This window comes from Pangasianodon hypophthalmus, chromosome 29 (assembly GCF_027358585.1).
Source record: "Pangasianodon hypophthalmus isolate fPanHyp1 chromosome 29, fPanHyp1.pri, whole genome shotgun sequence".
NCBI lineage: Eukaryota > Metazoa > Chordata > Actinopteri > Siluriformes > Pangasiidae > Pangasianodon > Pangasianodon hypophthalmus.
Window position 1 is genome coordinate 15,875,574 of NC_069738.1, and position 72,089 is coordinate 15,947,662.

Sequence of the window (72,089 nt, forward strand, 5' to 3'; positions counted from 1 at the left end):
AGGAGTTGGAGCTGTTTGTGTAAATTAGTCCCCACCTCCTTAGAATTGATTGAGGTATGGCAGCCATATTGATTACAAATATCAATATGTTTTTGATAATTATTGTAAAACCTTGTGCCATCACGCCACCATCAGGCCTATGTGGGTCCCTTCATGTGCCGGAGTGGTGGGGGGCATTCTGCACCTTTCCTCCAAATTTGGTGTTATGGTCTTCAAAGTGTTTTAGCAGAGAATAGCAGAGTATAATAAACCATACTTATCAAGTTTAATGATGTTAGCTCAGTGCTAGTTATTTAAAATGCCTGTTGAAAGCTAATTGGCTGAAATTGGCCATATTTGAACTTAACTCTTTTTGAATATGAATAGGGCCCCCCAGTGGCCAATTTGAGTGAGAGCACCTAGTATATGTCCCTCCTTCAATCTACCATTCAAGTTTCATGACAATAGCTTAATGGGAACCTTGTTCCACTAAAACCTGATTGGCCAATGGTGGCCATGTTTTTCAATAATTAGTGATCATGATAAATCCACTTGCACCCTACCAAATTTCAGCTTGAAGCCATTCTTGAGAAATGGCTATTTGGACTTAAACTCCACCCCCAATATACGACCACGCCCCCACCTTTTCAGACATCCTCAGAACTCTGTACTGAATTGTAGTTCCAATTTGGTTCAAATCCATATGACCAAACATGAATTACAGCTATTTGAGTAAACTAGCTCTGCTTGCTTAGAGTTGATTGACATGTGGTAGCCATATTGTTTATAAAACACATGTTTTTGATCATTATTGAGCTTCTCACTCTCCTGAGTAGTTTGACATCAATATTGTAACGACTGTCCAAAAATCATAGGACTAGCTCACAGAAGTTATGAAAATTATGCAGATTATCATAAATTTGAGTGATTGTGGCTAAATGGTTCAAAAGGCAATTTTCTATAGTTTTAGCAAAATTCTTTCTACACTTTATTTTCCAAGAGATATTTGTATTTGTGTGCAAAAATATGAATAACGCCTCTCAGTGACCAATTTGAGTGAGTCACTAGTAGGTCACTACCTGAACCTACCATTCAAGCTTCGTGATGATAGTTCAGTGTTAACCCTGTCAGTGTTAACCCTGCTGAAATATGACTGGCCAATGGCGGCCATGTCTTTTAATTAATTAGGCCACCATCAAAACTCCAGTTAAAGATTAGCACATACATTCACCAAATTTCAGCTCAATCAGACTTACAGTTCCTGTGAAAGATTTATTTGACTTTAGCCCCGCCCCCTATGTATGACCACGCCCCAAAATTTTTATGACCCCAGAATTTCCTCCTGTATAAGCCTTTCAAGTTCTGTGTAAATGGAAGCAAGCACTCCTGAGTTGCAATTGTTTGAGTAAATAAGGCTCCATCTCTTTAGTATTGGACAGTGCTTGGACCCCTAATAACTTTAATAATGGTGACAAAAGTCCAGTGTTAATTTCGTTGACAAAATATTTTCATTATAATTTTCGTCAATGACAAGTTTTCACTGATGAAAATGAGATGATAACTAAATAAAAATTAAGTGATGATGACGAAAACTATAATTAAAATATATTGACATTTTCATTAACTAATAAAAACGAGATGGAAATGTGAGTGAGGGACGTTTTTGGAAAAGATCCAATCAGAATTAATCTTGGTGCGTGGTGCGGTAAAAGTAACGTACTGATCCACCTGGCGATGCGGGATGCGAGTACACGATATCACCTTGCATACATTGGGTGTCTGTCTGACTTAAACTATAATGAAATGGCAACAGCTGGGAGAAAAAGAAGAGAAGATATAAGCGTCAGTTTCACGTTTGATGTCAAGACAAACAAGACCGTGTGTAAACCGTGTGAAGCGGAAATCGCTGGTAAAAACACAACAAATCTAAAGCGACATGTGCAAGGGAATCATCCTGAAATTCACGCAAAGGTAAGCACAACGTTTTTGCTAATGCTATTTTGTCAGCTTATCCGAGTCGATGTGCTTTTGCCTAACTGAAACAGTAAAGCCTCTCACTCACCCGTACTAACCAGAGAAGCGACTCTGTTAGATCGTACATTAAAAGTGATTGACATGCTAAAGATAATAAATGGTATTTGTTGCTGTCCTCAAATTGAATCAGTTATGTAACAAAATGAAGAGTGCACGTTTGAAAAAAAATTTCAAAGATAGTAAGATAGTAAGATAGTAAGATAGTGATGTTACATTTGTGAACAAATCTGCCTTTTTAAGTTTTAGGCAGGCCTAAACGATCTCGTTCACTTAATGCATTGACTCATATTTGTCGTTCACTCATCTCCCTCCTCATCAAAGCTGCCAGACTTTCGGTTTCTTTCAAAATGCTGCAGAAGGCCTAGACAGAAGACCTCAACGACCAGCATGAGGGAGCAGATCAGAAAGTATAAGGAAGAGCTTTCACAGCAACCCATCACTGAAGAAACAGGAATAGACTTTTAGTTGGCAAAAAGTGACACTTTTTATCACAGGTTGAAACCTTTTGCTTTAGACCTGTTGGCTATGCCAGCTTCTCAAGCCTTTGCAAAAAGGGTTTTCAGTATCACAGGTGACCTCACTAGAGGTCGGCGCAATAAAGCAAGGGTCACATTGTGCTTTCCTTAAAATGAATCGAACCAAGTGCCACTGATAGCACTTCTTATAGCAACAATATGCACATTCTCATTGTATGTTTACAGGTCTGTTAGTTTAATTTGATATTGACCTCTACTGTCAATGCTGAAAATAAGATGAGTTGGTTTTTAGTTCCATGCATTGTTGGCATTGTAGCCTAGCAGTTTTTATTTTAATATTGAATTAGCACCAAAATAATATTTTGTTCTGTTTTGTTGAGGTGTAAGAAGGAAGGGACTGTTTCAATACATTTGCTGTTTAACATATTCCTTATGATATAAATAAAATGTTTATTATTAACAGAGAGCTGTTGATTCAGGTAATTTTTTCAGGTCATACAGTATTTGCAGTGGCATTACTGCCAAATACACTTTTTCTGTTTATTATTTTGGAGTTGCACTTTTGCTTTAAAGAATGAAGAATGTCATATGAAAGTTATAAACAATGCATATCTAATTTTTGGTCTATTATGTAAAGGCTACATTCAATATATTTATTGAGACTTGGTTTTATTTAATTTTAAGTTAGAATATTTTGAATATTACAATAGTTTAACAATAGTTAAATTACAATTTTTAATTTACAATAGTTAAATTACACTTAAATTAAAACCAATATATTTTAGTCAACTAAATCTACAGTAGATTTAGTCGACTAAAATCTTATGCTATTTAGTCCACTAAAACTAGACTAAAACTAAAACAAAGCAGATGACTAAAATAAAACTAAAACTAACTTAAAATCTGCTGTCAAAATTAACACCACAAAAGTCTTAATAAAGGTCTCCAGAACTCACATCGAGAACCCCTGGTGTAAAGTAAAAAGAAGTAGAAAGTCTGTATTTTTCACATATACATTACGGAACAGTGAAATTCTATTCTTCACGTATTCCAGCTTGTTAGGAAGTTGGAGTCAGAGTCAAGTCAAGTCAAGTGGAGTTTATTGTCATTTCAACCATATACAGCCAGTTAGTACATAGTGAAACGAAACAACGTTCCTCCAGGAACAAGGTGCTACATAGAACAGACACAGAACAACACAGAACTACAAGGGACTACATAAATTTATACATAAAGTGCACAAGTGCAAACATGTGCAAACAGCACAAGACAGTACAATGACTACTGGGATAGACAATGGGCACAGTAAGTCCCAGTGCAGCGCCGACCAGCACACAGTTCTATTAGAAAGTGAATCTAGTGACAGTAGTGCAAAGAGTACGATATAAGTAGCTGAAATAGTGTAAACATAAGAGTAGCAGCCTATGTACAGCATAATAAATATTGTAGCAGCATAATGTAATGTGCAAAAACTTGCAAAAAATTGCAAAGAAGATGGAGGATGCTCAGTTGTGTGTGCATATATGTATGTATGTGTGTGTGTGTGTGTGTGTGTGTGTGTGTGTGTTCTTTCAGTCCAGTGTTTAGGAGTCTGAAGGCTTGGGGGAAGAAACTATTGCACAATCTGGTCGGGAGGCCCGAATGCTTCAGTTAGCCACCGCACCTCCTCTCTGTATGCTGACTCGTCGTTCTTGCTGATGAGACCCACCACGGTCGTGTCATTGGCGAACTTGATGATGTGGTTCGAGCTGTGCATTGCTACACAGTTGTGAGTCAGCAGAGTGAACAGCAATGGACTGAGCACACAGCCCTGTGGGGCTCCAGTGCTCAGTGTGTGGTGTTGGAGATGCTGTTCCCGATCCGGACTGATTCTGAGGTCTCCCAGTCAGGAAGTCCAGGATCCAGTTGCAGAGGGAGGTGTTCAGCCCCAGCAGGTTCAGCTTTCTAATCAGGTGCTGAGGAATGATTGTGTTCAATGCTGAACTGAAGTCTATGAACAGCATTCGAACATATCTGCCTTTATCCTCCAGCTGGGTGAGGGCCAGATGGAGGGTGGTGGTGATGGCGTCATCTGTTGAGCAGTTGGGGCGGTAAGCGAATTGCAGGGGGTCCATTGAGGGGGCAGCAGGGTCTTGATGTGCCTCATGACGAGCCTCTCGAAGCACATCATGATGATGAGCGTGAGTGCAACAGGACAGTAGTGATTGAGGCAGGACACTGAAGACTTCTTTGGCACAGGAACGATGGTGGTGGCCTTGAAGCACGTCGGAATGATGGTGCTGCTCAGGGAGTATTGAAGATGTCCATGAAAACATCTGCCAACTGGTCTGCACATCCTCTGAGCACTCTGCCAGGAATGTTGTCTGGTCCAGCAGCCTTCTGCAGGGTGACTCTGTGTAGAGTCTTCCTCACGTCGGCTGTGGTTAGACACAGCACCTGGTGTAGCACCGAGTGTAGCTGTTCAGCACATCTGGAAGGGAGGCATCACTGTCACAGGCAGGTTATGTTCAATTCAATTCAATTTTATTTGTATAGCGCTTTTAACAATGGACATTGTCACAAAGCAGCTTTACAGAAATAAATGGATTCACAAAAATATATTGTAAATATTTTAATTTATCACTGTGAATTTATCCCTAATGAGCAAGCCAGTGGCGACGGTGGCAAGGAAAAACTCCCTGAGATGATATGAAGAAGAAACCTTGAGAGGAACCAGGCTCAAAAGGGAACCCATCCTCATCTGGGCGCAAAGGATAGTGCAATTATAAATAAATCCCTTCTATTATTGTGTACTATATGGACAAATAGTGCAATTGTGCAAATTCATCACAGTTTTCGCAAGAAGTCCGGTTGGTTAAAATCTATCCACTGTCCACTGATGGAGTCCTGAGTACGAAGCTGCTCGTGGCAACTGCAGCCCCAAAGCCACTAAAGCAATCGCAGTCCCAAGCCATTACAGTACAACAGTTATGTTGTCCTGTAGTTGGTGATGGCCTGGATGCCCTGCCACATGCGCCGCGTGTCTCCGCTTTGTGGATTCTCTGTGCATGCGTGCGCTTTGCCTCTCTGATGGCCCGGGACAGTTTGGCCCTTTCTGTTCTTAGGGCCACCTTGTCGCCTGCTCTGAAGGTGGAGACTCGGGTCCTCAGCAGCACACGCACCTCTGCAGTCATCCACAGCTTCTGGTTGGAGCGTGTGGTGATGATCTTGCAGACGGTGACGTCATCAAGGCACTTGCTGATATAGCTGGTCAATAATGTCACTTATTCCTCCAAGTTGGTGAAGTCGCCATCAGTTGCCGCTTCCCTGAACATGTGCCAGTCAGTGTGTTCAAAACAGTCCTGAAGAGCAGAGATGGCTCCTGCTGGCCAGGTTTTCACCTGCACAGGGTCAGTCATGATACAGTGCAACTCGAGCAGAAAGGGTCGAGGGCTCAACAGTGGTGATGCTGGGGCTTAAACACCCTCAATCAATAACCCCAAGCCTTAACCACTGAGTCACCAATGCAATACGAAATACTAAGTACTAAATATATTAAGTGAATACTCTTTCATCTTGTCTATTTGGGGCTAGATTTTTATCATTGAGGTTGGCATTAACCTGACAAGAGAAATGTCTATGCTACTGTGAATGTACCTGGACAGAATGAAGGAAATATCATAGTGTGCTATTTTTTATATATACTGCGTATAAAACTTTAGCAGCAGATCCTTTAATTCCTGTAAGTTGAGAGGTGGGGCTTCCATGGATCGGACTTGTTTGCCAGCATGTCCCACAGATGCTCGATCGGATTGAGATCTGAGGAATTTGGAGGCCAAGTCAACACCTTGAACTCTTTGTCATGTTCCTCAAACCATTCGTGAACAGTTTCTGCAGTGTGTCAGGGAGCATCATCCTGCTGAAAGAGGCCACTGCCATTAGGGAATACCGTTGCCATGAAGGGGTGTACCTGGTCTGCAACAATGTTTAGGTAGGTGGTACGTGTCAACGTGACATCCACACGAAGGCCAGGACCCAAGGTTTCCCAGCAGAACATTGCCCAGAGCATCACACTGCCTCTGCCAACTTGCCTTCTTCCCATAGTGCATCCTGGTGCCATCTCTTCCCCAGGTAAGCGACACACACACACCCGGCCTTCCACATGATGTAAAAGAAAACGTGATCAGACCAGGCCACCTTCTTCCATTGCTCCATGGTCCAGTTCTGATGCTCACGTGCCCATTGTAGGAGCTTTGGGTGGTGGACAGGGTCAGCATGGGCTCTCTGACCGCTCTGCAGCTACGCAGCTCCATACGCAGCAAGTTGCACTGCACTGTGTGTTCTGACTCCTTTCTATCAGAGCAGCATTAACTTTTTCAGCAGTTTGTGCTACAGTAGCTCTTCTGTGGGATCGGACCAGATGGGCCTTCACTCCCCACGCGCATGAGTGAGACTTGGGAGCCCATGATCCTGTCACCGGCTCACCGGTTGTCCTTCCTTGGACCACTTTTGGTAGGTACTAACCACTGCACACCGGGAACACCCCACAAGACCTGCTGCTTTGGAGATGCTCTGACCCAGTCATCTAGACATCACAATTTGGCCGTTGTCAAAGTTGCTTAGATCCTTACACTTGCCCATTTTTCCTGCTTCCAACACATCAGCTTCGAGAACTGACTGTTCACTTGCTGCCTAATATATCCCTCACCTTTACAGGTGCCACTGTAACGAGATAATCAGTTATTCACTTCATCTGTCAGTGGTTTTAATGCTATGCCTGATTAGTGTGTGTAATTCCTAAATGGTTAATGCAATATTTTTGTTAATCCCCTTGAATTAAAGCTGAAAGTCTACACTTCAGTTATATCTTGATTGCATCATTTCAAATCCATTGTGGTGGTGTACAGAGGCAAAATTACCAAAATTGTGTCACTGTCCAAATACTTATGGATCTGACTATTACATGTGTGTATATATATACTGTATATATATGAGCAGAGTAAAGACCCAGAGCAGCCCAGTCTGGCATCAGGGACACTAAGGGACTCCAGTTGGCTTCCAGTGAACATCCACATTTTTCATTATCTCCCACCATCTCTTAACACCATCAGTAGAGGAAGCATGTGCTGATATGAATTTGGAAAGATATTTTTGTTATGATAAACCTTCAATCATATACTAGTATATATATATATACTAACTCAAGTGATTAATCGAGAGCTGAAGTGTGGAGAAAAAAAAACATATTACTGTCCATAATAAAGCTTTATCCTAAAAAAACATCCTGAACATCATTACAATTCCATAAATAAATGCTTTTCTGATGGGTTATTCTGATTGTTTTTATGTGGTACAAAATTCCTAGAATATTCAGGCAAAGATATAGGTAAGTGCGTGGACAGAGTGCCTTCCCCCGCCTGGATTTTTTAAATTAATTATTTATATATATATATTTTTTTACATTTTGTAATGTTACAACCTAGAACTGAAATCAGCCAATCATGCTGCGACTTTGGGGGGAGGGGAGTTGGGGGTGTGTGGACAGGGGTCGGAGGGGTGCGAGGGGGTTGGTAGTTTAAATGTCAAAGGTAAATAAAAAAGACATGTCCCTATACAGGACTATATGAATGAGTTGTGTTAAAAATGCATGTAACCACACAGTTGATTAGTTCCAAAACTGATGTGATTATCAGCAAGCTCATGAATATATCAGTTTTATCAAGATAACTTCTTATACATTGATTATCAAAAAAGAGATACATCAAAAATATATATAAATAAGAAACCCTCACTGTACTCACATGTATCACAGTCCTCAGAATTTATTTCCCATATTTAATAAAAAGAAAGAGCGACTAACTAGGCAAGCTCACAAAAACACAAAAACATTCAGACATGATAGGTGGTTTTCACATTTGTGTGTGTGTGTGTTTTTTTTTTCTGGATTCGGGGCATTTAAGTCCTGACTTCAGTACTTTGGTAAAGTATGAACACTTTTCAAGCCCGGGAGTGGTCCAGAGATTGGATCCTTCATCCAAAGGCCGGTTTGGAGTTCACCCAAACCACCTGCAAGCTATCTGCGCTTGACACTGGGTTAGGGTTAATTTACTACCTGAGCACTTGGAAAAGGTTACACTCAAAATGAATTAAATTTGTAGGTACGGAAGTAAAATTGGACTATTGGTGTATTGTGCTCAATAGCCTCTTCTACTGCTTCCTTAAAAGGGCAGCTCATCCATTCAGTAGATTCTGCTTTTCCACAGAAGCAACCAAGAGGCCAGTTGTAACTCTCCGCATGATACTGCCACCACCATGTTTCACTGTGGGGCTGGTGTTCTCAGGATGATGGGCAATGTTGAATTTCCACCAAAAGTAGACTTCTGTGCCAAAGTTCAAAATGATATTTTTGGTCTTATCAGACCAGAGAAACTTTTGCTGAGTCTCCAACATGGCTTCGGGGCAAATTCCAAATGGGATTTCATTTTGAATTTTTTCAGTAATTGCTTTCTTCAATTCAATTTTCAATTTTATTGAGTGGCTGGCTGCCTTATGTCCCAGGGTGCCCTTATGTCTGTGTTAGCTTCTGGCTCTCTCCCTTTTAGTTATGCTGTCATAGCAAGAGAGAGAGAGATGGAGATATTGTTAGGTAAGCTTTTGTCCTCTAATGGTTAAGAACAATGTACTTTGCGTGCAGAGTGCAAGCAGGGACTCCGGCAAGACTAGCTATAACAGCATAACTAAAAGGGAGAGCCAGAAGCTAACACAGACATGAGGGAGTCCTGGGACATAAAGCAGCAGCCACTCCACCATCGACAAACCTGAGTGAACGTGTGAGAGTGGGGGGGCGACAGCATCCAAACATCCCAGTTCACCACAACACTCTATGCCTGTGAAACCCTCCAGACCTGCTCCTGTACCTAAGAAAAAACTATTCACAAAAGGCTTGACTAAACAAATATTTTTTCAGCCGAGACTTAAACACTGAGACTGTGTCTGAGCCCTGAACACAAAGTGGAAGGCTGTTCCATAACTGTGGGGCTTTGTAAGAGAAAGCTCTACCCCCAGCTGTAGCATGCACTATTCGAGGTACCAACAAAGAGCCTGCACCTTTTGATATATTTTGAAGTAGGCGTGGCGGATCATAAAAGACCAAAAGTTCGCTCAGGTACGAGACCATTTAGTGCTTTATAGGTCAATAGTAGTATTTTATAATCAATATGAAATGTGATTGGGAGCCAGTGCAGTGTGGATAAGATAGGGGTGATGTGCTCATATCTTCTGATTCTAGTAAGGACTCTTGCTGCTGCATTCTGGACTAACTGGAGCTTATTTATGCTCCTACTGGAAGATCCAGACAGTAAGGCACTACAATAATCCAACCTAGAGGTATCGTGTAGTGACAATATATTTCTTATTTTAGCAATATTTCTGAGATGAAAGAAAGCGATCTTAGGTATATTATCTACATGAGCTTCAAAAGAAAGACTAGACTCAATAATCACACCAAGGTCTTTTACTGCTGCAGATGATGAAACAGAAAGGCCATCCAGAGTTATTATGTAATCAGAAAGCTTACTTCTAACTGCATGTGGTCCTAGTACAAGTACTTCTGTCTTGTCAGAATTAAGTAAGAGAGAGTTATCATCCGGGTTTTAATGTCTTTTACACATTCCTCAACTTTATTAAGCTGGTGTCTGTCATCTGGCTTTGCTGAAACATACAACTGTGTGTCATCAGCGTAACAGTGGAAGCTAATACCATGTTTACAAATAATTTTACCCAGAGGTAGCATATATAAAGAAAAGAGCAGTGGGCCTAAAACAGAGCCTTGCGGGTCACCAAACTTTACCTTAGTATGAGAAGAGAAGTCACCATTTACGTTTACAAACTGATAACGATCAGTCAAATAAGACCTGAGCCAGGAAAGGGCTGTTCCCTTAATGCCTACTACATTTTCCAGTCTATTGAGGAGAATAGCATGATCAATGGTATCAAAAGCTGCACTAAGGTCAAGCAGCACAAGTAAGGAGACACAACCCTGATCAGAGGCCAGTAGTAGGTCATTTACCACTTTAACCAGCGCTGTCTCTGTGCTATGATGAGGCCTAAATACATTTCATGAATGTTATTCCTATGTAAGTATGAGCATAGCTGCTGAGCTACAACCTTTTCTAGGACCTTGGAAATAAAGGGGAGGTTTGATATTGGTCTATAGTTAGACAACTGACAGGGGTCAAGGTCAGGTTTTTTAATCAGGGGTTTGATAACTGCTAATTTAAAAGATTTAGGTACATAGCCAATGCTAAGGGAAGAATTGATTATCTTTAAAAGAGGTTTGATTGTTTCAGGAATTATCTGTTTGAAGAAACAAGTAGGTAAAGGATCTAGTATACAGGTTGATGATTTTGATGATGAAATTAGAGAAATTAGTTCAGTCTCTTCAAGGGGAGTAAAACATTGTATTTACTAATTGTAATTGTTGATCTGATATTATTATATTATCATCTACAGGGTTACTTATAAAACTGTCTGGTTTTAAATTAATAGTCTAAATATTTGGCCTGATATTTTCAATTTTACCATTGAAAAAATTCATGAAGTCATCACTGCTATATAGTGATTGTGTGCGTGTTTCTATTGTGGTCTTATTCCTAGTTATTTTGCTACAGTATTAAATAAGAATCTAGGATTATTTCTGTTATCTTCAATTAGGGTGGAGAGATACACTGATCTAGCAGCACTAAGAGCTCTCCTATAGCTCAAAAGGCTCTCCTTCCATGCTATTTGAAATACTATCGATTTAGTTTGATGCCATTTAGGTTCTAGTTTTCGAGTGGTCTGTTTTAAAGTTCGTGTGTGATCGCTATACCAGGGTGCTAGCCTTTTCTCCCTAATTATTTTTCTTTTTAGTGGAGCTACCTTATCTAGCAAGTTGCAGAACGTTGATTCTAAGCATTCAGTTGCCTGGTTCTTCTTGCCATTCTTCCATAAAGTCCAGCTTTATGGCATGTCTGGGCTGTGGTTGTCCTGTGAACATCTCCCATCTGAGTTGTGGATCTCTCCAGCTCCTTCAAAGTCACCTTCGGCCTCTTGGTTGCTTCTGTGACACATGCCGTCCTTACCCACTCATTGAGTTTCACAACCCAGAGTGCCATATTCTTTCCATTTCATATTTTATTCTATTTTATATTATACACACACACACACACATATATATATATATATACACACACACACACAAACACACACATGTACATACATATACATTTATAATGGGGTGGTCTACCTTTTAAAGAACAAACATACCAGGTGAACATCAGATTGTTTTTAAACATTTTTTATTTTAAGTAAATGTTCTAGCAAATTTCCCAACTTTCTGCGGTAATTTCATGTTTTGCTGTTGCTCTTTTCAGTTGTAAAGGAAAACATTGTCTGCAGCAGAAAGCACACACCTTGACAAAGAACACCATGATACTGAATTCTACAATTATCAGACCATAATTATCATCATCATCATGTTGTTCCAGTCCTAATTTACACGTGTCAACAATAAAAAGATTAACGCACTGTATGAATTACACAGACCACTGAATGCTTATATCTATAACTTAGCAATTCATTAAGGTCACACACAAAAACAAACTGACACCAAACTGAAAAAAAGAGAGGTTCTTCTTTTTTATTTAATTTTCTTGCTCCTGTTTTCCAGGTAAGATACATAGCCTTATTTAACTTTTTTTTCATCTATTTTCCTCACTTATTTAAAGAATGAAACTGGATTCCTAAAACACACAAAGACTGTATTTTCGTCGTTTCTTGAAAGGAGAGCAGGAGAGGTGCAGGGATTTTTATTCACAGACAGACATACAGACAGAGAGGGAGGGACGTTAGGTCAGGGCAGGACGGTGGGTAGTCATTTGGATGGTATCGAGAGAATGTTGCTTGTCATTTAGGAGGGAAAAACAGATAGCACTCAGAGCCTGAACAAAAAAGTGACAAAAGAAAACACAGTGGCAGAGAGAAAAGGCAGAGAGTGAGAGACAGCAGGGTGGGAAGAGTATCAGAGAAGAGAAACAGACCAGAGATGAAGGTACTGTTAATTTCTTAGATGACTGAAAGGCAGTAGCTGTTGTTTCATTACACTTATGTTTCAGCAGGGGGTAACAAGAAGGATGCAGGGAGGGAGAAGAGTGGTTAAAAGAGAGAGTGAAGGGGGACAAACAGGGGGTCTGAGGAGGAAAAATAAGTGGCAGTGTGTGCAAAGGACATTCGCGTCCTCAGTTGGTCACGACTTATATTACGACAAGAATCAGCAGTGTCACTAGTATTCAGTACAACATTGACAGTGTTGAAAGATATCAATAAACAGCATGGAGAAGAGATTGGCAAAAAATCAGCTGTAGTGTTTTGGTCACAGTAGAAAACCAAAAAATGTGAACGAAGAGAAAGGAGTCCAACCTCGTTCTCTCTATCACTGTTGGTTCGCATATCTTATTAGCATCTGTATTTTATTTTTTTTTATTTCTTGAAAGAAGGTAATAGGACAGGGTGTTATTATGGTCTGGTTTTGCTTATTCTATTTTAGGTTGTTATTTAGAGAGAGAGAGAGAAGGGGGGAGAGAGAGAGAGAGAGAAAGAAGCTGTGCAGGCAAATAGGGACAGAATGAAAAGTAAAGGAAAAAGTGATGATTTAATAGTAGGTCTCCTTTTCAACCCAACCTGTAGAACACAGACAGACAGAAAGAGTGAGGGGAAACAAGAGGTTTACTACATTTATATCAGTGCACATCATTGTGTGTGCTTGTGTGTGTGTCTGTGTATGTGTGCGCGTGTGTGAGCATGTGTGTGTGTGTGTGTGTGTGTGCACATGATTGTGAGCACGTGTGTGTATGGGCGCATGTGTGTGTATGTGTTGTGTGTGTGTGTTCCATACCTCCCGGGTTTCTGCGCAAGATGAGTTTTCGAATTTCATCATAAACAAAGATGAGGAAGCTGTACGGAAATGCACAGAACCACCAACTGGGCCTGAGGAACAGAGAGAGAGAGAGAGAGAGAGAGAGAGAGAGTGTAAGAGCATGATCATGAATCTGCAAAATAATGCAATAAGATAAAATATTCATCTTCATGTCTGAGTCCATTTTGCGATACCCTTCTTTACCAATAGAGGGAAATAGTGATCCACAAATTCAGTGCAGGGTGAGTGTTTCCAGAAATCACTGAAAGATCGTTATTAACCTGTGTGTGTGTGTGTGTGTGTGTGTGTGTGTGTGTGTGTGTGTGTGTGTCACTAACTTCAGTGGGTACATTCTAAGGGCCACGTCCATGCCTGGGCAATAAGAAAGGAAGGCAGCCAAAGCTGTCTCCTCAAAAAGTCCGAAGATCAGAATCTTATTCCTGCAGAGTGAGAGGGAAAAACATGACATTAAACTGTTGTGAAATATGCTGAATACTCTTCTTGTTTCAGTAAAAGTACATGAGCAGAAATGGTACTGAGGTCACTAAGCAGGAGAAGAATGGGGTGTGTTAGCGTTAGACTGAGATCTCCTTCCTTCTCATTTATTGCTTTAGACAATTACACGAAACGCAAATGAGACTTTGCTGCATCCTGCACAACCGAAACAGTCTGCTTGAAACATTAAAATAAGAAATGTTCTGAATAGTTAAGGTTAAAATGAGGGATTGTTTAGTGCCTTACTGGATGGATAACGGAAGCAACATGGCAACCAGCAAAACCAGCTGTTACTGTACATTATCACACTGATCAATCAGCTAATCTAGTACCAGACCATCACTAACCAAACTTAAACCAGCACGCTTTAGCAATCATGATGGTCTAAACTGTGTTTCTTCAGCAGAAAACTCATATAAATTGCAATATATTTTCTTTTGGTTTTTGCTTTTCTATTAAATCAGAAAAATGTAATTAACACAACAAGAAAAGTTAAGCCCATAGATGTGACATCCTGTTAAAAAAAATCTAAATCTGAGACTTACAGTACATTTGATGCAAAAAAAAAAGTGACGTAGAGGTGCAGGCAAAAGGACTGATATCAAAATTAGATGAAAGGAGGACAGACTGGAGGAAAGGAGAGGAGGCACTGACTTCATGCCCTGCTGGAACACAGAGTTGCGACGGGTCTTGCAGATTATGACATCGGCCCACTGCACCACCACGATGCTCACGAAGAAAGCTGTATGACAGGTGAACTCCACGATTTTCCTCTGCTCATAGGTCTGAGAGAGAGAGAGAGAAAATGGATGGCCGAATGAGCAAAAGATAAATGCTAAAATGCTAACATGCAGCAGTCGGCACACTGGAGACAAGAGACTCCGATGCTCAGGTCTGTAACAAGCAGAGTAGTTCTGTAATTTCATTGGACCGCAAGTCTCTCAGGATAAGTGAAATCTATTGTTTATTAATGACCAAATCCAATAAATCAACACCTGGCAAGGGGAGATCTAAGAGCTCAGTTTCTGAAAGGCAAACATCTTAAACTACTTTTTAAAAAAAGGGCAAATGGCTAACTTTTCTCTATCGGTTAATAATATATATGAAAATACGAGATGAATCGCCTCCCTTAGTGACTCAATAAGCAGCATTATATTACTCAGTACAGGAGAATCCTGTATTATACGGGACGTGTAGCAACACTAGCAAGCACAGCCATCCTGTATATAAACCAGCCTAATAGCCATGCTATTCGTTGTTGTTAAGAACTAGTGAAATTGTTTTAACTATGAAAGAGGACTACTGATGTCAACTCCAATTAAAGAAATTATTTCGATACGCTCCAGCATTTTGCTTATTTGGGACTCCTATCAAACAATGTTAGTATAATGATAGCACATTTGTAAGGTATATTTTTTTATCTTATATGGATTTTTTAAATCTTCCCTATATGTTAAAACACTTTAGGTACTTTTATCATCTATACACCAATCAGCCATAACATTAAAACCACCTGCCTAATATCGTGTAGGTTCCTTGTGCCAGTAAAACAGCTCTGACCCGTTGAGGCATGGACTCCACAAGACTTCTGAAGGTGTGTGTGGTTTCTGGCACCAAGATGTTAGCAGCAGATCCTTTAAGTCCTGTAAGTTGCGAGTTGGGGCCACCATGGATCGGACTTGATGGCCAGCACGTCCCACAGATGCTCGATCGGATTGAGATTTGGGGAATTTGGAGGCCAAGTCAACACCTTGAGCTCTTTGTCATGTTTCTCAAATCGTTCCTGAACAGTTTCTGCAGTGTGTCAGGGAGCATCATCCTGCTGAAAGAGGCCACTGCCATTAGGGAATACCGTTGCCATGAAGGGGTGTAACCTGGTCTGCAGCAATGTTTAGGTAGGTGGTACGTGTCAAAGTAACATCCACATGAAGGCCAAGACCTGAGGTTTCCCAGCAGAACATTGCCCAGACCATCACACTGCCTCCGCCAGCTTGCCTTCTTCCCATAGTGCATCCTGGTGCCATCTCTTCCCCAGGTAAGCGACACACACGCACCCGGCCTTCCACATGATGTAAAAGAAAACGTGATTCATCAGACCAGGCCACCTTCTTCCATTGCTCCATGGTCCGGTTCTGATGCTCACGTGCCCATTGTAGGTGCTTTTGGCAGTGGACAGGGTCAGCATGGGCTCTCTGACCGCTCTGCAGCTACGCAGCTCCATACGCAGCAAGCTGCACTGCACTGTGTGTTCTGCCTCCTTTCTATCAGAGCAGCTTTAACTTTTTCAGCAGTTTGTGCTACAGTAGCTCTTCTGTGGGATCGGACCAGACGGACCTTCACTCCACACACACATCAGTGAGCCCTGGGAGCCCATGACCCTGTCACCGGTTCACCGGTTGTTCTTCCTTGGACCACTTTTGGTAGGTACTAACCACTGCACACTGTGAACACCCCACAAGGCCTGCTGTTGTAAAGATGCTCTGACCCAGTCGTCTAGACATCACAATTTGGCCATAGACAAAGTCGCTCAGATCCTTACGCTTGCCCATTTTTCCTGCTTCCAACACATCAACTTCGAGAACTGACTGTTCACTTGCTGCCTAATAAATCCCTCACCTTTACAGGTGCCATTGTAATGAGATAATCAACGTTATTCACTTCACCTGTCAGTGGTTTTAATGTTATGGCTGATCGGTGCATATGAACACCCTGCACACTTGAATGTGATACCAGTCTAATGTTAATGTTAATCCTAATGGGCCACCATACATCCTGGAGGTGGAGCTTTGAGTTTTGAGAACATTGGCAGGAATAGGGGCAGGCTCAAGGAGTGAAAAAAATAATTCAGATGGTGACCTCACCTACTTAGCTACTGTTAGTGACCTAATCCTGACAAATTTCGACTAATCTTGACTAAAGCACCTTTAAAAATATTTCAGTAAAATGCTAACACATGTATGCACATTGCGTTTATAAGAGACTGAATTAGTAACGACCTCTGAATTAGTGAATTAATAAAGACCTCTGTGGATTATGTGTGCTTTACAGTTTTATATTCAGGTTTTGCACACTTCACTGTGTTACAGATTTAATTTAAAATTGGTTCAATACTTTTTTCTGCCATTAATCTACACACAATAATCTTTAATGACAATGCAAAACATCCAAACCCATGGCTAAGGCACTTCAAAAAGTGACGAGGTCTGAATATGTTGAATAATTCCATAACGCAGCATTAGTTTTAGTTTAACTAACGAAATAAAAACAGATGCTAATAGAGTCAGACTTTCAGACCTTTTAATATGCAATATTTGTCCTGTAAATGAAAAAATAGGCTACTTGTCTCAAATGACAGTGAAATCTTTACGAGTGCAGTGTGGCACAGTTCAGTACTCTTCAGTGTTATATCAGTAACTAACCCATTGCTGGCCGTAGCTGTCCTCCAGGTCATTGTTGGACCGATCATCCCAGTTAAGCCGAATGCCCACCAGCAGGGAGGGCAAGAAACCATTCTCAGCCATGATCACAAAGTAGGCAAAGAAACCTCCTAGAGCCTGAATCATCCCTACACAGGTGAGAGAGAATGTTGGATCAGTACAAATGTCAGTGCTAGTGATCTCCTGCATCAGTTATAAATTATTCCAAGAGAAGAGTGCAGGACCTTCTTCCCACCCAGTCAGAGTGCAGCTAACTGTGGCATGGACATCTAACATATTTCATTAATATAAAAAAAGGACATCACTTGGATGAGGACATGTTTTTTTAAAAAAAGAAAAAAAATTTTTTGGGCAACTTGATATGTTTAAAAGCAATTGCTTATTTAATCATCACCCTTGACTGTGTAGACTTTCCAATGGCAGAGGCAGGATTAGACCACTAGTTAATTTAATAACAGGCTTAAGCTGTGGCTCAGGGTGTGTAGCGTAGTGTAGTTGTGTTCTAACCAATCTGTCCATAGGCAATGCTGATGAGACGCTCATTAACCAGCTTGTCTCTCAGAGGATTACGGGGCTGGCGCTTCATGATGTCGCTCTCTGCTGCTTCATAGGCCAAGGAGATGGCAGGCACCTGGAAGAGCAGACAGACTGATAACAGTGTCAGGTGTGAAGTAAGGGAAGTGACGTCTGGTCTAGAATTCCTTTAGGAAATCTAAATGTTTTGGTGTGTATGTAACGATCTGACTGTGTGTGTGTGTGTGTGTGAGTGCATATTTGCTCCAATACTGCAGTATTTTCAGTATTCTGTATTTGCATGTGTGTGTCATCACTGTGCATGTGTGTGTCTTACCATGTCAGTACCCAGGTCGATGCACAGAATGGTGATGGTCCCAAGAGGAAGAGGAATGTTAACCAGGATGAAGAACAGAAAGGGAGTGATTTCAGGAATGTTGCTTGTCAAGGTGTAAGCGATTGATTTCTTTAGGTTATCAAAGATCAGACGCCCTGTACACACGAAACAAATAAAAACACAAACACATTCATTAGTACATTTTGAGGATCTATTAAAACTGTAACAACACCTATCTCCCTCCTCTCCGTTCTTTCTCTCTCACCCTCTTCCACGCCTGTGACAATGGAGGCAAAGTTGTCATCTAGCAGGATCATGTCAGCTGCCTGCTTCGAAACATCTGAGCCTGAGATTCCCATGGCCACGCCGATGTCTGCTTTCTTCAAAGCCGGGGAGTCATTTACGCCATCACCAGTCACAGCCACAATGGCACCCTGAGATATACAGAGACATGTTAATATTCATCTCAATTTATTTGTATAGCACTTTTTAACAATGGACATGAGAGATGTACATTACAGAGATAAACCTGGCCTAAGAAAAAAATGTTAATTAAAGAACTCTTTAATATGGGAATGTTAATGAGACCAAAGAGGACTGAAAGTAGTTTAGAAAATAGTTACTAAGTTTCTTTGTTCATACTTTATTAACTAAAAGCCAGTATGAGAATAGCAGAGTATACTGTAATAATAGATTAATGGTGAGGGTTAAGATTAGAATAAGGGGTTATATAGGTAGCTCTCACAATTGACCTATGTGTGTGTTTGTGTGTGTACCTGTCTCTGGCAGCCCTCTACAATGATAAGCTTCTGCTGTGGGGAGGTCCTGGCAAAGACAATCTCGGTATGGTTCTTCAGAACTTCATCCATCTGCTCCTGGGTCAGATCTTTCAGATCCGAGCCATGGATCACACATGCTTTTGCATCCCTGATAAACAGCAAAGCACAAAACAACGATCTCTTACACTGACTTTGATTATGTTTTTCCTGCTCCAAACACATCCGACATCCACCTTATTAATATGACAAGGTTTCACAACATTGCTATCTATGGACACTGTAAATAGTGAAGAACCTGTCTGTGTGTGGGCTCAATTTTGCATGTAGAGATAATAGTGTCAAGTAGTTATTTAGTAAGTTGACTAGAAACAAGCAGTGTAAATCAACTCTGTAAATGTATGACAGTGAATTTAATTTCCTATTATTTATACCTTTCATGAAATTAGCAAAATAGTATATAATAATAATAATAATAATAATAATATGCAGATTTGATCACTAACATGAGATTGCTCTTAAGTTTCCTTCTTGTGACGCTTCTAAACAGCGGCTTGTTTTTATGAAATTGTTAACAGTTTGTTTTGAATCTTGAAATCCACAAGAATCAACTAAATTTTGAAATTCTAAAACTCTGGGCTCTTTCTGCCTCCTTCACCATCCTCTTTAACGTGTGAGGGGACAGTGTGCTCATGGGTCCAAATCTCGGAAAATTTACTGCTTCAGACACGTGAAACATTTTGTTATGGCCCTAATAGTGTTCAATGGTATTTTGGCCTAGTGCTTAATGGATTTTCTCTGTGCTTTTTGAGCTTTAGTATTTTATTACCAGGTGAAGTTTTAGAAGCCACTGATTGATAGGTAACATTAAGTGTGGGCTGGTGCCACCCCAGGCCTCCCCTAGGACATGCCCCTATGAATAGAAGCAGGTTTTTGGAGCAGGGAAAAGCTGAAACTGTGCAGTGTTGAGGGACTTGATCTCTGTTATAGACGATCTTGTGGCACAGTAGAGTCCAAAAGTCTCCACCAGTTCATTGCTTATTGTTCTCTGTGTAACTGTTGTTCCTGCTGCTTCCAGGTCGTCCTGCAACTGTTCCAGTGACTGCTGTCTCTTACCTTCCCTATCTTTAATCTGAGAGCACATTGTGAAATTATGTGTGGTTCACCTATCATTCACTATCTTTAAAAAAAAAATCATTCTATTTTATTAGTCACAAAAGTCTGATTTTGTTTACTAAATCCAAGTGCCAATATAATGCATAACATAGAGATGACTATTCTAAATGCAGTCCAGTGTTGGTCACTGTGTGATGACGTTTAACAGCGTCTATTAGGAGGATACATGTGTACACGGCATTTCAACAATTAAGGAGATGGTGTGCAGACAAGATAATATATTATGTCAGTAGAAAAGAGTAAATTCAAAACTTTCTAAACATTCATTTTTCCAAAAGTTACAGAGAATTGTTATAGAAAGGGAAAGTATTGTTAAAGAAAGGAGGATGTTAAGTAATAGACCACTTTTCGGATCACTGAAGCTATCCGAAATCCCTGCAGAAGCTGAGCCAGACTGCAGAAGAACTGTTACAACGTCTCCAACATGCTCGGAACAACCTGCCAGATGATTTCCGTATAAAACTGTACATCAGTGCATACAGCAACTGATTAACTGCTATTTTAATAGCAAAGGGTCTTTATTCCAAACATTAACTTGATTTCTTTTACCGCTGTATTTCCTTTTCACAGACTTTTTTTCTGTACATAGGCCTAAGACATTTGCACAGTACTGTAATTTCTCTAGATCATCATAGCTGGAACTAAATGCCACAGTGCAGATCTTCAGGAACAGACTGGTCCTATGTATAAAAACACAGAAAACATCTACAGCTATGATGTGAGGGTCTGTACTAAGCCTCTCTCCTTTAATAATGAGTGTGGTGTAATTGTCTGTGTATATGCTACATAAACTATGTGAAGGGTACAATACCTGGGGTTGACCTGGCTAACAGGGATATTAAGACGAGCAGCGATGTCCTCCACTGTCTCGTTGCCTTCAGAGATGATACCTACTCCCTTGGCGATGGCCTTGGCTGTGATTGGGTGGTCGCCTGTCACCATGATGACCTTTATGCCAGCTGATCTGCATTTGCCCACAGCATCAGGCACCGCAGCACGCGGGGGGTCGATCATAGACATCAGACCCACAAAGCAAAGATTATCTGTCTGGAAGTTCACATCATCTGTATCAAAAGCAAACCCTTTAGGGTACTGGTCCTCGGGCAAAAACAAATGGCAGAAACCTGCATAGACAACAGGAAAGAAAAAGACAGAGTCAGTTCAGTCTGAGGTTCTCCCAGTAAAGCCCCTTTCACACATGCACTGTTCTAAAGGAATTCAAACACCGTTAATGTTGAAATCCTGGAAAGATTTGCATGACAATCAGCATAGACATGATCTAGTACATTTCTGAGGTCCAAAAACTTCCATGGTTTAAAAGACAATACTATATTGGGAAAGAGGATAACGTCCACGTGGCAGCGGGGGGTGGGGTCGAGCATCAGTTGTGGACGGAGAGAGGGGATTAAACCAGCAGGTATCGAGTGACTGTTCTCACCTGTGTGTTATTACTCGCAGCCAGGTGGAGCTGGCAGAGCTAACACAACACACACACAACACACACACACATACACACACACACACACAAAACACGCGAGCGTGTGTGTGTGCATGCACTTGAAATTGAGTTTAAACTTGAATGTCAGACAAGCAGCGAACTGCTCTGTATTACTGGTTTTGTTGTTTTTCGTTTATGAGAAGTGTGCTGAAAAGCCCTTGCACCGGATAAAAAAGGATATAAGAAACCCGAAGCTCTGTCAAAATCTCCAGAGTCCTCCTTTCTACCCACACACACACACACACACACACATGCGCACGCACACGCACACACACCAGGTTCTACAGTCCAGTTGCATGTTAAGACAATTTGAGGCAGATAATTTTATACATCAGTACATTGAAGCAACAATAAGGAGGAAAAAAAATAAAGAAAGAAGAAGAAGAGAGTGTCTGGAGGGAGGAGCCGTTGGCCATTGGTTCAAATTCATCAAATGAATGGTCACACAAACTTTATCTGTTTAACAGTATGCCATAAAAGTTAGAGATTTTCTGTGTGAGATTTCTATAAGTAACCTATTTATGCATGTGCATTTAGCTTTGACATGTGTGTGTGTGTTTGTGTGTGTGTGTGTGTGTATAATAATAACCTTTATTTAACCAGGTAAGTCAATTGAGAACCAGTTCTCATTTACAATGACGACCTGGCCAAGAGGCAACACAAAAAGCAGGTACAACAATAAAGACATTATACAATTACAAATAACACAATTATAAACAGTGACATAAAAACAAACAAATAACTAAAAACAAGTACAATGATCCTGTACTATTGACTGAATTAAATTTTTAAAGGAAGTAAGCGAAATGAATGAACTAAGCTTTAAGGTCTGCTGCAGATGATTCCAGTCATCGGTAGCAGAAAACTGAAAAGAGGAACGACCAAAGGAGGTACGGACTTTAGGTATGCAGAAATTAATAAAACTACTAGAGCGCAAATTATGACTTGTATTATGAATATTAAGAAGTGACTGTAAATATAGCGGAGTTTTCCCAATAAGAGTTTTGTAAATAAACAAAAACCAGTGAATTTGTCTACGAGAATGAAGAGAAGGCCTGTTCAATAAAGAATACAAGTGACAATGGTAAATAACATCCAGTTTATGAAGGAGAGTTTTTGAAGCAAACGTATAAACTACATCACCATAATCCAGAATTGGGAGCACTGTCATTTTAACCAGAAGCTGTTTTGAAGAATGCGTAAAAGAAGATTTCTGTTGAAGACCATACATTTTGTTTTATTTGTATTTAAAACTAAATGAAGACTAGAGAAAGCATGTTGGATGCGAGTAAAACTGGCCTGCAATAAAAATAGTGCAGTAGTCAGGGAAGTGTATAAATGATAGGGTCATCAGCGTATAAATGTATGTGAGAATCACCTGCATCAAGAATAATGTTATTAACATAAATATAGGCCCCAATATGCTTCCTTGTGGGAACCCTTTAAATAGGGGCAAGGGATCTGACAGAAGCCCCTCCACCCTCACTGATTGTAAACGACCAGAACAATAACTCCAGGCTTAAAACCAGGCCAGACAGCTCTCAGAGAGTCCTATTCCTCTTAGCCTATCCAGCAATATTTCATGGTCCACAGAGTCGAAAGCCTTTTCCAGATCAACGAATGCAGCTACACAGTACTCCTTCTTGTCAATGGCACATATAATGTCATTGAGAACCTTAAGTGTAGCAGTAATACAGCTATGCCCAGATCTGAAGCCAGACTGAACCTGATTAAGGACATTATAAGTCTCCAAATGGTGCATAAGCTGCTTGTTGACCAATTTCTCTAATATTTTAGAGAGACAGGGCAAAATGGAAATGGGTCTATAACAATTTAAATCTGAGTTATCACCCCCTTTAAAAAGTGGGGTTACAGCAGCAGATTTCCAGTCCCTCGGGAAGACACCAGTTTGGAGAGAAAGATTAAAAATGCAAGCGATTTCTGAAGTGTATTTCAGTGGATAAATGCTATTTATGTAACTGTGGGCCTATGAACCCCAGATAAGTGCCAGAGGCACTGAGATTCACCAGGGTACCTCCGTGAGCACATGCTCACACATACCTTGCTGATGACGACAGGCAGCATACAGTCTTTTACAGAGCTTTTACTGCTTACTGTGTGCACAGCACTTCTGACAAGCAGTTTAAAAGAAAAAGCAAAACAATGCACCACAAAGATTTCTAACTGACTTAATATCCCTCAGTGTTCATTTTTGGGCTCATGCAGCCACTTACAGCTCACTGCACAGCTCATAAGGGACAACACGGAAATGTGGGTTAGACAACAAGGACACTTATAAATATAAACAAAAAGGTATGTATTCATAAATATAAACTAAGATATGTTCAAAAAACAAAGTCAATAGGGAAAAAGTATTCAGAAACCACAAATTAACAATGTTAACACTTTGTTGCAAAGCCTTTGTTGGCAATTACAGCTTTGATGTCTACAGAAAGAGGTATTGAGGCTTTTACAGCATTGTTGTTCAGTTCTGGCCCATTCCTCTTAGAAAATCATCTTCAATTTCCTAAGGTTAGGAGGATCATTCTGATGGACTTGCAATTCTAAAATCTTTCATAAATAAAGCCAGGAAATCTGCCATGCAAGCGCCTTCATTTACTTATTTAGAAACCAGTCCTCAGATATTGTGGGTGTATGTTTGTGGTCGCTGTCTTGCTGAAACCTCCATCGTCTCCCCAGACTGAGCTTGATGAGATTAAATTCTCATTTCATGCCAGTACATCACTCCATTCATGTTTCCTTCAATGATGTGTAAAGCCTCATTGCAGTTTGCAGAGAAGCAGCTCCATATCGTGACGCTCTGACCTCCGCACTTCACTGTGGATATGGTTTTCTTGGGATCATACGCACAACCTTCCTTTCTCCAAATGTGGCGTGCTGAATTATTGCCAAAGAGTTTCGTCTTCAACTCCAAATGAGTTCTGATTTGTCTAAATGCATCTCTGTGCTTCTCTCTGGCAGAGTAGTTTTCCTTTAGGTGTATAGACTAATCCGATATGATTAGTGGTGGTTCCATGAATTTTCCACCTGCATATAAGCAAACCAGTTGTACTGGGATGTTTAAGGTCTTTGCTACGGCTCTGTAGCTTTTTTTCCATTTGAGTGTTGTTTAATAATGATGCCCTTTAGGAAGCTTCTTCACCTTCACCATGATTGCTATTTGTTGCGTGAAAGCGTCTCAACCAAAGGCAACGTCTTTTATAATCACACCACATGTAATTTGCTGGAGAATTTTTTGCAGTATTTATAAACTTGATTTATTTTTATATAACCTTTACATATATATTGAGAGTTATAGTTACAGTTGTAGTTGTCATGTCCACGTCAGAATCGGCATTGGACTACAGCTCCCAGAATACAACGTGGCCTCCAAACATGGCCACCAAGGACTACAACACACCGCCATCACACTATCACGTTCACCCGATTACTGATAACACACCTGTGCACAACTGCAGCCTCACAGAATAAAAGGACTTTCAGTTCACTTTGTGAAGTATTCGTGCTGTGTTGATTTTCACTAGTTGTTACCAAGCCTTTGAATATTGATTGTTATCCTGGTTTTTGATCTCGTTTCTGGTTTTCTCGTCTTGCTCTTGCCTGACCTAGTTTATGCTGTTTGTTGATCGCCTGATCTTTGCCCGCACCTCGACCCTGTTCTTGAATCTCGTCTTTATTTTGTTTGCCGCAATTATTAAAAACCTGTCACCCTGCACTTGCATCCTTGCCTACTTGCCTAACAACAGTATCAGAATACATTTTCCCCTATCAATTTTGTTTTTTAAATATACCTTTATTTATGCTTATGAACACACACTTTTTGTTCATATTTATAAGTAGAAAGTCAAGGGGTTGTATGCACTGAAAATATGTTAAATAACAAAAACAAAAGTGTCTAAATACATATTCCCCCTTATTGTAGAATGAATATCCTAAATAACTTCCCATTCATAAAAAGAGATTTGCACTCATAGTTTATTAGACAGAGGCACCATTTTATAGATGTCTTTTCTGTTCAGGGTTCCTCGTGGTGTTGATCTAGGCACCACTTCTCCAGAGTCAACTAGAAAGGCTTGTAGATCTGTGGATGTTATGGTTTTGGATTACTTCCTCTCTGTGGCCCTGGGTGAACTTAGGATATCAATTTCTTGGCAGGGTTACAACTGTTTTAATAATATGTTAAAATTTATGTTCTCAGGTGCAAGTATTTTAAAGTGTTTTGGTACAAGAATATGAGGTTTTGCAAGAAAAAAGTACGCATACCTCAGGACAGCATAATATAGGAAAAGTTTTTCAAGCTATCTTTCTGTTGATGTTCCCTTAATAAACTCCCCAGCAAACATTCTAATATGTGTAGTTCATGTACTTATTGAAAGTATACATATTTGTCTGAACATATCTGAACATATATGTTCAGGAGGGATTTATGTCCAGGGCATATGAAAATTGAAGCACTTTCTATTAATCAAGTTCTATAAACAATCACGCACACTGAGGATGTGTCCCTACCACGTTTTGAAAGTGTGGTCTGTTAAAAATATTTCATATAATACTTAGCACCACAAACTAATCCTAATAGCTTTTTAAAAAAGTTCAGTCCTAGTTATGATGAGAGTTGCATCTCATAAGGCTGATTTATCCTTGCTGTTAACTACACATAGGCAAGATGGCTGCGTATCCTGCAGTCGTTTGGCACGTCGCTTGTGCATGTCCTGAGAAATTACTGTGACGTGTCTGCATGGTGCAATATCAATGTAAACAGTGGAGGCAGTGTAACGCCATGCGGCACTGTGTCTGCTGCTGACGAAACAAACTAGCATAGTGTCTCAAATCGGATACCTATGTACTATTCTAGCCTGTTACTAAATACTAACACTAACAGATTTCCTATTACAGTTAGTATTTGAATTTTAAACAACTGTTTTGCATACTTGTCTTCTGGATTTTATAGATTAGTAAAAATTTTTGAATGTACATTGAGAGTGTTTGCTTTGAGATGCAGCCCATGACAACAATCTTGTCAACCGCAGAAGGTTTTCATATAAGAGTTAGTGTGTTTAACATCACTGTGCATGAAATCACTAAATGTTACAATTCAGCCTGTAAGGATGTTTTGGCTCTGACGTCCCAACTAGTGGATGCTACTTTTAATACCCTAGATTTACATAAGATACGCAAGGGAGTTTGTGAACAATGAAGCTCGTAGCTGCGCAGCTGCATGCACACATGTACATGAGATCAAACTGAAGTATATTTGCACCTTTAGCTGGATTAATACATGGCTCTGTGGCTGGAGTTCGTTTGCCCTCAACACAATGAACCACTCTTTCTCTTCACTTGAATTTCCTCCCTTTTATTGAATAGCAAAGGAAAACCATTCAACCACCATAACAGCATGTAGTCACAGGCCCACCAGTCAAAGCGATGGCAGGAGATGTAGAATACACTGATAAACAACACTGAATAAGAAACTGGCCAGCAGGGAGAATGAGATGCACGTGCCACGTGCTGATGTGAATGCACGTGCCCTGTCAGTCAGAAGGGGTGAAACAGAATTACTGATCTTACCATTGTGCCTTTACTTAAGTGCGGATTTCTGCTTTATATCACAGAAGATGAAAACTCTTCCAACTCTTTTTGATTCAGCCAAAATGTATCCTGTGTCCGAATTGTAGGCTTTGGTATCAATATGTCAGTGTTCCCAACAATAATAATGTCTCACTCACCCAGGACTCTCTCTCCCAGTCCTCCCAACTCCAGATAGGCGTTCTGGAAGGCCTCCTTCATCTCCTCATCCATGGGCTGCTCTTTACCCTGCATCATGATGGTGGAACAACGTTCCAGAATACGCTCTGGGGCGCCCTTCATCACCAGCATGTAGCGGTTATCATTTGTGTCCTCGGTCTCATGCACTGAAAGCTGGAAAAGGAATAAACATATAAAACATTTAGAATACCTGGACTGCATCGTATCAGACACGGTCTCCAACACTGTTAACATTCCCACTGATTAAGAAAGACAACATCTGCTACAAGTTTCCTAATCTCCAAATGTTTGTGGGTTTATGAGGTAAACACAGCAAATGTAAAGAAATCTGGTGGATAGTCCTCTTAAGATACTCTATGAACCATCAATAGACTGTCATGGACCAACCTATCAACATTTATCCTGTCTCAGTATGATATTTATCTGTCTTTCAGCATCTCATAAAATGTACCAGTACAGTTCATGTGAGCTGAGTCTGAAATTGTGATAGGACTGAGGACAAGTCTATGATGTACTAAACATGAACTTGACCATCCAAATAAAGTAAAATAGAGACAAGTTGAGCCAATAGAGAGTGTAAATACAGTCTACTAATACTAAACAACAACAACAACGATACACTGCAAAAACTGACATCTTACCAAGTGAAAATATCTTGAATCTAGTCATCTAGTATTTGCTATTATAGGATTACAATAAACCAAATATAAGATTATTAAACCTATTATGAAACATTTTTACTCATTTTAAGCTTCATATATTCTTACAGCAGATAGATATCAAAATAAATGCTTAAAATTAGCAAAATTATCTGCCAATAAACGAGATAAATCTGACAATATTCAAGATATTTTCACTTAGTAATTATTTTTTTGCAGTCTAAACTGTTATCATTAACGAGAGGCAAGGGGTATTCGGGTATTCAAGCCCCAGCACCACCAAGCTCCTCAGCTTGTTGACCTCTTAAACAAGGCCCTTAACCCTCTCTGCTCCAGGGGGCGCTGTATCACAGCTGACCCTGCGCTCTGACCCCAGATTCCTAACAAGCTGGGATATGCACAGAAAATAATCTCATTGTACTGTAATGTAAATGTGAAAAATAAAGGCTTCTTCTAAACTGATATAATCTTTAGAATGAATATAATCTTTAGAATGAATTGAGGACCTGACAGTCTATAGAAAGTTTGATGACTGTAGAGTGTCTACAATGGACTATCCAAAAAAAAAGTGTAATTAACGTTCGGATGAGCACACAGTCAGCCCAGGGCCTTAGGAATGTGAGTCTCTGGATGAGGGAGTGCATACAGCTCCTGGAGATTTACAGGGATAGTGAAGAGAAGCCAATAAATATTAAAAAACGTTTGTTTTCTTTAGTTTAGGTGTATATATCGTAAATGAGCCCACAAATAGCTGTTTGTAAAATTTATTACATTGTCTATATAAGTTACAGTGGAAAGTGCTCAAAGATTAAAAGTCGATAGAGTCATAGCATAGATTGCTACACCTTTTCACTCATTACCAGTCTAACACCAATATAGATTAGCCATAGCTTTCATATGTAGGTAGCAGGTAATGCTATTTACCTGCCAAGATTCCACACTATAATAGTAGGTAGATAATATTTTAATATACAAAAATCATTGTTGCATACGTACAGCATATTTACTGTAAATCATTCAAAACTGCAGAGTTGAACCAGAGAGGCACTACAGAGGCAGAACTGCACATGCTTTTTCAATTTTAATAGTTGGGATGAGTGTACTATATTTTTCACCAGGTTGTGATTTATTCTACTAAAGCAATTCATTTAAATAAATGAGAAGGACAATAAATGTTTACTGTTTACTGCTTCCTTCCTATTAGAAAACCTAGTACTGGGGCTTCCCCTCCCCCAATCCTAAAAATCTGCCTTGTAATAAGTGTCTAATTGTCATTGTAATTCCAATAATTGAACCTAAAGCAATTACTCACCTGGTACTTGTTGGTCGAGTTAAAGGGAATCTCAGCCACCTTCTTGTTCTTGTCCCTCATGGCTTTGACCGAGCCACAGGAGAGCTCGATACACTTCAGCAGAGCTGATTCAGAGGCATCACCAGCCACATCCCGCTTGAGAATTGGCAGAGACTCCTGCCCTGCCTTAAACACTGCCCTATTACAGAGTGCCGCCACACGGGCCAGTGACACCCACGTCACAGATGTTTTATCGAAGGATGTCCCTGAAATGAAAGTGCTTTTTAAAATAATGTTTTTCAGCTGCAAGCCCTAACCTTAATGCTGCTGATGTGAAATGCATTTATGTTCCCATACATAATCTACCGTATATTGTGACAATGGGCCACTGCACCACTCACCAAAACGGCCACACGCCCCATGACGAACAGAACATGGCTACGGGGAGAAGCTGGATGAGCAGCACAGCTGGCAGTGACTAATCATTTTAGCTGCTTCCTCTCTCCTGAGCATGAAAGCCCAGTGTGCACAGAGAGAGGGGAGCAGCTGCTGGCATGCCTATAACAGTGCTTGTTCTGCGCCTTTTTTTTCTAGACTCTGACGACGAGCCGCTCCCTCCACCCTTGAATTATCATGGGGCCGATGCCTCTAGCTCCCGTGACTACACATCACTAAGAACACTCTCCGAACAAGCACCAGCCTAACCAGCACATCCAACTTCTTCATACCACTTCCCCCTCCTGCCTTAAAACTGAAATAAATGACCCTCTGGGGATTTTTGTTCACTGTACCACCGTGTCTGTGTTCTGCTGTAGCTGCATTGAGTCACTACAACATTCATGACATAGCTATATAACATAATCTAACAATATGTCTGCATATATATATATACATATACACTATATTACCAAAAGTATTCGGTCACCTGCCTTGACTCACATATGAACTTAAGTGCCATCCCATTCCTAACCCATAGGGTTCATTATGATGTCGGTCCACCTTTTGCAGCTATTACAGCTTCAACTCTTCTGGGAAGGCTGTCCACAAGGTTGAGGAGTGTGTTTATAGAAATTTTTGACCATTCTTCCAAAAGCGCATTGGTGAGGTCACACACTGATGTTGGTCGAGAAGGCCTGGCTCTCAGTCTCCCCTTTAATTCATCCCAAAGGTGTTCTATCGGGTTCAGGTCAGGACTCTGTGCAGGCCAGTCAAGTTCATCCACACCAGACTCTGTCATCCATGTCTTTATGGACCTTGCTTTGTGCACTGGTGCACAGTCATGTTGGAAGAGGAAGGGGCCTGCTCCAAACTGTTCCCACAAGGTTGGGAGCATGGAATTGTCCAAAATGTTTTGGTATCCTGAAGCATTCAAAGTTCCTTTCACTGGAACTAAGGGGCCAAGCCCAACTCCTGAAAAACAACCCCACACCATAATTCCTCCTCCACCAAATTTCACACTCGGCACAATGCAGTCCGAAATGTACCGTTCTCCTGGCAACCTCCAAACCCAGACTCGTCCATCAGATTGCCAGATGGAAAAGCGTGATTCATCACTCCAGAGAACGCGTCTCCACTGCTCTAGAGTCCAGTGGCGGCGTGCTTTACACCACTGCATCCGACGCTTTGCATTGCACTTGGTGATGTGTGGCTTGGATGCAGCTGCTCGGCCATGGAAACCCATTCCATGAAGCTCTCTGCGTACTGTACTTGGGCTAATCTGAAGGTCACATGAAGTTTGGAGCTCTGTAGCAATTGACTGTGAAGAAAGTCGACGACCTCTTTGCACTATGCGCTTCAGCATCCGCTGACCCCTCTCCGTCAGTTTCCGTGGCCTACCACTTCGTGGCTGAGTTGCTGTTGTTCCCAAACTCTTCCATTTTGTTATGATAAAGCTGACAGTTGACTGTGGAATATTTAGGAGCGAGGAAATTTCACGACTGGATTTGTTGCACAGGTGGCATCCTATGACAGTTCCACGCTGGAATTCACTGAGCTCCTGAGAGCGGCCCATTCTTTCACAAACGTTTGTAAAAACAGTCTGCATGCCTAAGTGCTTGATTTTATACACCTGTGGCCAGGCCAAGTGATTAGGACACCTGATTCTGATCATTTGGATGGGTGACCGAATACTTTTGGTAATATAGTGTATATAAAACGTTGGGGTATATGAGTAGAGAAGGTGCAATATTAAAATATTCCAATGAAAATGTTGATGTGAATGCAAGTGAATGGAAAGTAACGGCTCCCTAATAGCTTTCATTTAATATTATTTAGTAGTTCTTGTCTCACCAGACTGGTCCTCAGTAGTGTCGGCCTCATGGATCTGATTATCGAACCACATATGGGCCACAGTCATGCGGTTCTGTGTCAGGGTGCCAGTCTTATCTGAGCAGATGGTGGAAGTGGAACCCAAAGTCTCAACAGCTTCAAGGTTCTTCACCAGGCAGTTCTTACGAGCCATGCGTTTAGCTGTAAGGGTCAGACATACCTAAACAGAGAGACAGAGAGAAAGAGAGCAGGACAGAGCGAGAGGACCAGAGGGGTGAAGACAGGAACAGAATGAAAACCGAGAGAAGAAAAGACAGAAAGTAAAGATTGCAGTAGTTGGAAAGGCAGTAAAAGGTTTTAGGATGTTAAAGAGGATGTAAAAAATGTGAGAAAAAGAGAGAAAACAAAGAAAATCATTATTAGTGAAATTCCATCAGACATTTTATACTGACACAGTGCATTCCAGTGCACTTGCAGATCATTCAAGATTGAAGCCAGTGAAAAGCAAAGCTTAAACAGCAAAGCACAGGTGCAGCACAGCTACAGCTCAAGCACATTCTGGATTTACAGCACAGTCAGCAAGCACAGGTGAGTCCAGCACAGCCAAGCCAAGCAACAACAACAGCCCACAACTGCAAGAGTGTCAAATCTCTCATAAATCACTGCCATCAGCCAGTGCAAGCAAACTACGTCTCCCACAGTGTAATACTTTTTCAGCTTTTCACACTGGCCTAGGCCTTCAACAGTGAGAGTCTGAAAAATGAGGACAAGAGAAAGAGAAAACACAAAGAGACAGCGATAGAGTCACAGTCATGAAGAGTTACAGAAAGAGAGGAATGAAAAGAGGGTACAAAGCCACAGAAGACAAAAAGAGTCACAGAGCTGTCACAGACACACACTGTCACAGGAAGACAGACGGCTAGAACAGGAACAGGACATTCACCAACACCAAGGAATAAAAAATAGCACTGATTCTACGAAACCAATTTAAAAAAAGAGTAGTTGTTGGGAAGAATTAGAAGGAACCAGAGAACTACAAAGACTAGCTTATTAAAACACAGGGTAGAAAACCTGTATCACACACACACACACACACACACACACACACACAGAGGCACCAACATTGCTAAGAGAGGGAAAACAAGATTTTTATCACAAAATCTTGTGCTATTGGACGACACAGCTTGGTGCTGACAGCATATATAATAAAGGGAGTATTGTCTGAACAGTAGTTACCTATGTAACTGGTTCTATGAACACCAGGGGCAGTGAAAATCACCTGGATAACCTATGCCCCAATGTCATGAGGAGCCAACCAACCTTATGACTGAGCAGAAAGGTGTTTGGAGATGACCACACTCATGCCACTGGGATAGATGCTGTTATGCTTGTAGAATATGGAGAAGGTATGAAGTAACGCTCAGCAGCACAGTCTTTCTGAAGCAGCCTGCCTCTAAATAATGACGAAGAGACACTCCTTGTAGAGTGACGTCACAGGAGGGAGTGTGCTTCCGGCATGCCTGTACACCACGGTTCCCTAACTTTTTGGGCAAATGATCCCAAATGGACATTTTCTGTGACCCCAAGCCTTGACCACCCTATTTTTTTTTAATTCCATATTTATAATTAAGGACTACTGTAACATTTGAACATTTTATTATGTTAGTAACATACAGACATGGCCACAATGGATTTGAAATGAGGCAATCAAGATGTGATTAAAGTCTAGACTTTCATCTTTAATTCAACGGGCATAACAGCCATTTTTTTTTTTTTTTTTTACATATTCCCTCCATTTTCACAGGCTCAAAAGTAATTGGACAAGTAAATGATAGCAAATGGCTTAGTGGTTAGAATGTTTGCCTTTCATCTCTGGAGTTGGGAGTTCGAATCGTGTACGCGTGGAGTTTGCATGTTCAGTAGATTTGAAGGCTACATGAGAGATTTTTAAAAGTTGAACACTGTAATAGAAAACCCGGTTAGTGTTAATACTTAGTGTTAACACCACCAGCATTTCGGACAACCCCTCTAACCCATTCCATGAACGCTTCACCCGCGTGCCATCTGGCAGAAGCTACAGGAGCATCCGTCAGATTCCTCAACACCCTGCTGCCTCCCAGCGCTCACCTGGACTAGCCAAACACCTAACCCTGTATGATTTAATACCACTGCACACCTGCACTTTGCAAAGCTGCATCAGTTACTTTATGGAACACTAAATGTATTGCTGCTACTATATCAAATTTTTACAGTTTACAGCCCATGTTCTTTATTTTTAGTATCCTGTGTATCTATTGTTCTGTTCTGTGTATTTATTGTCCTGCACTCATCTCACATTGTTGTGTACCTGTGCTTTATGTAGTCTTGCGTACTGTTCTGTGTTGCACCATGGTCCTGGAGAAATGACATTTCGTTCCAATGTATACAAACTATATAGAAGAATGACAATAAAAAAAAAACAACCTGACTTGACAATACTCAGTAATAGAACATAAGTATGTGATTTGAGACACAATGCTAGTTTTAGTGGAGGTAGATAGATGAAGAAATTTGTCCATTTTATAGCTGAACACCTGTGCAACTGCAGCATGTCAGGATAGTCAAACGACTAAAATAGCACTTAAAAGACTCCAGTACAAGGGTGTGATCTCACACAGGGCTCTTGTGGAAGCATGATCAAACAGTGGTTTATAAGTGAGGCACACCCAGTGTGCTGTGGCACACTGCAATAGTCACTATATTCACTTTCAATGGCTAGCATTCTCAATGAATTTAGCAGCACACTGAGGAACTGTGTGGTCTGCTTTGGTACTAGGGAGCTTCTGAGTTTACTGTGAGACTGAGCGCCATAATGTATTCAAGGATGGAAAACCTGTCCCATACGGTCTGCTCCTTGGTGGGGACACATAGGAGTCATTCATCCAAATACAGCAGTACCCTTATGCCTCTGGCCATCAGAGTTGACAGGGCCACCTGCATGCATGGTGGGTAAGACTTTGACTTGGAATGCCCGAACATCTTAGTGGTGGGAGGTCACTGTTGGAGCCCAACTCATGATGTAAACGTGGGATTGATTTAAGGTTCATGGCATTCAGGATGCCACGTGGCGAGGCCATATAGTTGCACTGGTTTCTAGTTTCACAGAACTGTGACCTTCTCCACGATTGACCTTGACACATAGGGTAGGTTTTTCATGGTTGATTTACACATGTATAGCAGCACAGACTTCCATAAACTGGACTGGCGGCGAGCTTAGAGGAGCTCCGTCACAGAGGTGTAGATAGCTGCAGGTGTTGACAGGTCCAGGTGATTCTCCCCGTGCCTGGAGGTTAGGGTTCTAGGGATAGAACTGATATTTGCAATCTTCAGAAATGTTTGAATTTATAAGTAACCAACTGAGTATATAAGCTTACTTTTGTTACAAAATTAATTAAATTCATATCCAGTCTGCAGCTGTAACAGATGTTACACATAATAAATTGTCTAAATTATAGTGAAGGATATGTACAATTTATTAACTAATTTTTTTCTGAAAAAGCAGAAAAGCATAGTTTTCAGGTGGCTGTAACAAGGGGGCATTCACTGTAGCACGGGGCAAAAATTGCATAAATGCTAAACCATAGATGTTGGCACCTCCGCACGCACGAACGCGCGCACACACACACACACACACACACACACACACACAGTCTGACACACAGCACAATGTGTACTGTTGCTTCCACCCACACAACAACAAAGCAGTTGAACATAGATCTCACATTCACAAAAAATGTCTGAGGAAGGGGTGTGCAATACTGACAAAAAGCGATATCTCAATATTTTCTGGGATTTTGTTGATAACGATAAAGTAGACGATATTTTGCATCCTTCGAAAATGTGTTTGTAAAAGTCTTATATTTTCTCACTCTTGTTAATAGAATATTAACTGCTTACTAATGATAATGAAAACAACATATTTAAGGAAAAGAGATATTATTTAAAACTGAAGCATTCAAGTAAAAGCAATACAATATGGTTTGAAACCATCTCTCTCAACCGCTTGAACTAGCACCATGTCTTTTGCGTTGAAATTGTTATGTCTTGCCACCTGCTGCTTTTCTTGCCGTAAGGTTTGTGTTGGTACTTTGGCTGGTTTAGGCGTGTCGTGGACAGCTGACTCCTGAAGCTTTTAATAGTCTTCATATTCTGTGCGGTGATTAGTTAGCGGGTGATAAAAAAAAGTAAGTTGTCAAGCTGTCTTTAACAGCAAACGATTTCCGACATAGTTTCCAGATCGCCGTCTTCTGAGCAACATACATCTTTTCAAAGCCAAACCACCTGCAGGCAAGTGTGCATGTCCCACATCTAGCAATTAAATCTAATGACATAAATTGTGAAGCTGGTGGTGTCTATATTTTGTCTCCAGGCGCTGTTTGTTCACTCATTTTTAACTTCAGTCGTGCATTTTTAGGCCGCTACGCTAGCTTAACTTGCACACTGCATTCTAATAGGCTACTTCTAATAGCAGTGAAAGCGTGGACACTCAAGGTGCGTTTTTTATTGGTTTTTGCAAAGTGAGTGACTCGATAGTGTCAGCTCGCACATCGTTAAAACTACAATTAAAATATTTTCGTAGACGATACATATCGCACACCCCTAGTCTGAGGCCAAAATAATCCAAATAAATAAAATATCAAAATTAAGAGACTCTCACAGTGACAGTGGCTAGGAGTCCTTCAGGCACATTTGCCACAATGATGCCAATGAGGAAGATAACGGCCTCCAACCAGGAGTAGCCTAAGATGATGGACAGGATGAAAAAGGTGACTCCCAGGAAAACAGCCACGCCCGTGATGATGTGGATGAAGTGCTCAATCTCTTTGGCGATGGGGGTCTTGCCCGTCTCAAGGCCGGAGGTCAGAGTGGCAATGCGACCCATGACAGTTCGATCACCAGTGCACACCACAATGCCGCGCGCCGTACCTGTGTAACAGAAAGTAACACAACACTCAAACTTCAGTGTTTTTATGTTGGTGATTATGTTTAACTTGCTGAATTTTTTACACCGGATATTCCAGCAGGTCTGCTATCAAAAATAAGATACAGTTGAAATTTTCTCATTTTCTCTCATAAAAATAGTAGATCTTGAGAGTCTATAAGTATACCTCACAAATCATAGTTATTAGTATTCCTTGTAATTTTAATATTATTTACTAATCACTATAATTCACTTATCAAATATTAGTATAATTTGTAGACAACTGTTTGACAGATTCACAACTTTTTGATTATTGTGTCTCGTTGTCCTATGTACTCCACTTACTCCAACTATTGTGTTCAACTGTTGCTCTTCTCCCTACAGCTATCTTGCACTTGCTTATATTTAGCTCTAGAGTGCTTGTTTTCCTGGCAGCATCTCAAACAGCTCATAGCTCACTTTGGATAAAAGCAACTGCTAAACCAGTAAAGGTAATTGTAAATCACTAATCATGCAGTACAGTCTATTCTGGAACAAATTAGCTATATTTTATATTGGTTATAGATGCAGTTTCACACCATTTTGTGGCTGAAACAACTTATTGTTTCAGGGTCCCAGATTCGATCCTTAGCTCAGGTTACTGTCTGTGTGGAGTTTCTGTGTATGTCATCCCTGTGTCCGCATGGGTTTTCTCCAGGTTCTCTGGTTTCCTCCCACATCCGAAAAACATGCCAGTAGGTGTGATGTGGATTGGCTAATATATTTTGCCTCTAGGTGTGAATGTGTGTGCACATGCTGCATTGCAATGGACTGGCATCATGCCCAGAGTTGAGCTGTTCTCACTCTACTCCATGCTCGCTCTATAATTGTTCTGTTTATGAGTGAGGGAGGGGCAGATTTTAAAAAATCCATTTGAACAGAAGTTATCAAAATGAATGCTGTCATTTTTTTGATCCATAGTTTTCAGTCCTTTCCCTGATTAGAATGTCATTAGCAAAATTAATCTGCACTATCAGCAACCAACATACAATAATTCAAAATATTTAGTCAACAAGTAGAATTAGACACCAACAAGTCCTTTAAACATGTCCTTTTCTTCCCGGGGGTATAAATATGGCAGTGCACATATGTAAAATCCCTTTATTTATGCATTTATTGTGCAGCAATTTGGTTTAATTTGTTTAAACGGCAGATATGTTTGAAAGGCAGTGAAAAGGACACTGTGTGAGGAACATGCAGAGGAAATGGGAGAGCTTGTTGTCATGACAACACGATTTCATCATCCATTTCACAGCAGAATGAAAACAAAACCACAGCATGAAGCAGAGTTGCATAAAAAGATTAAAGGAAAGCATCCAGAAGATGGAACAGTGAGGCAGTTGCTAGGACAACTGTACCTTCAACACAGTTGGTTGAGAAAAAGGCAATGTTGCGGGTCTCCAGGGGGTTGTCATGGGTGCAGTCAGGTGACCTGGTCTGAGGCTCAGATTCACCTGTCAGTGAGGAGTTGTCAACCTGAAACATGCAGAAAACATTAAATACCATGTCAGTTAAAAATCCCTATAATAATATCATGCGTATTGTCTTCACAAACCTCTACAGGCAGTTTAACAGCAATATTATCGAAAAGAAAACAGTAAGCCAACTATCAAAGGCTTACTATACCAGGTCTGAAAGGCTAAATTGTGTTTGTGTGTGTTATGTAACTGAATACGTTATTCAGATTGAACAGATAATGCATCCTAAACAAACAGAAATACAGATACGAATAACACGCAGAGTATTGTTATTGCTTTTTTTGTTGTTTTTTTTGTTAAAGATTGCCAGCTTTGCTGAAGCTCGTGGGGAGGATTTCCAGGTTTCAGCAAAATTCCCACCCTAATTTAACTCATAAACCAAACAAAAAGATTTCAAATAAGACCAAAATTTTTCGGTACAGGAAAAGATAGATATTTTTTCTTCTATTTTGTCTTTTTGGGGGAAAAAGTGAACAGCGGTGTGCATTTCTGATTTGCAGTGTATATATGTAATATGTGGCAATTATATGAGAAAACTGGCAACATGCTCACGGAACTTACAAAAAAGAGCAAGCTCATTAACATTCTGTAAGTAGGAGATGCAATATCTTCTTCTTCTTCTTCTTTCGGCTTTTCCCTTCAGGGGTCGCCACAGCGAATCATCACTCTCCACCTCTCCCTATCTTCTGCATCCTCAACACTTGCACCCACTAGCTTCATATCCTCATTTATTACCTCCATATACCTCCTCTTTGGCCTTCCTCTTTGCCTCCTGCCTGGCAGCTCCATGTCCAACATTCTCCTACCAATATACTCACTCTCCCTCCTCTGAACATGTCCACACTATCATAATCTGACCTCCCTAACTCTGTCCCCCAAACGTCCAACATGAGCTGTCCCTCTGATGTACTCGTTCGTAATCCTGTCCAACCTTGTCACTCCCAAAGAGAAGCTCAACATCTTCAGCTCTGCTACCTCTAGCTCTGACTCCTGTCTCTTCCTCAGTGCCACTGTCTCTAAACCATACAGCATGGCCGGTCTCACCACTGTCTTGTACACCTTCCCCTTGAGTCTCGCTGATATTTTTCTATCACACAGAACTCCCGAAACCTTTCTCCACCCATTCCAACCTGCCTGCACTCGCTTCTTTACCTCTTTCCCACACTCTCCATTACTCTGGACTGGTGACCCCAAGTACTTAAACTCTTGTACCTTCTTCACCTTTTCACCTTGTAATCTTACTGTTCCACTTCCCTCTCTTTCATTCACACACATGTACTCAGTCTTACTACGATTGACTTTCATTCCTCTTCTCTCCAGCGCAAACCTCCACCTCTCCAGGTTTTCCTCCACCTGCTGTCTGCTCTCACTACAGATCACAATGTCATCCGCAGACATCATTGTGTAAGGAGACTCCTGTCTGACCTCCTCTGACAACTGGTCCATCACCATAGCAAACAGGAAGGGGCTCAGAGCCGATCCCTGATGCAGTCCCACCTCCACTTTGAACTCCTCTGTCTGACCTACAGCACACCTCACCACTGTCCTGCTCCTCTCATACATGTCCTGCACCACTCTGACATACTTCTCTGCTACTCCTCACTTCCTCATACAGTACCACAGCTCTTCTCTTGGCACCCTGTCATACGCCTTCTCCAAGTCTACAAACACACAGTGCAACTCCCTCTGACCATCCCTATACTCCTCCATCAAAATTCTCAGAGCAAAAATTGCATCTGTTGTGCTCTTTCTGGGCATGAAGCCATACTGCTGCTCACAAATTTCCACTACCTTCCTTAACCTAGCTTCCACTACTCTTTCCCATAGCTTCATTGTATGGCTCATCAACTTTATCCCCCTATAGTTACTGCAACTTAGCATGTCACCCTTATTCTTAAAGATCAGCACTAATAGACTCCTTCTCCATTCCTCAGGCATCTTCTCACTCTCTAAAACCCTGTTAAACAAACTAGTTAAAAATTCCACTGCTGCCTCTCCTAGACACTTCCAGACCTCCACTGGGATGTCGTCGGGACCAACTGCCTTTCCACTTTTCATCCTCTTCAAAGCCTTCCTGACTTCATCCTTTCTAATCTTATCTACTTTCTGTTCCACAGAGGTCACCCCTTCTACTTTTTTTTTCCCTCTCATTTTCCTCATTCATCAGCTCTTCAGAGTACTCCTTCCATTTCCTCTGTACACTCTCCTCACTTGTGAGCACCCTTCCATCTCTATCCTTAATAACTCTAACTTGCTGCACATCCTTCCCATCTCTGCCTAGCTAACCTGTACAAGTCTGTCTGTCCTTCTCTAGTGTCTAACCTAGTGTACAACTCGTCATATGCCTCCTGCTTGGCCTTAGACACCTCCCTCTTCACGCTGCGCTGTAGCTCCTTGTATTCCTGTCTACTCTCTTCAGTCCTGTCCATGTCCCACTTCTTCTTGGCTAACCTCTTCCTCTGGATACTATCCTGAACTTCCTCATTCCACCACCAAGTCTCCTTTCTTTCCTCCTTCCAGATGACACACCCAGCACCTTTCTTCCAGTCACCCTGATCATTTCTGCTGTAGTTTCCCAGTCATCTGGCAGCACTACCTGATCACCCAGAGCCTGCCTCAACTTCTGAATAAAGACTGCCTTCTTTTTCAGCTTCCACCACTTGGTTTTCTTCTCTATCTCTATCTTTGACCTCTTCTTCTTACAGACCATCAAAGTCATCCTACACACCACTATCCTATGCTGTCTGGCTACACTCTCTCCCACTACCACTTTACAGTCACTAATCTCTTTCAGTCTGCCTCTTCTACATAGGATGTAGTTTACCTGTGTGCTCCTACCTCCACTCTTGTAAGTCACTCTATGCTCCACCCTCTTCTGAAAATAAGTGTTAACCACAGCCATGTCCATCCTCTTAGCAAAGTCCACTACCATCTGTCCTTCAAGGTTCCTTTCCTTAACTCCAAACTTGCCCATCACCTCCTCATCACCTGTGTTCCCCTCACCAACATGTCCATTAAAATCTGGTCCTATCACCACTCTCTCACCCATGGGAATACTCTCTATCACCTCATCTAATTCACTCCAGAATCTCTCTTTCTCCTCTGACTCACACAACATTCAACATCACCCCTTCAATCTCTAACTTCAGACTCATCACCCTTTCTGACACTCTCTTCACCTTCAGAACATTCTTCCCAAACTCCTCCTTCAAGACCACACCTACCCCATTTCTCTTGCTATCTACACCATAATAAAAGAGCTTGAATCCTGCTCCTATACTACGAGCCTTGCTACCCTTCCACCTGGTCTCCTGTACACACAGTATATCCATCTTCCTTCTCTCCATCATATCAGCCAGCTCTCTACCTTTCCTTGTCATAGTACCAACATTCAGAGTTCCTATTCTCCTATTCTTCTATCCTACATTCTTACCTTTCCTCTTCTCTCTCTGTCTACGTACTCTCCTCCCTCCTCTACTTCTTCGACCAACAGTAGCCCAATTTCCACCGGCGACCTGTAGGTCACCGGCGCCAATGGCGGTCGTTGTTAACCCGGGCCTCGACCGATCCGGTATGAAATTCAGAGTACTGACGATTCGCATGTTTAAATTTGGCAATGTTTTACGCCGGATGCCCTCCCCGACGCAACCCTCTCTATTTATCCGGGCTTGGGACCGGCACAGAAGCCACTGGATGTAATATACTCATGAAAATTACAGGCATTATAATGAAAATAAAAGACCTCATCAGCAACACATCCAGCAACTGCATTCAGCTTTATACTTAATTGTGTAGCCTAAATAACAGATAACACAATATAGGCCACATCCACTTCTGTTTTAAATCAAACACATACGGATATATTGAGCAATAAAACAGATACAGAAGATAATGGCATTGTGTCACACCCCTTGTGTGTGTGTGTGTGTGTGTGTGTTTACCTTGCAACCATGAGCAGAGATGATTCTTAGATCAGCAGGGATCCTGTCTCCTCCTTTCACCTCCACCAAATCTCCAGCTACCACCTCCTCAGCATTAATCTGCAGCTTCTCCCCCTCACGGATCACTAACGCTTGCTATGTCACACACACACACACACACACACAGACAGAGTCAGAATGGAAATTTCAGTTGCAATTTATACATATAATAACTTTGAGAACTTTTGTAAATCACAGAGCAAGGAATTAAACTTTTACTGAAAACAAAAAAAATTTACTTCGCATTTATTAGTGAGCGGTTAGCAATACCTGGGGCACCATGTTTTTGAAGGACTCCATGATCTTTGAGCTCTTAGCCTCCTGGAAGTAGGAGAAGCAGCCAGTAATGATAACCACAGCAGATAGGACGATGCCCAGGTACAACTGACAAAGGGACAAGCAAATCCAAATTAGGATGATTAAATGCATAAGAACATAATTTAATTATTTTGAGGGATAGTTCACCCATTCCAACCCTTTCTTGTCTTTCTATACGTGTTTGCATTTTCCTAAGAATGCAGTGGAACCAGGAGCAAGTGGCTCCCCAGCACTAACAAGTCCTTGTCCTTATCCATAAACCCACTCATTCTTTTCTATTCCTCTCTAGCCTCCCCAAATGCTTCTGTCTCCTGCCTCAACTAAGCTGTGTGTATCCTCACGTTGTCTCCAGCTGGTTCGTCTTCTGTGACTGCCTGGATGGCATAGGCCAGGAAGCAGAGGATGGCTCCAATCCATAGTAGGATGGAGAAGCCCCCAAAGAGCTGGCGGCAAAACTTAACCCACTCTGGGGTAGTGGGTGGAGGAGTGAGTGCGTTTGGACCATCCCGGGCCAGAAACTCAGCTGCTTTAGCATTAGTTAGACCCTGGAGAGAAAAAGAGAGAGACAGTGAGAGTGAGAGAGAGAGAGAGAGAGTGTGTGAGACCTGTATCACTATGTATAATTCACTAAACATGTTCTCACACTGCATCAGAATAATTATCCTGTCTCATAGCTTTAATTATTAATAATCTTTCATAACACTCTCTTGAATATAAGCATCATTTTCTCATTAATCATTAAGTAACTGACACAAATTCAAAGGTTCCATTGCTTCCAATATACAGATCATTTATTAGATGAAATTTTGTGACTTATCCATACTGTATACACTCAATAAAAAATACACTCTTCAGCCATGAAGATGACTACAGTCACTTGCTAGGATCAGCACTCCGAGAGTAGAAATCAACTGCTGGCAGGTTTTTTCTGGTTTCTTTTTTATGCCACCATGACCTGCTGTTTTTCTCTTTTCTCTTGTGTCGGAGAGTCAAGCACACTGATTTGTTTTGAGAGCTTGTCAACCAAATAAGCCCTGCCCCTAGATTACGGTGATGTCAATGCACATGACTTAAATGTAAAGTCAACTCACATTTTTTTTGGAAGACATGCAGATAAAAGGACATTAGTTTTGTTTAAACAAAATAAAAGATCATTTAGGATCAAGTTTTTGTTACATTTTCCAATTTTCCTCAGATATAACTCATACTGCTGTTGCTCCTCAAAGCCTCTGAACTACAAAATCCTGCTGCTGTTACTCTCCAGGGTCGTGTGGCATAACACTGAACATGGACATAACAGAAAAGGATTGTGAACTATAGGCACTGCACATGGCTTTTTTTTTTTTTTTGCTATTGAAAGTATGTAAGTTTTGCTTGGTCTCCCATCCAGTAGGCAGCTAGAATGAGTCAAAGGATACATAAATGATCAATAAAACCCACCTGCACAATGTCAGTGTTGAACTTTCGGCATACTTCCTCAATGGACATCTTATGCTCTGTCTAATATATAGAAAGTGGCATGAGATTGAGAAATATTATAGACATAGAGTAAGAGGGAGAAAGTGAGAGGGGATATTTAGGAATTTATTAATCACACTGAGGATATCACTTTGTATCAAACAGTGATAGAAGGACATTAGCATATGTTGCAACTTATTGATTTTGCAGCCCAATATTCATGTGTTTAAAAATACTCAAGTACCAATTTAGCGCTGGTATTCACAAGACTGATCCTATCTCCATTTACGCTCCACACTTTCTACACTGGTCTGGTCATTTCGGATTCCTCTTTCCTTTTATAGATATTGTTTCTTGTTCTTATTTGGTTCTTCTATGTGGTTTAAAAGTCGGGAAATTATCAACCATGTAGCTGTCAAAAAGATCAGGACTAAAGAGGAAATGTAAATTCAGTAACGTAGATAATGTGTTAATAAAAAGTTCTTATTAAATAAAGACTTTTGTGTCAGAACACATGAACAATGTGAAAGCCAACAATACACCTAATATGCCATTTGCTTAGTAACTGGCTTTAAAGACAGCTGTATAAAGAATAAGCTACTGAACTACATAAAGGTGACGATAATTTATTTTTCACGTGGCTTACTGCAGTCGTACAACGGTATCGGCATTGTCATTAAAAGGCCCATTTAATGTGTTGATGTACATGTTACTGATGTAGGTGAGCCGATTCCAGCTCCTGAATAGTTACACTATATGGCCAAAAGTTTGTGCACCCCTGACCATCACACCCATATGTGCTTGTTGAACGTCTCATTCCAGATTTATTCCCCCTGTGTTTGCTGTTATAATGAGCTCCACTCTTCTGGGAAGCTTTCCACTAGATGTTGGAGCGTGGCTGTGGGGATTTGTGTTCATTCAGCTACAAGAGCATTAGTGAGGTCAGGCGCTGATGTTGGGATGTCGAGGAGGTCTGGGGTTCAGTCGGTGTTCCAGTTCATCCCAAAGGTGTTCAGTGGGGTTGAGGTCAGGGCTCTGTGCAGGACACTCGAGTTCTTCCACTCCAACCTTCACACACCATGTCTTCATGGAGCTCGCTTTGTGCACAGGGGCATTGTCATGCTGGAACAGGTTTGAGCCTCTTAGTTCCAGTGAAGGGAAACTGTAAAGCTACAGCACACAGAGACTTTCTATACAATTGTGTGTTTTAAACTTTGTGGTAACAGTCTGGGGAAGAAGCACATATGGGTGTGATGGTCAGGGGTGCACATACTTTTGACCATATAGTTTATTTTTCCCAAGGTTCAGTACATCAAATGGAATATGTAATCAGTCACATTCCCATTACTCCAGATTTCTTTACACTATCATCACTCAAATGCATATAATAAGGGAGAGAACCGCACTTTGTATTTTGCTGCATACACAGTGCTTTAACTGTGCTTTAAGGTGGACATGCCTGTTTAGTACGTAACATGCTTTATGCAGTCTAAATACATCTGAAAATGACTGCAAGCAGCTTCGTATATACTGTATCCTGCCCTGTGTAGTTACACCATCTGTGTTTCCCTGTGACTTTGGCAAAGCTTTAAATATTTACTGTATATCACAATTATTAGCCTGGGTTATCTGTTCCCCAATGTTTACCCGCACCTAGTCCCCTGTGCATTTCCTTCTGTATTTGCTTTTTCCAGTTCTAGTCTTGTTTCTTATTGTTTTGACTTCTGAATGCCTGCATGAATTAACCCTGTGTCAGTATTTTGACCACTGCTCTGTGAGCACGATTCTCAGATGGCCGTCAATAAGTACTATTTCAGTTCTACACATAAATATCCTGCCCTGTACTACTGCACCTGTGTTAAGCTAGATCATACTATCTAGTACCAAAATGATGTTCAATTTAATTCAAATCTTTATTTGTATAGCGTGTAGTGGACATTATCACAAAGCAGCTTTACAGAAATATATAAATTCAGGATATAAATTTTAAACTTACAAATTTTTTAATTTATCCCTAATGAAATGAAATACCAATGTTACCAACAACCTTTTTATAGCAGTCATAACTCATAGATAAACTGTGAGGCGGTCAAATGAATCAGACTGAATATACCATAGAACACAAAGTTTTACCTCAGGAATAACTAATCTGTAATAACGTGAGAATGTGTGTGTTTTGTGTCTTTACATATTTTTTTTATATTTTAACAACAAAAAATATGTTCTTATTCACATGCTGGTCCACACAGATTACACATTTTATCTGAGACAAAACCACAAATGTTTCTATTGGTCAGTGCAGTTAAGGTTAGACTTTGATTTATTATAATTCAGCAGGTGTGTTTTGGTCTTACCAGTGGCACCTCCTTCTTCAGGTCATCAAGATCTTTCCCTCCCTTCTTCTTGGGAGACTCCTTCTCATCGTTGTCCTGCGTGGTTGCCACGCGGTAGCTGTCTGACCGTCCGTACTGGGGGGGAAAGTAAAGAAAAAGTAGAATGAGTCCCGTTCATTCAGCAAAACATTATCCAGGACTACTGACCTAACAAAATGAGTTGGTATGTACAAGCCAACCACCATTCTTCTTATCTTTCTGCAATGAAGAGTCCTGAGGTTACACACTTTTTGATGTTACTCTAAAATTAATTACATAATTAATCACTTTGGTATTTCTACCTTCTATCTTTTCTACCTTCTATCTTTTATTAACCATTAATGTTATAAATAATATAATTATACCGCGGACCCTTAAAGCAAACTTTTTCACTTTTTCACCGCATGCTGCTACACAACGCAAACAGACTCCCGAGATGGAAGTGTCAATTTTATTTTGTGTGTGTGTGTGTCTTTATGACAAATGTGGAGCTGGTAATTACACTGAAATGTACTGCATCTACCAGCACATCCTGTATTATTAAATTGAAAACAGAATTCAGATTAAATGAAAATAATTTGCCATGAATGAGTTTGTATGTATTTGCTGTATACTGGGTTTTTTGACAGTAAAATGTGTTTATTATTAAGAAGTACAATTAAATTATCAATTAGTAATTGTCTGTTTCCTTAAATATAACTGCATAATTACAAAAATAAATCAAGAAATATTTTTATTTCATAATTTTATGTGCATTTATTAAACTGCAAAACCTCTTTCCTATACCCCGCCTACATTTCCTTCCAACACACACACACACACACACACACAACGACTGGCTGATGATCTCATCTGTGCTAATGAGTTGAGGAGACAGGCTACTGATTTCATGACACCAGCCATGCGCTGATGATTCATTCTTTCTCACCATTGGAGTTTCTTATTTTAAGTGAGCTCTGTGCTAATCCTGTAGCAGGACACCTGACTGAAATCTGTGACGCACTCCACAAACACGTAAAGATAATTTCACAGTGCTATAGTGGGGAAAACACATCAACACTGTCTCTGCACATTCCTATTTGTACAGACTGTTAAAAGCTGTAAAAAAAAAAAAAAAAAAAAAAAAGTGGGAGGATCTTTATTTCTCAAGCAAGATTGCCAAGCAGGTTCTACCTGAACAAACCTGCTTGTCACACGGTCACAACAAGCCATCATTATCTTCCAAAGTGCTTTGGAAATGTCTGTTTTTATGAAAGGGGAAAGGTTTTTATGGTCTCCTGCAATCCTATGTCACTTTTCTTAATGTCAGTCTGAATGTCACTTGATATGACAAACCTAGTAATCTTTATAGCCTTATAAGGAATGTACAAAATTGTATAAAAAACTTGGTATGAATTGCAGAGTTGTTTCTGTTTCATAGACCTGTCAGATGACAAAAATTAAAAACCTCTATTAAAAAAAAGCACAAAATCATTTCCATTAGGCCATGTTTACTAGTAGTGTGTGTGCGTGTGTGTGCGTGTGTGTTTGTGTGCATGCATGGGTGTGTGTGTGTGTGTGTGTGGTGTGCATATGTGTGTGTGCTGTGTGTGTTTGTGCGTGTGTGTGCGTGTGTGTGTGTGTGGTGTGCATATGTGTGTGTGTGTGTGTTTGTGCGTGCCTGTATGTGTGTGTGTGTGTGTGCTGTGTGTGTATGTGTGTGCCTGTATGTGTGTCCGTGTGTGTGTGAGTAAAAGTAATCTGACCATCTGTCGAGACTTCCCTTGCTTGATCCGAGCTGTAACAAAGCAGAACTTCAGTTGGATAAACAGAGTGAAAGCTGTTTTGAACCTAATTGTCTGATTAACCCATTTTTAAAATACTTATATTATTTATATGAGAGTCTATTAAAAAGTTAAGACTCTACAGTTTTCTGTGTCAGTATTTTGACGAAAGCACCCAAAGCCCAAATAGTAAAAACAGCACAGTAAAGTTTTGAGCAAATCACAATGAAGACGCTGTTGTCCATTAAGGCCAGCAATGAAATTGTTTATAAATGGTGAATTCTCTTACACGAGATGTGGCAAATCTGCAGCAAGATCAGATAAAACCGTGTATGCAGGTGAAAAACAGTTCATAAACAAACACGCAATCTAATTAATTTTTAATACAATGTTGATAAGTTGTCCTTAAATGTTTTTGTTCAAATAAACATTACGTACAATAATTTTCATTGAAGAGGTATAACAGAAATATTGCATTAACCGTTTAAGAATTACAGCCATATTTTACAGAGTCCCTCCGTTTTCACAGGCTCAGAAGTACTTGGACAAAATAACAATCTTAAATATTAGGATTATTTTTAATACTTGGATGCAAATCCTTTGCAGTCAATGACTACATGAAGTCTGGAACCCATGGACATCTCCAAATGCCGAGTTTCCTCCCGTGAGCTGCTTGGCCAGGGCTTTACTGCAGATCCCTTCAGTTGCTGCTTGTTTGTGGGACTTTCTGCCTTCAGTTTCTGTCTTCAGTAAGTGAAAAGCAGCTCAGTTGGGTTGAGGTCAGGTGACTGACTCGGCCATTGAAGAATATTCATAATTTCATTGCCTTAACCTTCCCATTGTGTTATGGGTCAATTTGACCCATTTTCACTTTTGAGCAGTCTGAAATACTGGTTACCGTCTCCTTTTCTACCTGAAATTGTTTGACTTTTCCTCATTTAGGGTCATGAACTTACATGCAAAGCCTGATCACTTTGTATACAAATATGGTGTTGTGGGTCATTTTAACCCTGATACATTCTTGTTCAGAGATAGTTTCACAGAAATAAAATAAAAAGGTCTTCCATGTATATATTTGTTATGACTGGTTCTGTTTGCCCTGAGAGGGTAAAAAGGAGCTTCCCTACAGTGCTGCAACAGACTTTGTCAGACATAGATGCTAAAAATCAGCTCCAAAAGACGGACAGACCAAGATGTCTTTTCATAGATTTTGCAATGTGATATGAAATAGAGGAAGAGGTTTCAGAGACAGAGGACGCTTCAGATGTAGAGGACATTACAGTTGAAATTCCAGATGTTGAATTTTCTTCAGGTGAAGAAGATTCAGAGGATGAGTAAGCCATAGATTCCCCTCCATCAGAAACAATGGAACACAGCCACCATCAGGAGGAGTTGGACCATGCAAATCTAAAGATAGTAGTATAGAATGGTCACCTTCACCACAGTAAAAAGGTCCAGAGACTAAAAGATTTCCTGTCACTCGAGTATATAAGCAGCTACTGAAGGTGGCTGCAGTAAAGGCCTGGCAAAGCATCTCAAGGGAGGAAACTCAGCATTTGGTGATGTCCACGGATTCTTCAGGCAGTCATTGACTGCAAAGGGTTTTCCTGGAGGAGCTTGGAAAAGTACTTATCACTCCCAAGATCCAGAGGCCATCCCAGCCACCTCAGTCCCCAGCAGCTGCAACCACTGTCCAGAAATTTCAAGCTGAAAATATCCAAACCTGCAGCCAATCAGCAAGCAATGACTGCAGTGGGTACAGGTGATGGCAAGAAGTGGAAAAGGTGCCAAGTCTGCCACCCTCAACAAGACTGTAAAACCAACACCACAGTGCAGGAAATACATCAGCAAAAAGCACACACTTACACTGTGCTCATCATGTGGCGAGAAATGAAAAAGTGAGAGAATTATTTTGACAGAAAGGGTGAAAGAGTAACCATAACTGAGAATACAAAAAAATTACAAAATCAAAAAGGCCATCTTAAAGAATTTTGAAATATTTTCATTGCATTAACAGTGTTATCAAAATGCTACAGTTATGCTGAAGAAATATGTTAGTTAAATATTTGTTAAATATGGTGCACTGTATATACCATATGTTGTCCTTTTTCAACTTTCTGACAATGCATAATACAGTTTCTGACCCATTGCCTGTTTTTGTGCGTATTTAAACTGTGCGGGTCAGTTTACTGACAACTCCAGACCCTTTATCACCATAATTTGTCATGAAAATGGAAAAAAAAATGGAGGGACTCTGTAAAAATGGCTGAAATTCCTGAAGGGTTAATGCATTATTTGTGTTAATCCCCTTGAATTAAAGCTGAAAGTCTACACTTCAATCACATCTTGATTGCTTCATTTCAAATCCATCGTGGTGGAGTACAGAGGCAAAATGACAAAAATTGTGTCATTGTCCAAATACTTATGGACCTTATATTTTATATATATATAAGAATACTGATAGTAAGGAACTGGAGATAATTTAATTGGAGTTATGACTAACCACTCTAGAAATAATTTATTGTGTAGATATCTATAGTTTAATTCCAGATAGTCAGAAATGAACTGAAGATATCTTGAATTGGGATTTTAAAACTCAGCTGCAATCGTGACATCATTATTACTAGTGAAAATATAATTATAGATAATGTAAATTAACATTTTCTCTATTCGTAAATGACTTACAGATATCTGTACGGTAAATCTGGTCATAGAACACAAATATTGCCATAATTTGTCAACTATTTAGCACGTTAGTATGCGCCTTTGCACGGCGTTCAATGTCACAGTGTCTCTTAAATATAATCCATAGTCATGCCTATTATTTTCTGGGAGCTTCCTGATTGGCTTCCCTCCCTAGCACGTCAGAGCTGGAATCTCCCTCCGCCAACTGAGCACTCGCTTCAGCACGCTGTCCCAGCTCTCCATCCTCTGATACCCACAGGGTGAACCTGCCTGAAGGTCACATCGTCTCCATCTCCCCCCTCCCTCGTCCACCTTCTCCATCCTTCTGTTTCATTTCTACAAAAAATCCTGCGACGTATCTAGTACCTGACCTTCAGCCATACCAGACACATGCTTTTGTCGGTTTGATTTAATTAACAACAAAATTTTTAGACACACACACGTTTGGACAATCAGTAGACTGCATTTGGCCAACCCAGTCGATAGGAAATTTGATAAGGCTTGGATGTCACTGAAGGATTTCTGCAGATAGGAAATGTGAGCCTGAGCTGTAGACGACCCCTGCATCAGTAATCATGTGGAAACTGGCAGAGCATCCATCTTGAAGCACCTCTTGCCCGTTTATTGTGGCGTCACAAATCCAGTGTGCAGAATGTATGAATTTAAAAAGTTCTCTAAAGAAGGCATTGTGTTTGCAAATCTCAGATATTTCCCCATCTTTGACTTTTGTACATATCCTTGACAGAATTACGTCATGTTTTTTTCAGGCACTAGGAGAGTCTAGAAAATGAAAACATGAATTCTGGTAATCTGATATACCCTTATCACATTCCCTCTCAAACCGACGGCCAGATGTAGTGACTGACCCTGTGACTCTTCTACACACATATGTAGTGGAAAATACTGTGCTGAAGGAGAGGCTGTGTGTTAGGAGAGGCTGTGCTAAAGGCGAGGCTGTGTGTTAGGAGAGGCTGTGTGTTAGGAGAGGCTGTGTGTTAGGAGAGGCTGTGTGTTAGGAGAGGCTGTGTGTTAGGAGAGGCTGTGTGTTAGGAGGGGCTGTGTGTTAGGAGGGGCTGTGTGTTAGGAGGGGCTGTGCTGAAGGAGGGGCTGTGTGTTAGGAGAGGCTGTGTGTTAGGAGAGGCTGTGCTAAAGGCGAGGCTGTGTGTTAGGAGAGGCTGTGTGTTAGGAGAGGCTGTGTGTTAGGAGAGGCTGTGCTGAAGGAGGGGCTGTGTGTTAGGCGAGGCTGTGCTAAAGGAGAGGCTGTGTGTTAGGAGAGGCTGTGTGTTAGGAGAGGCTGTGTGTTAGGAGAGGCTGTGTGTTAGGAGAGGCTGTGCTAAAGGCGAGGCTGTGTGTTAGGCGAGGCTGTGCTAAAGGAGAGGCTGTGTGTTAGGAGAGGCTGTGTGTTAGGAGAGGCTGTGTGTTAGGAGAGGCTGTGTGTTAGGAGAGGCTGTGCTAAAGGCGAGGCTGTGTGTTAGGAGAGGCTGTGTGTTAGGAGAGGCTGTGCTGAAGGAGGGGCTGTGTGTTAGGCGAGGCTGTGCTAAAGGAGAGGCTGTGTGTTAGGAGAGGCTGTGTGTTAGGAGAGGCTGTGTGTTAGGAGAGGCTGTGTGTTAGGAGAGGCTGTGCTAAAGGCGAGGCTGTGTGTTAGGAGAGGCTGTGTGTTAGGAGAGGCTGTGTGTTAGGAGAGGCTGTGCTGAAGGAGGGGCTGTGTGTTAGGCGAGGCTGTGCTAAAGGAGAGGCTGTGTGTTAGGAGAGGCTGTGTGTTAGGAGAGGCTGTGCTGAAGGAGAGGCTGTGTGTTAGGAGAGGCTGTGTGTTAGGAGAGGCTGTGTGTTAGGAGAGGCTGTGTGTTAGGAGGGGCTGTGTGTTAGGAGGGGCTGTGTGTTAGGAGAGGCTGTGCTAAAGGCGAGGCTGTGTGTTAGGAGAGGCTGTGCTAAAGGCGAGGCTGTGTGTTAGGAGGGGCTGTGTGTTAGGAGAGGCTGTGCTAAAGGCGAGGCTGTGTGTTAGGAGAGGCTGTGCTAAAGGCGAGGCTGTGTGTTAGGAGAGGCTGTGCTAAAGGCGAGGCTGTGTGTTAGGAGAGGCTGTGCTAAAGGCGAGGCTGTGTGTTAGGAGGGGCTGTGTGTTAGGAGAGGCTGTGCTAAAGGCGAGGCTGTGTGTTAGGAGGGGCTGTGTGTTAGGAGGGGCTGTGTGTTAGGAGAGGCTGTGCTAAAGGCGAGGCTGTGTGTTAGGAGGGGCTGTGTGTTAGGAGGGGCTGTGCTAAAGGCGAGGCTGTGTGTTAGGAGGGGCTGTGTGTTAGGAGGGGCTGTGCTAAAGGAGAGGCTGTGTGTTAGGAGAGGCTGTGTGTTAGGAGAGGCTGTGTGTTAGGAGAGGCTGTGCTAAAGGCGAGGCTGTGTGTTAGGAGAGGCTGTGCTAAAGGCGAGGCTGTGTGTTAGGAGGGGCTGTGTGTTAGGAGAGGCTGTGCTAAAGGCGAGGCTGTGTGTTAGGAGGGGCTGTGTGTTAGGAGGGGCTGTGTGTTAGGAGAGGCTGTGCTAAAGGCGAGGCTGTGTGTTAGGAGGGGCTGTGTGTTAGGAGGGGCTGTGCTAAAGGCGAGGCTGTGCAGCTGGGCTGTGGATTGAGCTCTCTGATGAGGAACATGTCTGCCAGCCTGGAGAACCGCAGCGCTACACACAGCACACCTCACACAGGCTTGACGCATTTAGGCGGAGGCATCCTGAAATATCTGCACATTCTTCCTTTTTCAGTCCAAAACCGCATGTTACCGCAGTGGACAGTATTTAGTTTAGTTCACTGCCTGTTCCCAGTGCTAGTGCTGAATTCTCTTTATGGTAAACTGGGATTATTCGAGAGATTACACTTGTCTTTTTCCATGAGGTAAGAACAGGGCGTGGAAGAGCCTAGACATCAGAATGACACACGAATCCGACATTATGATGAAATTAAACACACAAGTGCGCGTCTAGATCAAGAAAAGATAAAAGATCTTACCCCCATTTCAGGCGGTGATCAAGCGGCGCTTGTTTTCAGTCGATCAGAAATAAAGATGCAGAAAACGAGGAGGTCGCGTCCTGCAGGAGAAACACCCTTCAGACACAAGCGGATGCTCGAAAATAGATCAGTTAAATGGATAACCCATTCCTTATATGGTGAATAATAACAGAAACAGCCAAGGTCATGAAGAGAGTGCGGTTAGAGGACAGCACATCGGGTTGTTTGTTATATGGATGGAAGGTGAGAGGACGCAGGACGCGGCGCAGGAAACAGAGCGCGCTGAGGAAGAGCGCTGAACCGCGCGCGAGCCCTGCTGCTGAGAATGAAGAGCCGAAGCGCTTGTGCTGCGCTCTGATCCCTCCGCCGCACAGCCGCGTCACAGCCGCGCAGTCACAGCCGCGCAGTCCCTCCGCGCCAGAAAGCAGGCTCGCAACCAGGCTGCAGGACGAACAGCTTGGAAAATATGCTTTTTTTCTGCTGAGTAAATGTACAGGATTCCGTTCTACACTCTACTGCGAAAAGTATGTGTACCCCTGCCCTTCACACTCATATGTGCTTGTTGAACATCTCAGTCCAGATTTATTCCCCGTGTGTTTGCTGTTATAATAAGCTCCACTCTTCTGGGAAGCTTTCCACTAGTTGTTGGAGCGTGGCTGTGGGGATTTGTGTTCATTCAGCTACAAGAGCATTAGTGAGGTCAGGCGCTGATGTTGGGATGTCGAGGAGGTCTGGGGTTCAGTCGGTGTTCCAGTTCATCCCAAAGGTGTTCAGTGGGGTTGAGGTCAGGGCTCTGTGCAGGACACTCCAGTTCTTCCACTCCAACCTTCACACACCATGTCTTCATGGAGCTCGCTTTGTGCACAGAGGCATTGTCATGCTGGAACAGGTTTGGGCCTCTTAGTTCCAGTGAAGGGAAACTGTAGTGCTACAGCATATCTGTTAGCCTAATTGATACATGATGTACATTACAAAGTACATGTAGTCAGGAGCAGATATTATTAATTTAGCAAATTAGTGATGCAGGGCTTTGCAGTGGTTATCCATGAAGCATGTACAGTAGTGTACTTGCAGCATAGCCAGTGTCCATGGTTTATAATTTTTTTTTGGTTTATTTTTAATTTTGTTACAGTACTGAAAATCAGGGTCCCACATTATCAGTGCTATTTGTTATAGTTATTAGTGTATTTGACTGGTCCCTTGGATGGGGTTATTCCAAAACTCCATATATCAAAAGCTGTTGAAAGATTAGGCATAAAAAGCTCTGAAGTAGCCAGGACATTATTGTACACATTAAACAAAAAAATTAAATAATGCGCCTAATATTTAAACATTTGAATTAGACTCATAAAATCTGTTCTGTCTGGGGGTCTGTGAAATTGACACAGTTAAAGGAAGTCCTGAAGTTTGAGAACCTCTGGTGCTCAATGTAAAAAACTGGATCAAAATTTAACACACCAACCAGTGCATAACCTACTTAACCATAGCAATGAATATTCATAATGAATATTCATAATGAATAATGAATAAGCATGACAAAACATAACAAATCGCACAATATTATATAATTAGATTTGGCATGTATCAAATTAAATGACAAATATTAGATAATGAAAGACAATGTGATACACATAATAAAATACATATACAGTTGAGCCTTTAAGTTGAAAATTAACTATTCTAGCTACAAAGGCTAGATAAAATGGCAAGAAAGCAATGGCACTGGACACATTTTATTACAGAAGACGTACTGAGGGAGTGCAGTGGGTAGCACTGCTGCCTCACAGCTCCAGGGTCCTGGGTTCAATCCTGAGCCCAGTGTTTCTGGGATAGGGCCTGGATCCACTGTGACCCTGAGCAGCATAAAGCGGTTACTTAAGATGAATGAATGAATTAACACTTCTTTAGTAAGCATTCAGTCAGAGACAAAACTATTTACTTCTCTGCTGCACAACACGTAAGGTCACGTTTACAACCACTACCATTCATTTCAAGAAACAAGAATGAGAACATTCAGAACAATGCATTCAGAACAATGCATCGCGGTCACACCAGGACAGGTGTAAATAACACACTCTGTAAATAACACACTCTGTTGTCTGTTAAAAAGGTCACCAGAGTTGAACTTGGTGAAACCTATGTTGGCATATATGTGCATCAGACAGTAGTGATGCTTCAGTCATTCCCATTGGTTTTGAGGAAGATGAAGCAGAAACTAATTGCAACTGTCAGCTTGCAATTCAAAGCCATGTGCGCCAGTGCTTGAAATCTATAAGTGTAGCTCACGGCAAGGCTCTCTGCAGTGTGTGCAGATAGAACAAAATGCATATCCATCTAATCTTGATCTCCTCCTACAATGCCAAAAATTGTTTGTGAACATAGCTTAATGCTATTAATACTGTACACATTTCCTGATCACTTTGTCACCCTGTTAACTATCATTACTGTCCCTTTATAATTTATAATAGGACATTACTGTAGCATTTCTTCACACATACCAGGATGCAACAAAATAAAAGTCAGAGAATGAGAAATTATAAATAGAGAATATGACTTTCTATTGCATTATGTTCACTCGTTGGCTGCCACCACAAACAGCTTGACGTTGGTCTGCAATTCATGGGCACTGTGTGCTTTATATCAGCAAGTTTGTCCCTAAAGTGATCTTCAATTGGTCAGTCAGTAGCAAGCTAACCAGCAGGTTGTAGCCACAACATTCTGTATACTGATGACCAAAGTGTCGTTGTAGCAAAATAACCAATTATGTAGTAACAACAGGACGTCTCTTTCATGGATCAAGACCTTGTCATGATAAAGGGGATTGCTTATATTGGTGAACCTCAGGGCTATGTCATTGGGAGCTTAATGCAACCAGGAGGGCCACCCTTGGTAAACAGATACAAAAAATGATCCTAAAGATGAGATAAGATAAGGCTTACCAGGACCCATCACTGGAGCAAGGCCTGGAGGTAGTAATCAGTTGGAGAATTCAGCCTTATTACAGATGGAGGAGCTGGTTAATTCTTACTGACTCTATAGTGTGCAAAGGTGGATGAGATTTGGCCAGAGATTTTGAAGGCATTATACATGGTTTGGGTCCTGTGGTTAACATGCCTCTTCAGTGTTGCATGATGGTTTGGGGTAGTGCCTTTGGACTGCCAAACTGGGATGGGGGTCTCTATTTAAAAAAAAGAAGTGTGTTCCGATTATTGAGGAATCACACACCTTATCCCAAAGGTCTGTGCCAAGGTTCTGGAGAGGAAACTGCATCTGATAGTCAACCCTGGGATTCATGAGGAACAATGTAGGTTCGTCCCAGTCCCATGGCACAGTGGACCAACTCTTTAGTCTTGCATAGGTTTATGAGGGGTGAAAGGAATAGGCAATTCTAGTCTATATGTGTTTTGTGGATTTTGTGAAAGCATATGATTGTATGTTTCAACATTTACTGTGGGAGATAATTGAGGTAACATCTCTGTTATTTGCAGATGATGATGTTCTTTTGGATTCATCTTAGTTGGACCTCTGACACTTCAATCATTTTGCTACTGAGCATAAAAGTCAGTGCCTCCAAGTCCAAGGACATGGTTCCCTCCCAAAAAAGAGTGGAATGTTCCCTTCAGGTGAGGAAAGAGACCTTGCCTCTGGCAGAGGAATTAAAGTTTAACCTTGAGGTTTTATTCACAAGTGATGGAAAAAGAGATTGTGAAATTGGCAAACAGATAGGGTCAGAGGCAGCAGTTCTAGCCAGTATTAAGTCCAAAACCACTGTCTGGCAGTTAGATGTAACCACAGTGTGTCCTGCTGAATATGTCTGGTTATTGTAAATACACTGAAAAAACTACTGAATGCCATATGAGGCCAATGATTAAATAAATATGGCCATTTTAATTAATTGATCATTAATAATCAATCGGTCAACTTATCCTTTAAACTGTAGGCACATTGGGCCTCATTTATCAAGCTGGATATGAATAGATTCATTTGTAGATTGTTCATAGGTGCATTTAAACAAGAAATTTGGTATTCCCATAATTCTGAAGAACATTCATATCCTACTCATGCTCCTGAATGTGTGTAAATTTACGCATAAGAATACTAATGTAAACCCTGGCTCCAACTCATATAATTTACATATAATTGCATACATATAATTTGCATACATTACTACACTTTTATATATGGACCGTTTTATATACATAGCGATGTATAATAGTGCTTTGGAGTCTCTATCAAAAACATGTTAGTTCACTGGGTCAGGGACTAAACATTGAGAAAATTGTCATTGTCTTTTAATGCTGTACAACACTTCCAGCATGTTGGCTGAGACACTTAAAATTTTTTTAAAATAGCTGTTTCTCTGTGTGACACACTCAGTGTCCATTATTACCTGTGTACAGTGTAGTTTTTCCCCCCGTCCATTTTCAAGTCACTATTTTCTTGTCACCTCACTTAATTCACACCAAATTCACCTTTTCTGTAATTTGTCTCTACATATTGACCTTTTCAGGTGCATCAAAATAACTTCCACTTCTACCTTTCTGCCTTTTCTTTCATATTTAGTAGTTTTTTTTTTTGGTTGTTTTCAGCCCTCTGTGCATTTGACCTGTTATGGAGTTTTGTGGGTGTTTGGTTATTGCAAACATTTACACACAACTTTTTTTTTTTTGACAAAATAGCAAATTAACAGCATGACCTACATGCTGCAGGTTATTATCATATGATATAGTATGATTTCATGACCTCACTTTAGTATGATGATGATTATGATAACTAAACCTAGGACTCTTCATGCAGAAATTTATTGGCAATATACTAGACTATTAGATGTTTCTTTCAGCATTTGCCATCTTAATATTCTTACATCATTATGTTAGATTTTTATTCGGCATTTTAACATTGTCTCTAATTGCTTCTTCAGTCCACATTTTCTATTGCCATTTTGAGCTTAAAGGAAAATGCATGTTTAAAGGCAGTGGGCTAGATGCTATTAGAAAAAGAAAAACAAGAAAAAGACCCACATGGACAGCCAAATGTAATGAATTTCCTGGTTACACAATTGCACTATTTGTCCATGTAGTACACAGTTATGAAGGGATTTATTTATAATCGCACTATCGGGTGTCACCCAGATGAGGATGGTTCCCTTTTGAGTCTGGTTCCTCTCAAGGTTTCTTCTTCATATCGTCTCAGGGAGTTTTTCCTCACCACCATCACCTCTGGCTCGCTCATTAGGGATAAATTCACACATTTGCAATTCATTTTGATGTAATTTAATTTGAATGTATTTATTTCTGTAAAGCTGCTTTTTCACAATGTCCATTGTTAAAAGTGCTATACAAATAAAATTTAATTGAATTGAACTGAACACTAACCAGAGTTAAGGTTTCTGAACACTAGTGTGCAGTGTTACATATGACTCTTACTTTTTAACTCTACAGGAGCTACTGCATTAACACTATACAATGTAAATGTTATGGTATACAATAAACTCTATTCTACATTGGGGAAAAAAGAATGATTCACTAGCTGGTTTTACATCTTTATTTTTCAAACATGTGCACCACTTAAAAAATTCAAGATATATTAATTATGCAGTTTTAAAAATGTAACAGTATGGCACTATGTAAGCTCTGTTATCATTCTCATTGGAACATTGCTTATCAAATTGTCTGAAAAAGCTAAGCTGATCTATACAGAGAGCACACAATGTATTATCTTGCTTTTCAATACAGTATGAGTTGCTGTAAGTATGACTTGTTCATCAAAGTACAGTTATTAGTAAAGGACATTCTTCATGTATTATATTACAAATTTTCTTGAACACAGGGAGGTTGTGGAGTAGGTCACTGGTATTCAGTACCAGTAGCATCATTAAGTATTTCCCCACCTTGCAGGTTACAGACTGGTTTTATTCTAGTAAGACCAAATTCAGATCGCTTGAAACAATAGATCTCAAAATGAAATGCCAATTGATGCTGATGCTGTGCTAGTAAATATTTAGTTAGATTTTTGGAAAATTTTCACCGACTTTTTGAAAGCATTGTGTTTAGCCTCGAACTGCTCCCATCACACATGAATAAGTGGGCCAATTTTTTTTATGCATCTTGGATATAGTATCATCAAGTGGTGCTCAGGAATCAACTTCCTATCAGGAAACAGTGTTGTAAAAACATTACGGTGATCAGAGATCAAGTGTTTCATGTAGCCTACAATTCACTCACTTACAACTGGGGAAAACACAATGATGACAATCGGTATCAAAGGGAGAAGAAGGATCCAGTGATTCTTAACCCTTTCAATGACATCACCAAATATAAGAAGGGTAAGCCACTTGGTTTGTTTTGGCAAACCAAATAGGATTTGGCATTCTCAGCTAAAGAAAAAAAACACTTCACTTCTATAACCCTCCTTTTGATAGAGAAAACCTTGATATTTAGAACACGATCACTGATTTCTTTGGAAAATATTTAGCGATACTATCTCAATTTGAAAAGAACTCGAACTGCTTCAAACTTTACCTGTCTTACTTCATCCTGATTCATAAACTGAGCTGGGCCTCTCTTCCTCCTCCTCGTTGACTCAAGACTAATTGTAGAATCTGATGAATTTGATGACAGATCTATAAAAGAGGAAGTAAAACCAAACAAAGTTGCCTGTTCAATTCTAAATTTTAGCTATGTATTAGTCACTAAAATACATTTATGTACAGTATTCAATAAAATGGAATACATAGATAAATAAATAAATAAGTGATGCTAATCCTATGTTACTAGTTAGCTAACTAACACAGCCACCATGTTTACTGCACATTAGGCTCTACGCTTGCTGAATAGGTATCAAATACAACAACAATAAACCCAGTATCTACAAAAATATTATCTGACATACAACATTAACATTTGAAATTCATATGATTTAACTTACTTACTGACATGCTGCAAAAAACAGAGGTCAAACGAAAGATCTCTCTCCACTAAAATTTGATATGGAGTTGGGGTGGGGTTAATCACACGGATAACACTCTCAGTGGTAATTAGAGAACATAAGCGATCATGACAACTCTGTCAGAGTTTATTTGAAGTGAACTGATCTAACACTCTGATTTGACACTTTGTTGACTGGGTGTGGATTTATACAGATTACGCAAAATCCATAGTATAATTAACTCGATCTTGAGTCACATTGACTCTCTACTTGCAAACTTCACATCAACACCAGAAATTTAACTCTGTTCAATTTGCTGTGTGGAATCTGTGGGATAGAATAGTCTGGAGATGAATGAAATGAATAACCAAAAAAGTGAAAATCATAGATAGATTATAGCAATGTAACTTTGCAACATAGTGAGTCAGTAGTCACATGAAACGCGTCAATACTAATCACAGTGTCGCAACATATCTTTGTGATGTTGCCAGTAGATACTAATGATACCATGTTGTAGCAAAGTTTCTTTATAGTTGCCAAATTCTAATTCACATGCAATTTGTTACTCGTATTTTGCATCACTTGTGGCACTGTCTTCATGATTGCTGCAGCATTACCCTCCACTCCAGGCCTGGAAATTCTAACATGACTGACTGCTTGCCAGATTTTAGTATGAGCATATTTACATGGTTATTGAAACAAATATGTTGGCTGGAAATTACTAGCTACTAACTACTAGCTACTGAGCTATGGCACTTCATAAGCATCATATTTCCTAATATTCTATATAAGAAATTTATTGCTGGATCAAATATTACAAGATTTTGCCTTATTACAAGTCTTTGTTAAAGGCGGAGAATAAAGAGAGCCATGTTTTTTAAAGCTATTAGAAAGGCCAGAAAAACTAAATTAACACTAGGTACAGAAGGTCATGTACAATGAGCAACACACCGAACACTGAATGTTTTGCAGCAGTAGGAGATCATGTAGGATGATGGTGCTACAGTGGGCATGTGGTCACTGAAACTGAACGGAGACATAAATTTACTACCTAGTTTGAAGAATCATGATTTCTGACACAGAATACAGATGGAAGGAACAGATATTATTATTATTATTATAATTATAATTATTACTATTAATAATAATAATAATAATAATAATAATAATAAGTTTATTTTATATAGTGCCTTTCTGCAAACTCAAGGTCACTTTACAATATGAAAATAGATAAGCAGCAGATAGACAGATAGATAGACAGCAGACAAAGAACAAAGGAAATAAACAATCTATGGATCCTATACCTCTGTGACACATGTCACTGTTGATGGTGTAATGATGTAGGGAATACTTACTTGGAATTTATTATTCTCTGTAATGTAGTATCATATGTCTTTAAGCACACGTGTTAACCCAAGCTATTCTATTTCTCAACCTATTCTATTAATAACTCTATAAATAGAGTTTTTAGAGAACAAAATGGCTGACAACATTCAAGATTCAATATCTTTGTTCTCCCTACCATTCTACCATTATTAACTCTCTCTCTTGCTCTCTCTCTCTCTCTCTCTCACACACACACACAGTCCCTGAGGTCACCATGGTAACAGGAGCTAAGTAACCTTGCTCCCTAATCATGAGGCAGACAGTAATATATTGGGAAAATGAGACAGAGAGATGGATGAAGGGCAAACTGATGAGTATAGTAGGAAAGTAATAGGGAAGTAGGAAAATTCTTGTAACTAATGGAAATATTATGCTACTAATACTTTGTTTTGGCTACTTCTCCTGGAATCAGTAAACCAAGATATTTCAGTTCCTCTTATGTTCTGCACTACTAGGGCAGTTTCCTTCTGGACCTAATCGGGCTTTCCCATCTGCTCATTTCATAGCCAAGCAGTAATAGCAATGTTGTCAGATTGTGATCATGACCTCACATATGTAGCGCATTCAAGCCCTGCCCAAAGTCCCCCCCAAAGACCTAGTTGCAAAGCCAAACACACCACAGCTGATGTGGTTACAGTTTTGGTTTCAAGCCAAATGAAAAAGGAGAGGCCAATAACTTAGAAGAGGTGATTTGTTGGATCTGCAATAAAACTGTGGCAGTCAAAGGTGCTAATACAACAAACCTGAGAAACCATCTATGGATCCACCACCCCACCCAACTTGCCAAACTTGGAAAGACAGCTGCATCCACAGTTTCTTTAAGGCAGCTGGCTATTATGGAGGCTTTCAGGCAAGTATCTAAATATCAACGTGTGAGTACCAGATGGCTCACATTAACTGACAGTTTGAGAGAGTTTATAGCCAAAAAAAATTCTACCGTTGAGTACAATAGAAAAACCAGCATTCAAAGAAATGCTGCAGAAATTTGACAAGTAATATGAATTGCCAGAAAGTACATTTCCAAACTGTAATTCCTAACTTATATAACCAAGTGAAGGACATTCTCATGGATGTAAAAAAAATTTAGACTTTTACTCGGCCACTACAGACCTCTGGTCAAGCTCAGCTATGACCCCATGCATGAGCTTAACAATACATTACATTACCACTGAATGGACTCTACACTCAAAATTTTTAGAAACAAGATATATACCAGAAAACCACATAGCTGATACACTTGCTGAATGTCTTCAGTCTGCGTTGCCAGATTGGGCATTAGATGAGCAGAAAATGGCCTGCATAACCACAGATAATGGTTCTAATATTGTAGCTGCAGTAGGCAGACTCATCTGGCCATGGCTAAATTCTTTGGACATAATCTTCATTTGGCCTTCACAAAGGCCTTAGCAAGTGAGAAGGAATGCACAGCCCGTGCTCTTGGACTGTGTAGGGGTTTGGTCAGCATTTTCAACCTTAGCTGGAAAAAGAAGACAGACCTGAGAGAGACATAGACTGAGACTAATCACTCTCCTACGGAAGCTCAAAAGCTTTGGCCTCCCTCCCAGTATCCTTACAAACTTCTACAGATGTACCATTGAGAGCATCCTGACGGGGTGCCTTACTGTATGGTACAGCAGCTGCTCACTCCTTGACCGCAAGGCCCTTCAGAGCTGTCATCATCGGCAACAAACTTCTATCCCTTCAGGACATCTTTCATCTGCGATGTCTGAGGAAGGCCCAAAAAATCACAACTGACCCTAGTCACCCAGCACACAGTCTGTTTATCAAACTGCCATCAGGCAGGCGATACCGGAGCATTCAGTCCAGAACCAGAAGGCTGAAAAACAGCTTCTACCTGCAGGCTATCAGAACCCTTAATAAACTGTAAAAACTGCCCTTCATATCATATCAAAGACTACAAAAACATCATGTCTTTTTTGAATCTTGCATACTTTGCACAACTACATTACACACCACAAAGCAAAATCTCCACCTCAACCTTGCACATGCACACTTTCTATTTTTATTTATTTATTTTTTTACTTTTTATTGTTATTGTATTGTATTGTGAATCGGTTGTAATCATTATTGTACATTTCTGTCTCTTAAATTTCTGTCTTGCTTGCCCCTATATTATTTATTTTTGTTATTATTATTGTACTGCTGTAGAGTGCCTAAGCCTCACAAAAAGCATTTCAATGTACATTGTCACTGACACTTGTATATATGACAAACTTGAAACTTGAAACTCAACAAAGTCTAGTTCTGGGGAGTTATTTGCATAACCATTTGTTAATTCAAAATATTTATGGACATATTATGAACATTAGCATTCTAAATGGAAAACAATAGACTTAATCTGCACTAATTTTATTTATCTGTATATTTATTTGTTTGGTTGGTTTGACCAATAAGAGGCACTCTGATTGATGACAGAAAACAAAGATACCTCAACCCGGCCTGGCAGGATACATCTGTCAATGCAGCACTGAAACCAGTGGCTGATTTTACTGATGTCCTGTCTGGGGAACACTATGTAACTCTGTCTTCTGTGAAGATGTGCTGGAACTTATAAAGGGAGAAGTCCTATGTCCAGACCCCAAGGATACCACACTCACAGCATGATGAAAAGTACAGCCCAGCAAGCTACGGAGAAAGGCTACTTTCCTTGATCCAAGGTATAGGGGCCACATTGGGGATGCAGCAATCATGGAAGGTACCAAGGTCCAACGTTTAAAAGAGATTAGGGAGATAAAAGATGAAGGAGGCATAAGTGATTGCGTCAAAGACTGTAACAAAGCTGTGGCAGAAGATGCAGTGGATATGCACCTCCTGCACCCAAGAAAAAGAGACTCTATGAACTGTTACAGAACAGAGGAACCCAAACTGCTGACCAAGCTATACCAAAAAGAGTGCTGGCTGACGTTGAATTGACAAGGTACCCGCAGGAAAAGGTACTCGATCCCTTGGCAGATCCTCTAATGTGTTGGCATGACAACCAAGCAAGATAACCTTTGATGGCCAAACTTACAAAAAAGTATATGTGCATTTGTGCAAAAAGCACTGATGAGAGCATATTCAGTAAAACAGCTGTAATTACAACATAGCTCAATAAAAATGTTATATATATATATATATGAAAGTCTACGCTTCAGTCACATCTTGACTGCTTCATTTCAAATCCACTGTGGTGGTGTACAGAGGCAAAATTACCAAAACTGTGTCACTGTCCCAATATTTATGGACCTGAGTGTATATATATATATATATATATATATATATATATATATATATATATATATATGAACATGGGAGGCTTTTTTAGATGTTTTCTGGCAAAGTCTAATCTTGCTTTCCTGTTCTTGAATGTTACCAGTGGTTTGCACCTTGTCGTAAACCCTCTGTATTTACATTCATGAAGACGTCTCTTGATTGTAGATTTTGACAATGATACACCTACCTTCTCCAGAGTATTCTTGACATCTGTTGATGTTGTGAAGGGGTTTTTCTTTAAGGAAGGATTCTGCGTTCATCCACTTTAGTTGTCTTCCATGGTCTTCCAGGCCTTTCGATGTTGTTGAGCTCACCAGTGCTTTCTTTCTTTTTAAGAATGTACCCAAATGTTGATTTGGCCACACCTAAGGTTTTTGCTATCTCTCTTATAGATTTATCTTGTTTTTTCAGCCTAATGATGGCCTCCTTCACTTGCATTGAGATCTCCTTGGACTTCATATTGGTAGCTCCAGTCGAACAGCTGCCAAATGCCAAATCAATACCTGATATCAACTCCAGACCTTTTATCTGCTTCATTTGTCTTGAAGTAATGAGGGAATGGACCGCACCTGGTCAATTAACTTCTTGTCAGTCAATTGTCCAAATACCTTTGAGCCCCTGAAAATGAAGGTACTTCGCTGAAAATGTCTGTAATTCCTAAATGGTAAATGCCATATTTTTGTGGAACCTCTTAAAATAACGTTGAAAGTCTACACTTCGATCACATCTTGATTGTTTTATTTCAAATCCATTGTGGTGGTGTATAAAGGCAAAATCACAAAAAACACTGTCATTGTCCAAATACTTCCAGACTTGACTGTACATACTGTACATACATATATATATATATATATATATATATATATATATATATATATATATATATATACACACATATATATGATGAGTACTTTTGACTTTTGCAGAAGCAAGTGCAACAGTTTACTTCTCCATGCAAATCTGTATTTATGAGACTTGAATTTTTAGATCTGTATTTAAAATTTCTGATTTTTAAAAATTTCACAACTGTGACCTCATGCAATTGTGCAATCAGCCAATTATCTGGCAGCAACACAATGCATACAATAATGCACATACAAGGCCAAGAGCTTCAGGTAATGTTCATATCAAACATCAGACTGGGGAAAATTCTGTCATCTGGGATTTTCACACACAATCATGTCTAGAATTTACAGAGTGGTTAAAAAACAAATAGCAAAATACTTAAATAAATATATACATACCTACATACATACATACAGTGAGCAGTAGTTCTGCAACTGGAAATGGCTTGTTGATGAGAGCAGTCAGTCAGAGGGGACTGTCCAGACTGTTTAGACTATGGTAGCTCAAATAATCACTCTTTACAACTGTGGTGAACAGAAAAGCACCTCAGAATGCACAACACATCAATCCTTGAGGTAGATGGGCTGCAGCAGCAGAAAACTCCATAGGTCGTCACTCAAGTCAGCCTAGAACAGGAATCTGAGGCTACAGTGGGCAAAGGGTCACACAAACAGGCAGTCGTGGCCTAATGGATAGAGAGTCGGACTTGCAACCCGAAGGCGAACCTGAAGGTTGTGGGTTCGAGTCTCGGGTCCGGCAGGGATTATAGGTGGGGGGAGTGAATGACCAGTGCTCTCTCCCACCCTCAATACCACCACTGAGGTGAGACCCCTGAGCAAGGCACCGAACCCCTAACTGCTCCCCGGGCGCCGCAGCAAAAAAGGGCAACAGTGAGTAGCTTCTGCATGCTTTATTGTGTGTATTTGAATCAGTGATGATTAAGGATTATGAAAGGGTAAACTTTTTATAAACGAAAATCAAGCATATCTTTGGCAATTTTTTAAACATGTGGAATATGGCATACCCATACTATATTTATGAAAACATTATGACTGTGTATTTAACACTTTTTCATCAAGATTAATTGACCATGATCTTAAAAATGATTCTGTGGGGCAACCATGATTTAGCCTACAAATAATATACAGAATTTCCTTAATATGCTTAACGTAAAAGTATTTTAAGTATAGTAGAATCTGTAGATAAAAAACAACATGCATTCATTATTTATGAATTTCTGTTAGTGGTGAACTTATATTTATGTACTTATGGCCTCCCTGATCTTACACTTTACAGATGTCATGACTTTGGAAGGCAGGTTGATGTAGTTGCAAGGAAAATGTTTTAATAAACATCCAAATTGTCAAGCTAAGATGTAGACCAAAACAGGCAATCGCATTGCGAGAACTTCGTGTAAACGTGCCCTCAAATACACTGTTCGACTGCTTAAAAAACAGGAAGCAGGAAGTGTGTTAGTGTTCAGATGAGTGAGAGCACTGTAATGTCTGGACTGGATTGGAAGTTCGAGTAGATCAGTGGTGGACCGGACCTGACACTTATGCCATTTATGAGGTTGATTCCTGTTCCGAAGAAGAAAACTCCAAACTCCCGGAATGATTACAGACCAGTAGCCCTCATATCACATGTCATAAGGGTCCTGAAGAGACTAGTGCTGTTCCATCTCAGACCTCTGGTCAGCTCTTTTCTGGATCTCCTGCAGTTTGCCTACCAGCCACAGGTAGGTGTGGATGATGCAGTCATAGATCTACTGCAAAAGGCCGACTCCCATCTGGACTACACCACAGTGAGAATCACTTTCTTTGATTTCTCGAGTGCATTTAACACCATCCAATCTCTCCTGCTGAGAGTACAGTGGACACTTCCAGGATCTTCTGGGTCACGGACCCAGGGCATGACCTTTATGTCATGAACACTATGCTAGTAGTATGAACTATTAGGGGCTAAGTCGATTCACACTGGTGTTTACCATCCGCAAACAAACACTGGTTTAATCAAATGCTGAAAAACATGATTCGTAAGTTCATTCACAACGATGTGCAAAATTGGGATTTCTGACCTGTCTGCCTTGGGCACCAAGCCCACCGGACTGCTCCAACCACTGTCAGACTCCTCGACTACTCCCATGTTGAACATAGCCTTGAGTTCATCCTGAACTACATATTTCGTGTGTTTGGGTAAACGATAGGGGCGGTTGCGTCCCGCCACACCTGGGGGAGACTCAATGTAGTGTTCTATAATGTTTGTGTGACTGGGTAGAGCTGAAAGCACATTGGAAAATTTCCCTTGCAACATGGCAACCAGTGCTCTCTGGACTGTGAGAGATAGCCTCCACATGGGACCAGGGTGGAATGAGCAGAGATTTTTAAGGGTACCCTCAGTCCCAGCTCCTTTTTCTCTGGAACCACTGTTGTGAAAATAAATGTGAGCCCAGAGCTCTGTTGATACTCCACCTGCCTCCAGAGTTTTCCTCCGCACCCGTCCACACCAGATTCTGTAGTATTTATGGAGTTCTCTTTCAAGCATTGTTTCAGTATCTCATTATGGGAATTGCTTTGGGCGTGACCAATCCTGGAAGCACGAATAACACCACGTCTGTCAGTTGTCAGACCAGTCACGACAGTGATGCAGAAGTCCTGCCTCCATAATATATATCACTGCCAATGGTCCCTACCCCATTCTCATTCTTTTCCCTGTGAAGATCCTTTTTGGAAGCTATCCTCAGCAGATCTTTGCAGGGAGTGGCCGCTAAACTGTTCACTTGACAAGCTGTTATCAGGTACGTTGGTTGCTCTGAAGGAGTATTCACTGTCAAAGTGAACATTTTCTTCCTGCTGTCTTCTTTCGTTCTTGTTTTGGGAAACAGCGCATAAAGGCTGGTTCTTACTTCATATCTTGAGCCGTCACATCTCCTTTTTCCAGTTATTCCACCACGATAAGTGGTGTGATGGATCAGCCGATCCCGTCACGTTATGGGAATAATTGTCAAGACCTGGTATCGAGAGGCATGTTGCATCACGTGTCCCGAGTGCTGCCCGCACTGTTCTCTGTTGCTGTTAAGGGTATTAGTGAGTCGAGTGTGAGAAAGACGAGGCTGTTCAACACTCCCAGTGCAGCTGGGGAGAGTTAATGGATGAAATCTCTCCTGAACACCCCTGGTCAAACAGCAAATTCCAGCCATCCCAGCATGCGTCACAGAGATGCGGAGTTTCTGGGACAAAACTTTCTCTCATAGATTGCCTGTTAAAGGTTTCTCTAGGCTGAACGTCCATAATATGGAGGTGTTGGGAATGTCCAACCCAGGATGTACAGAGAAGATTTCCACTTCTCTGTTCCAGAAAATGTATCGCTCTTCTGCCTTGGCTGTCAGAGCCTTGGACACCAATTCACTGCTCACAGAATATCAAGCTAAGCTCATGATGGATTTGGGGAGGCAGATTGATGCTGAGTCGCCTGATTCGGCATTGTGAGATGAGATCTGCATCATTGCAGATCTCAACCTTCGTTCATCCAGAGGAGCAGTCCAGAGCTGCAGCCGCAGCATGGACTTGGCCATGGTGGTGGAAAGAGCCCCATGGTTGGGAATGTCAGGCCTGTCTGAAAGAGAGAAGGCTGAGTTCCTTGATGCCCCAGTGGAGCCGAAAGCCCTTTTCAGGGCCACAGTGACTAATATGCACCAGCAGTGTGATCTGCAAAAGAAAGATGGAGAGGCTTTTGAAACTCCCCAGGAAGTCCACTGCTCGACCCCCCAACCCACGTACCCTGGGTTTTCCTCTGCTTCCAGAGGGGGACAGTAAGAGTACAGAAATCCTAGGCCCCCCTCGTCTCAGCAGTCAATGCAGGTGGAGGCTCACCCAAAACAGCCCCAACCAAAAGGTAAGGCCTTTTCTGTGCTGGCAGCGGCTAAACAATCACCCAGCCAACCCTCAAGGGGGCAGGAAGAGGTGAGTGACCTAGCCAATGGTCTGGTTTTGAAACTAAAGTGGCTCTGAACCTACAGAGTCTCTGTAGCTCCCCTCTCCACAACACAGGAGTCTTGTCCCCCCCCAAGAAACCTCAGGGTTTGATTCAAGCAAAATGTTCAGAGAGTTCTCATGTTGTAGTGTTGGCACCAGTTCATCCAGTCCCCCATGTTGTATCTCCCCTCTCCACCTGTGGGGTTATGCAAAAGAGAGGAGGAGATTTTGCACAAAAGTTCATGTGTAAAAGAAATAAAAGTGTTCCCTGTGCATCCAGTCAGTGGGCCAAGGGCACAAAAAAATGTAAAAAACACAAAAATACACACAAAAATATTTAAATCAGAGCTGCAAACTCCAGCTCCACAACTAGATGGCACTGCAAATACACCCTTGGGTTTTATCCACAATAAACCGGGGTTACCGCCTGCAGTTTGTTGTAAAACCACCACTTTTCAACAGTATGTTAACGTCAACAGCAGAAGGGAAGTCAGCTCAGATTTTAGAGAAAGAAATAGTCTCTTTATTGAGCAAAAGAGCAATTTGGATTGTGCCTCCAGAGGACAGCCATCATGGCTTTTACTCCCGGTATTTTGTCATTCCCAAGAGAGGGGAAGATCTCCGTCTCATTCTAGATTTGTGAAAAAAACTCAACAAACACCTCAGAAATGCAAGTTCAAAATGCTCAGAGGGCTCTCTCATTTTTTTTTTGTCCCAGAGACGGTTTACGTCAGTCGATCTGAAGGACATATATTTTCACACAGGCATTTACCCAGCACACAGAAAATTCCTCAGGTCTGCCTATCAGGGCACAGCCTATGAATTTTTGACGGTACCTTTCGGGCTGCCAGTAGCCCCGAGAGTGTTCAGCCAATGTGTCGAAGCAGTTCTAACACCACTGCATAGCAGGTCTCAGAGTGTCAGCTTATTTGGATGATCTGCTAATCTGTGCTCCTTCATGGCAGCAAGCGGAGATGGATACAGAAGTACTGGTGTCTCATTTAGAGGGCTTATGCTTCAAAATAAATGAGATGAAAAGTTGCCTGATGCCCACACAAGAGATATCTACCTAGGTCTCAGACTGAACTCAGACCTGTATCAAGATTTTCTGTCTGAGGAGCGCATCAGGTCAATTAGTGGTTGTTTATCTCTTTTTCAGAAAGGGGGGAAGGTCCCTTTCAGGCTGTGTTTACGTCTTCTGGGACTGATAGCCTCAATGGTCTTGGTCCTTCTATTAGGGCTATTGCAAATGAGAGAGTTTCAGCATTGGACAGCGGCACAGCACTTGTGTCCAAAACATCACCTCAACAGAAAAGTAATAGAATCATCACTCTGCATGCGCGCTTTCCATCACTGGAGAGGTTGCTCATTTCTTGAATCAGGGACTCTGCTTTCTCTTAGAAAGGTGGTGACAACGGATATGTTGCTCACAGGATGGGGCACAGTATGTGAGGGCCGAATAGTGAAAGGGAAATGGTCTGTCTAGCTACAGAACGCACACATAAACTTCCTAGAACTGTTAACAGTGTTTCTGGCATTGTTTTGTACAGTTTCTACAGAACCACCACGTTCTTATCAGAGCAGACAACACAACGCCGGTATAAATTGCCAGGGAGGCACATGTTCTCCTCAGCTTCACAATCTGGTGCTGAAACTGATCGTGTGGGGCATGAAGCACTTTCATTCATTACGGGCAAAGCATGTCTCGGGAATAATGAATACAGGGGTGGATCTCCTGTCCAGAGAGAATCCTCCATACGGAGAATGGACTCCCCTCCCAAAAAGTAGTGAGCTAGTTGTGGAAGAGGTTTGGCTGAGCTTCTGTAGATCTCTTTGCGTCGCACAAAAACACCCATTGCTCTCACTGTTCTTCTCTCTGGCAAGAGAAAGTGCGCCTATGGGTGTGGATGCTCTGGCGCACCCATAGCCAAACACACTGCTCTATGCGTTTCCTCCACTGAGTCCGATCGTACCAACTCTAAGAAGAGTAG

The 72,089-nt window shown here is 41.0% G+C and overlaps 1 protein-coding gene across 1 annotated transcript; it reads right to left on the reverse strand.

Annotated features, from left to right (window-relative positions):
• Positions 1 to 11,789: 11,789 nt before the first annotated feature.
• atp1a3a (ATPase Na+/K+ transporting subunit alpha 3a) lies at positions 11,790 to 54,036 on the reverse strand. Its single transcript, XM_026927874.3, has 21 exons — positions 53,693 to 54,036; positions 46,247 to 46,360; positions 43,875 to 43,934; positions 42,776 to 42,979; positions 42,387 to 42,500; positions 42,078 to 42,212; positions 38,017 to 38,134; positions 36,356 to 36,624; positions 31,681 to 31,879; positions 29,413 to 29,657; positions 27,402 to 27,594; positions 20,968 to 21,280; positions 18,981 to 19,131; positions 18,470 to 18,638; positions 18,205 to 18,359; positions 17,862 to 17,985; positions 17,337 to 17,482; positions 14,572 to 14,702; positions 13,761 to 13,862; positions 13,402 to 13,493; positions 11,790 to 13,187 (listed from the first exon to the last, which is right to left on the reverse strand). Exons 1-21 carry the CDS (start codon positions 53,696 to 53,698, stop codon positions 13,159 to 13,161), a joined length of 3,069 nt encoding a protein of 1,022 aa, XP_026783675.1. The 5' UTR covers positions 53,699 to 54,036; the 3' UTR covers positions 11,790 to 13,158.
• Between the last annotated feature and the right edge of the window lie 18,053 nt (positions 54,037 to 72,089).

Excerpts from the sequence above, each read along its gene's own strand:
- atp1a3a (XM_026927874.3), bottom strand. Across the intron at positions 43,935-46,246 it reads TGAAGAAGGAGGTGCCACTG|ACAGAGCATAAGATGTCCAT; the intron begins GTAAGACCAAAA and ends TCTATATATTAG. Across the intron at positions 18,639-18,980 it reads TAGAGGGCTGCCAGAGACAG|GGTGCCATTGTGGCTGTGAC; the intron begins GTACACACACAA and ends TGTATATCTCAG.